The sequence below is a fragment of the Equus przewalskii genome, chromosome 19 (genome assembly GCF_037783145.1).
Source record: "Equus przewalskii isolate Varuska chromosome 19, EquPr2, whole genome shotgun sequence".
Taxonomy (NCBI): domain Eukaryota; kingdom Metazoa; phylum Chordata; class Mammalia; order Perissodactyla; family Equidae; genus Equus; species Equus przewalskii.
Genome location: NC_091849.1, coordinates 48913840 through 48985445, shown reverse-complemented (window position 1 = coordinate 48985445; position 71606 = coordinate 48913840). Strand labels below are relative to the sequence as shown.

At 39.6% G+C, this 71606-nt stretch overlaps 1 protein-coding gene across 1 annotated transcript; it reads right to left on the bottom strand.

The window, feature by feature from the left end:
* Positions 1 to 11771: 11771 nt before the first annotated feature.
* On the bottom strand, positions 11772 to 67684 carry TFAP2D (transcription factor AP-2 delta). Its single transcript, XM_008525319.2, has 7 exons — positions 67059 to 67684; positions 63482 to 63542; positions 53000 to 53165; positions 52707 to 52825; positions 37512 to 37653; positions 31726 to 31839; positions 11772 to 14494 (listed from the first exon to the last, which is right to left on the bottom strand). The coding sequence occupies exons 1-7, from the start codon at positions 67605 to 67607 to the stop codon at positions 14275 to 14277; spliced, it is 1371 nt and encodes a 456-aa protein (XP_008523541.2). The 5' UTR covers positions 67608 to 67684; the 3' UTR covers positions 11772 to 14274.
* Between the last annotated feature and the right edge of the window lie 3922 nt (positions 67685 to 71606).

The window sequence follows — 71606 nt, the reverse complement described above, 5'->3', positions numbered from 1 at the left end:
TAATTATTACAATTAATTTGAAATTTAATGTTACAGTATTTTCATGCAATATATATTTAGTTCCTTATGCCATAATTGTCATGAACTTGAAAAATGAGAAATGATATACTTGTGAAACATAGAAAACATCCAGTTTTGGGGGTTGCATAGATAAAAGTATTTTAAAATAGAATAGGAGACAAGACCAATGGCTTACTTAGGTAGGAAGAGGATTTTTTTAGGAAAAAAAATCACACTTGAAAGATTCAACTTCACATATGAATTTTACCCAAAATCCCTTGTCCTCTCTTTTTTGGATAAACAAATAAATTGTAAATCTAGATGACCTCAAGGATTGATTGATTGATTTTAAGATTGGCGCCTGAGCTAACATCTGTTGCCAATCTTTTGTTTTTTTTTTAAGATTTTATTTTTTTCCTTTTTCTCCCCAAAGCCCCGTGGTACATAGTTGTATATTCTTCGTTGTGGGTCCTTCTAGTTGTGGCATGTGGGATGCCACCTCAGCGTGGTCCGATGAGCAGTGCCATGTCCGAGCCCAGGATTCGAACCAAGGAAACACTGGGCCGCCTGCAGCAGAGCACGCGAACTTAACCACTCGGCCACAGGGCCAGCCCCCTGTTGCCAATCTTTTTTTCCTTCTTCTTCTTCTCCCTAAAGTCCCCCAGCATATAGTTGTATATTCTAGTTGTAGGTCCTTCTAGGTCTGCTAGGTGGGATGCTGCCTCAGCATGGCTTGATGAGCGGTGCCATATCCTCGCCCAGGATCTCAACCTGCAAAACCAAGGGCCACTGAAGCAGGGTGTGTAAACTTAACCACTTGGTCACGGCGCTGGCCCCAACCTCAAGGATTTAAATAGGAGTAGCTTTTCCAGGTTTTCTCTAAAAAGAAGGCAGGCTTAGCATTTTTATACTGATGTCATCAATGTTTGTAACTATGACTCACTCTCATGCTGGGCCATCCCCTCCAAGAACACCCCATCCAAGAACAGGCAGACCAAAAGGAAAGACTTTCCTGTCCTCCCTCTCACCCCTCCAGATTCTCTCTAGCCTTGTTTCCCCCTCCATATTAAAGAGAAGTCCTTTTCTGCTTGACCTTTGAGACCCTGCAGGCTTTACAGTTGGAGGTTCTCCCTATTGCAGTAGGCCCTGCTCCTTTCTTGCAACCATCCCTTTGAATGAAATTTCTCCTTAACTAAGCCCAGATTAGTTTTTATTTAACACACATTTAGTCTCTAGTATTGTTCTTTTCACTGCTCTGCAGGAAAATTTTGAACCTTGTCTATATGGAAAATTAAGTTCAGTTCACAGACATGTGCAAACCACTTGACTATGTATGATGATGGATGTTAACTAGATTTGCTGTAATCATTTCCCCAAATATCCAATTATTGAATCATTGTGTTGTAGACTTTAAACTGCTGTAATGTTATGTCTCAATTAAAAAAGACCAAAACAAACAAGACCACATGACTATTATTTCCACAGATACGTGGAGTACATCTAAAATGTCAAGTTCACTTTCAAAGGAATCCACGTTGAAGATAAAATGTGATGTAGCTAATACCTGCAAGTCAACTGGCTGTCAGATCCACTATCAACATTCCTCCTTCCAGGGAACTAGAAACCTTGAACACCAAAAGAGGAGGCTTTGTGATGATCTTTGGTTGGGTGTCTTCCCTGAGGGCTTCAGTGACCCTGGGTTTTGAAGATGAGAATCATCTGGCTCACTTGTGTGTCTGAGGGTCAGGGTGGGGGCTGCGGCTGGACAAGTGCTACAGCATCCCCTCAGGATCTTCCTAATGCTCCTTGTCCATGTGGTTCCACCAGCACACATCAGTTTTCCTAATAAGATTTTAAAACACTTATTTCCAAGCTCTCCCAATCACTCACCCTGTTTCCAACTAAAAGGGAGCCTGAAGAAAAAAGGAGTGGGATAAGAGGTCTACTGGGGATCTATTAAGAGTTGTCATGGACTGAAAACTCCAATTGGTTTCATCACTTTCTGGAATAAAAACCCTCACTGGTTCCCTATTGTGCTTATGAAGAAACACAGGATCTTCAGTGGGGCCACATGGCTGAGAATATTTCTGCAGCCTCATCTCTACCCGCTAGGGCTGGCTCACCTGCCCCTGGCTCACTGCAGAGCAATCTCACTGACTTCTGACAGTTCCTACAAATACCAGACTCTCTCGTTCCTCAGGTGCTCAGCACATGCTATTCCTCCACCTGGAACGCTCTTCCCTTTCTCCTTGGACTGGTTAACTACTACTCATCCTTCAGGTCATTCTCCCTTCCATTAGAGAGGTTTGCCCTACCTTCCTTGCCTAAATTGAATCTCTGCCATTTTGTCTTCATAATAGCACTTACAATTGGTGTATTTGTTAATTAATTTTAATAACATTATAGATAAGTGAATGAGCATTCACTGTGAGTCAGGCATATGCTAAGTACTATGCATGGTTTGTCTCCTCTAATTCTCGCTCTATTACATATCCCATCTTACGCAGGATTTAGAGACATCACGGAACTTTCCCAGGGCACACAGCTAGGAAAGTGCTTGAGGCCAAATTCCAATGGAAGCAGTCTGACTCCAGCACCTTCTTCACCCCTGACCCTTTACAAAACTGCCTCCAAAATGACTTTCTCTGTGCTAGGCTCTCTGGGAAGCAATTTGCACAAACTCACAACAATCCTGCAAGGTAGTACTGTTAGTATAATCATCTTCATTTTACAGATAAGAAAAACAAGGCATGGAGAGTAATTTCCCTGAAGTTACACCCAATCTTAAAGTATATATTTACACAAGCCAGAGACCTTACAGGAAAATGACCAGGCCGAGGTCACAATCCAGGCAACTTGGCCTCAGTCTCTGCTTTAAATTCATCTGGTATGTGGCCCCCCGTGCTGCTCTCCCCCTCTGGCTCCATGGGTACAGGGACCCTGTCTATTTTGCTTAGCACCACATATGCAGCACAATGCTAAGCTCAGGGGAGCAAATCAATATATATTTGTTGAATGAATGGAAAGACAGTGTTGGTCTTTTCAGTCATAGCTGAAAAATTTGTTTGCTCAAACCAGCATATATTTTATTAGAAATTATTCTCCAAAAACTTACAAATACATTGGTTACATTAAACTGTGAAACAGTTCCATGCTTTGATCACTCGTCAATGCTTTTGGTGACTGCATAGAGCATTTCCAGCAGACACATTGTCAGCTCACTGAGAGCAAAGGTGAGAAGTTCTTCATTGGCCCCTCAGATTTCAAAAAGGATGTCACCCTGTTTCCAGGATAGCAGATTTTAATTGACAACTGTGTCACTTACAAGTGATGGGTAACAAGTCAACCCAAAACTCAGTGAATGTAAACAACAACCGTTTATTACTTCTTGTAAGTCTAAGAGTTGCCCAGGCCATTCTGCTGATCTGGATCCAGCTTTGCTGTGCTTGATTGATCTTGCTTGTGCATCTGGCTTGAGCAGGTTGGCATGAACAGATGATCACCTGGCAGGTTGGCTGGTAACTCGTCTCTTTTCCACGAAGTTTCTTCTCCAGAAGGCTGGCCTGGATAGCTCCTCTAGGCAAAGGGAAGAATTCAAGAGAAAGAGACAGAGAACAAGCAAGTGCTTTTTGAAGCCTCTGCTTGCATCAAATTGTTACTTTCCCATTGGCTAAAGAAAGCCGCATGGCTAAAGCCCAGAGCTGGTGTGGGAGGGCACCATCAAAGGGTATGGGTACAGGAAGGTGGGGAAATTAGGGCCATCAGTGCAATCAAAAAATGCAGCATGGAATAGTATTTACCTAGAAGGACGATCTTGAAGTCATTGCAACCCAATGTCTATCAGAAGGTCAGCTGAGAGGGACAGTCTTCTTAAAGCCCTGATTTGTGGATTTAGTTTCTCTAAATATAACCCTGGACTAAGTCAGGCCAGTAGAGGACTAAATAACTGGACTATAGTTCTGACCAAGAAGGGTCTTGTTTTCACTGAACTGTGTTTTGATACAATGCCGTTTGTCTAAGAAACAGTCTTTCTTCTTGTTGGATGTACTACAGTGGTTCCTAATGAGCAGGACATAGCATGGTAGGATTTTGGCCTCCAGGGGGACATTTAGCAATATCTGGAGACAGTTTTGGTTGTCACAGCTGGGGGAGGGTGGCTGCCATCATCTAGTGGAGAGTCCAGGAATTGCTGCCAAGTGCCCTACAATGGACAGGACACGCACCCACAGCAGAGAATTACACAGCCGATATGTCAAAAGTGCTGAGATTGAGAAACTCTGATCTGTTGAAAGAATGTTGTTCATAGTTCTTTTTCCAAGGATTCTTTTGAAAACTTTTTTTTTTCTAATCTAAGTGTGAGAAATAGTTGCGTTTCTGCTGAGCAATTGGTTTCGCTTAGTCCTAGACAGAAACACAGTGAATGAGTAAACAATCAACTTTTCCATTTTGCAATGGCTATTAGAAAGCTCAGAGTTATATGTGTTACCACCTATATGTAGCAAATACTCATAACTCTATTTTTTACTATTTCTGGCCCTATTTTATAACTTTACCATTAATTTGCCTTTTTATTTCTCAGTTATTTCTAATTTATAGTATTTTCTTATTTGTAGAAGTTCCTGAAAACTATGTTAAATCTTATTTTTGAAAACTCCAGGGGCAAAAATGAATAAATGAATCAAATAAAGCATTTCTTGTCTGTGACCAAAGACTTACTCAAAAATTAGTACATAGTGAGAATTACTATTTATAGCCACTGGAAATGAGCATGAGCTCTCAAATCTAGAAATTGAAATTAATATGAACCTTAAAGAAACAGGAACAATGAAAACAAAGGTTTGACTAAGATTTAGTGTTCTAGTGCTAAACTCATTCAGCATCTTCTATTATATGTTTAGCATAGTGACTGGCATATACTAAGTTCTCAATAAATACTTGTTGAGTAAGTGGATGAGCGAATGAATGAATTTAGTTGGTCTCCATTCCGGCAAAGACTGTGAGAGAATTTTATTAAAAAGATTTCTGGGTTCAAGAACATCTTTGATGATTAAATATGATTTATTGCTTATGGTTAGACTTTTAGCTTGATCAATTTGCAAAGAAATCTGGGATTTTCAAAGTTACCATTGTGTGTTCTAGGAGTTATATGTCCATGTGGCAATGAAATACGTGCTTATATACAGGGTAAGTTTAGCCGGACAAAGGGGCAAATCATACGCAGTATGCTCTGAGCATAGTACTGCTTTTTCCTCCATGTTCTAAGGAAGTCCCGGGCAATCTTCTCCAAAACCCTTTCAATAAAACCATTACAACAGTCTTCTGTCTCAAAATCATTATAATAGCTTTATAACCTCTAGGATAAAAGATAACTTTCAGTGGAATTCTGTCATTCATTAGGAAAACAAAGACTGATCCACTATAAAAAGGAAGTTAACTAATTAGAGAAGACATTTATGAAGCCAGAAGGAAACGTAGTTTTTCTATACCCCCACAACTACTTTCAGAAAAAAAATACCATCTTGACTGTGCTAGTAGGCTTCAAATAGATAATTAGGATAATTAGAAACAATAAGCATTGATACCCATTTCAGTGCTGTTTGAGGATGCAATGATTTGCACAAAGAATGCTTTGCTGTAGATGAGACAATAAGTTGTCAGTTTTATTTTTCATTATTCTTGTATTTAAAATCTTAGTTTTAACATGTGCTTATGGGATTTATACATTGGAGACTGAGGGTGATAATGACTTTCTGTGTCAATGCACGAGATATATTTTGCCTATCACTTGTCACTCTGGCACTATGAATCTGAGAACACTTCTGGGGCTTCCAGTAACTTATGGTTGTCCCATCTCTTCCAGAGAATATTACATATTTTCTTTATAGACCTTGGATTGGTCCTTGAATTCCATTTCATTCATTTTCCCGTCATTCATTCCTCTCGACCATATGCCAAGTAGGCACTGGGCTAGTTGTTGGGAATACAATGGTAGGCAAGATACATGGATCTCTTCAAAACCTAATGATATTTAATACTAACTATTCCAACATTTGCAGTAATATTAACAGCTAACATCATTTGGGCCCTTACTATGTTTCAGGCACTCTTGTTATTGTTTTACATGGAAAATTTCATTTAATCTTTAAAACGACCTAATGATGCAAATTCTATAATTATCCTCATTTTGTGGTTGTGGAAACTGGGAATACTGGAAGTGAATTCTTCCCTAGAGGCTCCAGATAAGAGCCCAGGCTGGCTGTTGTCTTGAGCTCAGCCTTCCAAGAGCCTAAGCAGAGACTCAGCTGAGCCTGGCTGGACTTGTGACCCGTAGAAATGTACACTCGTAAATGGATGCTGATTTACCTTACTAAGTTTATGATAATTTGTTATGTAGCAATAGAAAACTCATATAGTTGCATTGAATCAGTAACTTTTAAGCTGGTACCTGAAAGATAAGTAGGAGCTTGCTTGGTGAAGGAGGTTAGGTAGAACATAATGTTCCAAGTTAAGAGGACTATATATGCAAAGTCTTAGATTGTGGAGGTCTTCAGGAATTCAAAGAAGCTTAACATACCTGGACCATGAAGTGTGTATGTGGTGAGGAGGAGGAGGGAATGTGAAGGGGGAAGCAGAGATACAAGATAAAGCTGGAGGAGGCTGGAGGAGAAAGAGAAGGCCAGGTCAGGAGGATCTTGTAAATCCTCTAAGAGTTTGACTTTATTTTAAGGGCACCAGCAAGCCATGAAAAGTTTTATTTGGGATGTGCAAATCAGATTTACTTTTTAGAATGACTCTCTACAGGGTGGAGAATGGAATAAAGAACAGCAGGACTGCAGGCAGGAAAACCACTTAGGAGGCTATTGCAATGATGCAATTATGAGTTGATGGTGCCCTGAACTAAGAGAATGGCTGCTTCATACTGCCAGTCACAAGGCTCTGACAAATTAATTTATTATAATATTATGGTATTAGTTTGTCAGAACCTGGTGATTAACTGAAGTAAGGGGTAGAGATAGGGAAACATTTAAGATGACTTACAGGTTTTTGTCTTGGGCAACTGTATGAAGACATCATTAACAGAAATAGAAAACTCAGGAGGAATAAGAGTTGATTGAGGGAGGGGATGATTAGGAATCCATATTTTGATATACGTTGAGTTTGAAGATGCTGTTTTTCAGAAGGAGATACCCATAAGAATTTGATTACAAGTATCTGGAGTGCAGGTCAATATTCTGGGATAAAGAGATGGATTTGTAACTCATCACCTTGTGTTAGGCTAGGCTAACAAATAGTGACAATAGACCCTCCTGCCCCTCCACAGTTTCAGCGGTTTAACATAATGGAAGTTTAGATCAGAGTAAAGTGCACTTCTCTTCCATGTGGTCCTTCAGGGATCCAGGAACTTTCTCTCTTGTGTTTCTGGCATCTCTAAGACAGTGTTTCTTCCCTAGGAGTGATTTTGTCGCCCAGGAGATATTTAGCAATGTTTAGAGACAATTTTGGTTGTCACAATTAGGAGAGACGCTACTGGCATCTAGTGCAAAGAAGCTAAGGATCTGCTGAATATCCTACAACACAGAGGACAGCCCCTCACAATAAGGAATTATTTGACCCCAAATGTCAACAGTGCCAAGGTTGAGAATCCTTGCCCTAGCACTTCATCATCACCTCACGCAGCTGGTAGAAGAGGACATGGCATGGAGGCGAGGGCATGGCTAGTTCTTACTGGTAAAATCTGGAAGCAGCAAATATCACTTCCACCCCTCCACTGAGGAGTGAACTTAATCACGTAGCTACAAACAGAAAGGGTGATAAATTTAATCTAGGTCAAGGGTTAGCAAACTACAGCCCTCAGGACTAGTCCAGCCCCATTCCTGTTTTTGTAAATAAATATTTATTGGAACAGTCATGCCCGTTTGTTTACATATTGTCCATGGCTGCTTTCATGATACAAAGGCACAGTTGAGTAGTTGCAACAGAGACTATACGGATGGACTGCATAGACTAAAATATTTACATCTGGCCTTTTGCAGAAAAAGTTTGCCAACTCCATGTAGAGATATATAACCAAGACAAAGTTAAAATGAATTTTGTTAGATGGCTATTGGTCTTCGCCACAAGACATGATAGTTGAAATTACGATAGAAGATGATAATGTCCGGGGAGAATGTGTGTGGTGAGAAGATAAAAGATCCTAATATTATGTACACAGATAACTTTATTGACAGCAAGAACACCATGACTGGACTTGGAAGGAAGACTAAACACAAACTTAAATATCATCTTAGTGCTCTTTCTCCAATAGCCATTGACGTGAAAGAAATTAAGAAAATACAATGTTAAAGAAAGGATAGCTTTGGAAACTTACATTAGACTTTGGCATCAACTCACATGTCCATGTTTCCTTTTTATTTTTATTCTTTTCTGCCTTTTATGGGGGATTATTGAGTTATTTCAAATTTTCTTAAGTATCTTGGTCTTTTTGAATCCTCTATGATGGAGATGGGAAGTAGCTGAAATATAGTTTTTAAGTGTAGTAGGTATGAATGTCTGTCTGCCAATTTGGACATATGAGAAATGTCACTTTATTTTCCGTAACGTGATATAATTTCTATATTTTAGCCTTCATTTTAAACATGGCAGGAATTTGATCTCAGCCCACTTAGGGTCTTCTTGGGTGGTAACTATGTCTCAGAGTTGGGTGGGGAGGGCTTATGTAGCACCAAGCTATGTTGGGGAACATGTGCCTGGATTTTCATTTATTGATGTTGGCATCTGCAGAGATGCCCATTCTTCTGTATTGTGTGACGGTAGGCCTGGAGATCTGCAAACTATCTTTCTCATAACTCTTTGCCTGCTGGCTTCTAATTGGCTTCTGACAATGGGAGACAATGGTGGGAATTCAATGGAAGGAGGAGGGGAAGACGATGTTTCACATATTTCCAGTTCCTCTCAGCATCCCTCAAACAAAAGAAGAGGGTTGTGGCTCCAGCCTCCAGGTTCTTTTGCATTCCCAGCATTAGCCGTGTTCTCCCCCACCCTGAGAGGAACCACCAGCAGCAGTCTCAGAAGTTCAAGCAACAACTATGCCCTCCTCTAAACTTCCAGATGCAGGTAACCTCACCTCTTTCCTTTTGTTCTCCTTTTTCTTATTTTCCTTTTCCTTTTTTTTTCTTTTTAAAATTACTAATATTTGCATGATTCAGTGCCTCATTTTTGCTCTTTCAGCCTTCTAATACCTGTTTAACCTGTTCTATTTATTAAGTCCTTTCTCTTTGAAATCCCTAGAGCCATTTCTGTTCTCCTGCCTGGACTCTAACAGATACATCTGAAGTTCTGTCTGGGCTGTGATTGACACATGTCTCAGGTTTCTCCTGTGTGTACTTGTGTCCAACCTGCAAGAATGTTGAATGCTTGCCAGCTACCAGGGTTGCTCCTGGATGTGCATGAAATATCCTTTTGCCGCTGCATCCCTCTGGGTGGTAGGAATTGCTGCTGCTTTGTTTTCTGCTTGCATCCACATCAACCTTGTCTCTCCATGCCATGTTGAGAGAAACTCCTTGGGAGAAACCCTGTGAGGCTGTCTGAGAATCATCTGCCTAGACACACACCACATAGACAGCTCTCCTGCTTCTGCATTATGCTGGGTGTTCTTCCTCCCTGGTCTTTTCTCTGGGATAAGGACATAGCTCCCTCTGCACCCAAACTCACCCCTAGGACATGGTCCCTTCTCAGAGATGCAATGATAGCTAAGCTTTCTTTAATTCTTTCATCCTCTCCTTCTTTCCCTAAACTTGGGACTATTTCTGGTCTCCACTGTATGTGTGTGTGTGTGTGTGTGTGTGTGTGTCTTTTTCTATGTCTGTGGGGAGGAAAGAAAAGTTTCTGATATGCTTTTAAACTTCAAGTCCTTCTTAGGGCCTAGGATTTTGAAACTGAAAACTTGTACAAAAGTTCAACTCTTTTCTTGCCCACATTCCGTTGGGTCACATTCCTGCCCTGAGGTCATACAGACAAAACATGAGCTGCTTAAAAATGGGAGGGGCAGGGGACAAGGTAGGAATACCAGAAATACAAGGTACATCTGTTAATTTCCAAAATAGTATCCTGCCCCAAATGTTTTTAATTCACCCAAAACCATAAAGTCTCTTTTTTCCTGATCTCTACCTTTCCTTTTCTCTGATCACAACCCTCTTTCTTGACTTTCCATCCTCCCCTCTAACCTTCACACCCTCCCGCCAGCTCCCTTGACCCTCGTCTGGTTTGTGTTGGGGCAACTTGTGCACGTTTGCATCATGGCACTCACCGCATTCTAACGGCTGGGGTCTTCATGGGAGATTGTGGCAAATTTGTGAGAAAAGTGTTCTGTTCTATTGCATTCTGCATCTTCAGTCTCTAGGACAGAGCCTAGCATATAGAAAAAGGTTCAATAAACTGAGGAGAAACTGATACCTAGGTTTAAAAAAATTGTTTGTCCAAACTCTAAGTATTAAAGACAACAGCTAACACACCTTGCACTGACCATGCCCCTGTGCTGCTCTTAGCAGCTTAGATACATTGACTCTTTGATTCTGACAGTAATTTTGTGAGAAGGTATCTATTATTATCCTCATCTTAGAGATGGGGAAATGGAGGCACGGACAGCTTCAGCAACTTGCCCAAGGTCACATGGTGGTAGCAAATGAAGGAGCCATGATTTGAACCCAGGCAATTTAGTTTTAGAGTGCATGTTCTCAGTCACTAGGCCATGCACCTCTCACAGATTGACTTGGCTTTTGTAAGAAGAGGGCACGCTCATTGTGTAAAGGATTCTGACACATTTTTAAAATTGCACAGGTCTAAAATGCCTCCAAAGAGGCATAAAAGGAAGAAAATATAGGGACATGCAATTATATTGTTTTACTCATTATTAACAAGGATAATTTATTGACACATTTACCTTAAAAGCACCAGGTGACAAAAGGTCAAATTCTTATCACTGTCACACTAGTGTCAGGATGCTCATGGTGCTAAAGGGTCATGTTTTGTTCTGGACATTGAAGAGAACATACCCCAAAGAAGGAGAAGGAAAAAGGAACTGTAAATCCAGGAAGAATTATCCCTATTTTTAAAGCATCTGAAAAGAAGGGAGCAAGAGACTAGACATCTTTCAAGTGTTCTGATCTTTCCAGAGAAGAAAATATAGAGTAATTCAGAGTTTTATTCAGTTTCCAGAGATGCTAAACTTAAGCCAAATGGTAACTCTAATGAAATAGCCATGGAGGTGGCATTTAAATTGGTCATTGAAATAGCCTTGAAACAAACATTCCTTTCCACAGGAATTTGACTCAATCCTTTATAAATTTAAGTATAAGAAGTTTACATTAATCATCATTATTAATTTTAAGTAAGTATGAGAGGTTTGGCCAATTTTTCTGGGCAAGTAATAGTTAATCTGAGAAACTTTTTCATTGCTTCATTACTTATTATAACCCTGAAAATCAGACAGATTGTTTTGTGTGTGAGCTCCCTTCCTTTACTATAAACTATGATACTGATAATGATTATACCTTCACTTTTGTTGAAATTCTGATACTTTTCCTTATTATTCTATGTTAAATACATATAACTTGTGTCTAATATGATATAGTGGAACTATTTCCTTATTCAAATAAAAAGAATTATCCGTAAATTACCATGGAAGAAGCAAGGCAGATTGAAGCATTGAGTGCTGAAAAAAAATCAAAAGTAAAAAGTCCTTTGGCCCATTTTGGACAAAGAACACGCACACATTCATTTACTCATTTATTTAAAAAGTGTTGAGTACCTATTATATACAAGGCAAAAGTTGGTATGTTAACAATGTCTATTAGAATATGATAATAAATAATGACTCTAAAAATGACCAGTCTATCAATTCATTTATGTCCTAATGGCTGGTTAAGTTAACGATGGGTGTTGTCCATTTAAGGCTCTTAAGACACCCCAAATCCTGGTAAATAATCTGCACTGTAGTTATAGTAATGCTTTTGTTTCCAAGACTAATAAATAATAACACCCCATTGAGGTGTTAAGAATCTGAACTAGTCACAACTATGGGTGGAGAAGTAAGCTGGTACCATAAGCCAGATCTAATTTTTCATCTGATTATTGGTGAACATTTGACATAGTATATAACTACATTAAGTACCTAGCAGATATGCATATCAAAATGCCATATTAAATACATATGTATTGTTATAATAAAAGGAGTAAAAGTTAATGCGGAAATTTCATTAAGGAAATATTAGTAGCCCACATTATCTGTATATAGCTTCCCTACTACTTATTAAACTGAAATATTCATCATTTTTGTTTCATGTGTATATTTTACAATATGGGAAATTTCATGTAAAATGGAATCATTTATTTTGTGATGAAATTTGGAACTGCAGTGGAATCTCAGCTTTATTCTATTTTATTTAAAAATATTAAAGCCATGAATAATGGTAAAATTTTAAAAATGGAACTAGATAAACACGTGAAATCACAACTCATCACTTTTATGTTTCTTTATTTTAAACTCTTCTACTGTGTAACTATAAAATCCCTTTGTTATAGAATTCCTTAGTTATGTCTTCTTTTACTTAAATTTAGTCTAGGAAATTTAGATTTTCATTGATTGTGTCTCTCTGTATAAGATTGAAGATAAAAGTCAAATAATTTTAAGAATTATTGTTAGGTAAAAATACTTTTTGTGATCTCTATATGAAAACTCTTGAGCAATTTCCTCTCAATTAAAAATAATGCTAATATTTCCCATGGGTTATAATATGGCAGCAACTTTTTGAAAGTAATTGAAATATGTTAATGAGAGGAGTATATTTTGATGCTGAACTTAGTGTCAGCAGTCCACATATTATTGAAATGATTTTTTTCATAGATGATGACCTACATCTTTATTTGCCTAGAAGTTTGAAAATTGTTAACAGTAGAGAGGTTAGTACAATGTGGTACCAAATCATACACATCAGATTTCTTGACACATTCAGGTTTGAATGGACCAAACTTTCATTCAATTAGGCCCTGGCCTTTGCAGGCAGGAACTTCTTGTTTTCAGTGTCTTAACTAAAGGACAATGAAACTATAAGAACAAGCTACAAAAAAAGGAAGCATCTTAAAAGCAAAAGTCTTCTCTGATCATTCTGTTTTTGTTTTCTTTATTGAACACAGACCTGAATGCTTCTGCGCCTCTAAAGGTTTAGAACATGGCTATCGGGCAGGTCAAAGAAGCACAAAGTTAGAAAAAGATTGGCTCTTATTTTAACCATACAATCATTGGCCACCAGCACTTCCCTGGGCTCCTCTCCTGTCTCTGTGGTGCAGAACTTTCTGGAAAGATCACTGTTCCTGTTCTCATGCTTTTCCAGGAAACACAATATCAATGCTTTCCATCAGGAGCTCAAGAATGGCAAGGCTACCCTTTCCTGTATCCATCCTGCCCCCACCGACGAAGCGCCATCTGTTTCCTTAACTGCTAGGTTGGGGATATGACGAGAATGGATAGAAGAGTTCATCTCTCATCTCTTCAATATTATGCTAAGTCTCTTAGCTAACAGGAAAAAAAAAAAGGACTTAGGATGGGGTGGGAATGGTCATACATAGAGGGGACAGTGTTTTCTGGAATTTTTAGATACCACCAAGGCACTGGTAGTTAAGTGGCTAGGGGAGACCAAAATTTTGGAATTTCTGTCAATTCACAGGACAAAGATTCATGACTGCCCTTTCCATTCCCAAAGCATTTATTGATGGATTGATTACCAGATTGATCTATTTAACGAAAAGAGGCACTCTTCTGTTACAGGGAATTAAGTCAAGAAAGGTTGGAGCTGTAAGCACTGGTGGTGGATTCCAGTTTGGCCATGCTTTCTGATCCCTAACTACATAGTTGGATAAGAAAGTGCATCAGTTAGATGTGAAAAAGCATATGCTGTCTCTCCAAAGTCCAGAAGTGCTTAAAAACTGTGATGTATATAATTCGGAACAATAAATTACGTGCACAAAAGGAGTTTATCATAACATAAAATTAAAAAGTGACAATTTCATCACACGGTTACACTGCTGTTTTCCTTTTTTTTCTTTTTTTTTTGGTTTTGTCCTTTTTTGTTTCATTTTTCATTTCCATTTTTGTTTTTTATGGAGGGTTGGGGGAGGGTAGAGATTTGGTCCACTGAAGATTAATCACCCTCGATGATATATATATTAGAAAAAATATCAGCAGCAAGACTCTCTGGAAATAGATTCTGTTTGATGTAGCTAGTCTGTCTTTTCTGTTTTGCCCTCTTTCACGGCAGCCTCTGAAGTTTTCCGCAGGGGGGCTTTCTCCGAATTGGCATGTCCTTGGCCAGAATCCGCTGCTCCGCCGTTTTTGTGGGTAGTGTGTTTTTCCAAGTAGTTCAGCATTTCACTGAGGACTGTTTGGAAAGTGCTTAGGGCTGCACATATTGCTGGAGTCCCAAAGCCGTGAGTGATCAAACTGGAAATGAGAAGTGGTAGGAAAAAGAGATGAACAACTTACAGCATGAGGCAGGACAACAAATCCTCTCATTAGATCCAGAATATTAAACAGGCATTTATTGTATTCCTAAATGGTGCCAAGCCTTGTGGAAGTTAGAACATGAGTCAATGTATTGCTTTTGACCATAAGAAATTTAGGACATATTTGGAAGAAGACTTGTCATTGATAGACTTGATGTGCACTAGTTATTAGCAAGTCTCAGTGTTTAGCACATGACTTGATTCTGATTCTATGTCTCATTAACAACCAGAAAATACAACTTTCTATGTGTGGGAATCATTTGGCTTTTGAGAACGGCATATATACTTGTATGGGCATAGATCACACAAGAAGAGATCAGAATTGGCTGAGTGTGCCCGATGGCCAGCTATTCCTCTAAATCCATTCTTCTTTTCTCCATAGTAATGGAGTTTTATCTGGGTACATGGCCATCCAGCTGGAGGCTACATTTCCAAGCTTCCCTTGCAGCTAGGTGTGGACATGGCACTAACCACCCCCCCCCCCACTAGAACATGATGGGAATTGTTGTACGTGATTCCCACCTGCTTAAAATGAAATTGAGTGCCCTTTATTTCCTCTCAAAATAGTTCTGCAGCTATGCAGATGAGGATAATCACCTTGGTGGTGAGGACAGAACAAGATGGAAGGAACCCACTCACCTCCAGTCTCCTAAATGAGAGAAAAATAAAATTCTATCTTATGTAAGCCACTCTTTGTGTTAATTAGCTAACTGATTAACTAATAATCATAACTAATGAGCAGATGTAAGGAGCATTGTGGTAGCCTCAGCATAGGTAGCCCTTCCAACCATGAGAAATATCATCTCTAGTTGAACAAATGCATAATTATAGATTCACTCTCCTTGTGAACAGAATCCACCCAGATTGTTCATTTGGTTAATTGTTTCTGAAGTGACACTCTGCCAGGTTGTTCTCCATAATTCATTTCTTGTAATAATATAGAAAAACATGCTTGACATATGCATAACATAACATATGCATATGTTATAATGTATATACAATGTGGCACATATATTGTACATTCACTAAAGCAAGCTATTAACTGCTTACAAGTCCTAGGTCCTAGGTTGTTATAGTCGCCATGACATTAGCAGTTTTTGAATCAGATAGTACCATCCTCCATAATATGTTAACTAGTTAGTTACCCCTCATAGGGTATATAATCTTTAGGAGCAAAAATAATAAAATCTTAAAAGAACGCAAATGAGGAATTTAGGCTCCATGGCAGCCTACTGATATGCCTCAGTGGTGATAATAATAGGATCTACCACATGGAATTGTTATTTACCTTAAGCCATGCAAAGGGCTCAGGATGATGTCAGACCTATAGTAAGTTCTCAATAAATGGTAGATATTGTTGGTTGTGGATATTCACGGTGAGAGTAAAATTTTCTGCAGGTCCCTTATTACACTCGACAAGTTGCTGGCATCTTTCATCTGGAGATTTTACAAAGCTTGCCCTATGCCTAGGTCATCATTAACATACATTAAAAACAAAAAAGACTTCAGTCTCCAATTATTTAGAAAACAAGGATGGTCAGTACTTGGGCAACTATGCATGCCAAAATTTGTAATATAAAACATCACCATAGTTCAAGCGTATGCATATCTTTGTTGCAGTGTCTTGCTTTGCTGAGCAGGAAAATTGACTTCAGCTCCATTTCTACAAGGAGATGACTAGAGGGGAATTCGTCTGCTTTAGGTTCTATCAGGGAGGCTGGACAACAAATGGAACTGATTAGAGTGGTGGAAGAATTAATTGTGGCTGTGCCCACAGAAAGACCTGAGTGAAGCCATCCATTAATGTCTAGATGCTTGGCCTTGGGTACAACTGCCTCATTTCTCATGCTTTATTCCTGTTTAGGGCTCCTTGTACCATTAGATGAATTTTGTTTTCCTCTATACTGCCATATCCTCTTGGTTGTGACTGCCCTCTTCACCTATAGCTGAGTGTGCAAAATTTAGTTTCACTAGATTAAATATTAAAGTTAATAGCGGTATTTGAGTTCTGACCATATGCCAGGCCCTGTTCTAAGTGCTTTATTCTGTATCACCTCATAAATCCTGGCAATAACACTAAGATGTAGGTATTATTATTTCCAATTTACAGATGAAGAAACTAACAGCCAGAGAATTTAAATAATTTGCCTGAGAAATCTGAAATTCTGTAATGCCTCTGGACTTACGTTATTCTCAGGCTGAGGCTGTGTTTTACTCCTTTCCTTTGAGAAATCACTTTCTCCTGGCAGTTTTAGCTTGGTTTCTCTGACTTTGTTCTATGTGCAGACTTGTAGGCCTGGAAGATGATGAGTTTTCTTATTCACTTTCTTGTCTAAGACTAAGGTTTTAAAACATCAAGTACAAAGTGGAATTGTTTGTATAAATGCTTTAAATCTCCATGTCAAAAAGAGTTGTTGCCATAATTAAAGATTCTTAAATTGGTATCCCTTCTTGGCTGATGGTCTTGCTTGCTCCTAAAATATGTGTCTGACCATTAGCAGGTTGCGTTGTCATCTGCCATGCACTGAGAACCAGCTGTACCAAGTCTTCACGTTGGCTCTGACCTTAGGCACTTTGTGACTGAGCAAGTTACTTAGCCTGGTAAGATGACAATGGTCTGATTAGAACATCTGCAAGTTTCTTTCTACCTCTAAGCTTCAATTTACCAGTATTAATACTTATGGTGCTCTTTTGCAAACCCACATCATGGACAGAGGTTATGGAAGTTGAAAGACCACTGAGCTGAACAGAGAAGTCTAAAATTGAAATTGGAATATTCAACATAAGCAAAGTAACTACTTGAAGTGTTACTTTTCAACATGAAAAACATTACACAAATTTTGCTAGTTTCCTTAATTTAACATTACTTGCACATAAAAAATATGTGTGGCACACTGCATAGGATGATACTTAATGCAAAGGATAGCCTCTGTTCTAGCAGTTTTCAGTGAAGTTTATGAAACCAAATAATTAAAGCCATCTAATATTGTATTAAAATAGCACAGAAAAAAGTGTGAAATCGCAGGATAATTGTAAAGAATTTCTGGGAACATCATGCTATTCTGCTAGCCCCAACCACTCCGGAAAAATAGGTGCATATTTCATTCATAGTGACATACAAAAAGGAGGAAAGCAATAAGATGGAATCTACAGGAAAACAAAACAAAAACAGAAATGATAGGGCTGACTTTCAGTCCCAGACTGAAATAAACTAAGGTAATCTATAAGGTAATACACTGTAGTCAAATCTCCAAAATCTCTGATAATGGGGATCATTTTTTGCCTTTAGAAAGTCTTATTTTTCAGCCACAGACTTCATATTTAAGTTATACTTGGCATTTGCATATATTTTCATCAGATTAACATCAGAGAGCCTTTCACAAGCAAATATTACCTAGGTCAAATTGCAGCCATGATGGTTTGAAGTAGGCAGTCAAAATCCAACAGTTCTTCTAAAATCAGATTCATCTAAAAGTTTATCCTCAATGAGACGAGGGAAGGAGACAACTAGCATTGTGTTAGATGTATTGTCTTCATGCCACATTTTAAAAATGTTACTGAACAGTGGCAGAGGATACAAATGTATCAGATTTCTTAATATATTTGCATTTCCCAGGTCTCCTTCCTTTACCCTTTGTAATGAAGTGTTCTCGACTTTATTCTTGAAAGGCTTATCTCTCTTCTTTATCCTCAACCCTATGATGGCCATTCCTATTGCACACCTTTGTCCTTCCTCTTCTTTTCAGCCAATCTAAAGTCCACTCACCCTTCAAAGCTCCTTGGGCAATATTGAGAAAAAGGAATTAGTTTCCTGATTCTTTGATTAAGATATGGAAAAAGGGGTGCTCCTGCCAAAGCATAGAAACTTGCCAAAGTGATGAGAAGACTTAAATAGAATTCTAAGGAGAAAGGAGTAACAGTCCCCCCCCAAAATGTAAAACTAGAGCTCAGAGAAGACAATGGGAAGAAAATAGACAGGTGAGGGTAAGATCTCAGTCATCGAAGCGAGGAAGAGGAGTGGGAGCCCTAGAGCATAAGTGATAATCGAAATCTACCAGAGTTTAAGTTAAGAGACAAATAAGATGCTGTACATATCTCTAAAAACTTTTCATTTGGGCTCTTACTATAAATTGGTAATCAAAATTATAGCCTAATCTTAAAAAAAAATACAAAGAGTGTTAAAACAAAATAAAAACAAAACACAAACCAACAGCAACAACAACAAAACCAAACAGGGCTGAGATGAAGCACCTATGCTCTCCCTGATATTGTCTGCTGCCAGCATTTGAGGATTAGTCACCACCAGGAGGCAGCAGCTCAGTAGAGAAGGGGTGGGACTCCAGTGTAGGGAATAATTGAGTTAACAAAAGGCTCAAAGTTCCTTGGTTTCATCAGGGAAACTCTGATGCCCAGGTAAGTAGGATTTAAAGTTATATTCCAAGAATGGAGAAGAAGAACAATGCAGGGATAGGCCCAAGGCTTCTCGGGGGAGAGAGTGCTATGTTAGCACATGGAAGATTAAATGGTCATTAAGATACTTTGCTTTCTTTAAGGAGAGTTTAATCATTAAAATTGGCAATGGTATAATTAATGGAGTTGAGACTTTTTTAAAAGTATGTATAAGAAACTCCTATTTCAGGATAGAGAAAACACAGGTGTGTTTCTGAGACACTGAGTTTGTCAGGTAATCTTTGAAAAATCATGGAAGATGGGAGAGGAAGTAGTGAAATGGAACAGAGAAACATGCTTTAATAAAGCAGGGGAAAAAGAGATTTTAGCAACTCTGGGTTATTAAATTACATTTAGTTAGTCCTTTAACAAATTTCTTGAGATATTTAAAAAAATCAGATTTATTTGGTTTGAATTTACGTACGGTAATATTTACCCTTTTTAGGTATATAGCTCACTGAATTTCAACAAATCCATACAGTTGTGTAACAACCAACATTAGCCAGAAAGTTTTCTTGTGCTCCTTTTCAGTCAGTTCACTCTCCCCAGCCCTCACCCCTGGGAATCGGTGCTCTAATTTCTATCCCTGCAGCTTTTACTTTTTCCCCAAAAGTCATCTAAATTGAATCATTAAGTCTGTAGTTGCTGTAATTTGTTCATGCAATGGGTTATTACAAATCTGAAGTGTTAACACTTAAAAAATAGAAGTGCTCACTGAAGTGCTGGATGGGTTCAGTAAGGAGCCCAATATGGTAACTGTATTTCCTTTTATGAAAGTGTTATTAGAGCAGAGCAGTAGCAATACAATTTACCGTAGGATTTTTAGCAATGCATCCGACAAAATCTCCCAAAATACCATCTGATAATTTTGGGGGGAATAATGAGGTAGATGACAGCAGAGTAAGGCAGATTCACGGCTGGTTGGATGACAATACCCAACGTGTGGACTTAAGGGCAGTTGTTAACCTTGAAGGACATCTCTAGGGGAGTGTTGCAAGTCTCTCTCATTAATTCCACTCCGCGCAGCATGTTAATTGACAATGTGGTTGAAGCCATCATGGATTTGTAACTGCATGGCTGGCATTAAAATAGAGGAAAATTACATCATTGGGTAGCAGAACCAAAGTTCTGAAATATCTTAATGCGGCAAAAGGCTTAGTTGGTGGGCCCAAATCAATGATGTGACATTTAGAGGAGATTAAGGAAAACATATCCACTTGCAGTATAGTGAGAGAGCAATTCTTAGGGAAAAGTCTTATGGAATCAGTAAGTCTAAATCAAAAAAGCTAGGGTCAAAATTTGAGGTTTAGAACACAGCCAGCCAGATTTGGAAGCTATTTTTACCTTGAACTATTTTCTCTCTCTCTGCCTAACTAGATTCCAGCTCATTGATTTCATTTTCCTATTACTAATTTCACACCGAGGAGCAGGAAGTTTCTGACAACTGACTGTGAGCAATGCAGTCACCCGCTGGGAAAATCGAGACTGCGATGGTTTATGGCACCTGATGTTAGAGAAAATGTAACTTACATTTAACAGTCATCTTCTTAATTTTATTCATGGTTTTAAAAACTCTTATTTTGCTAGACCTCCCAATTAACATTCTCTAGAGCATCTTTCTGCAACATAAACCATCTCCCCTAAGCATTAGGGTACGTTCACATTTCAGCAACCTGGGAGACACCACAGGGTAGAACCACGCTTTCTAGAGAGATCGTTTACGTGTGTGTGCGTGCCCACCTGAGGACCCACACTTTTTGCCTTTTTACAAGGTGGTGTCCTAACCTCTTCTTGACCAATGAACTTGACTTAAATAAGTTCTACCAATACAGACTTTAACTTTTTAAAAGAAAATATATCGCAACAGTTCAAACTGTATTCTCTGTCAGTGGGGTTAAAAATGAAGAAATTGAGACTCAGAAAGGAAAATGGTAATCGAGGATGGAAGAGAAGAGACTGCAATATGAAAGAGAATAAATTATAATCCTTTCTTCTTTTTCCTTGTGTGGTTTTGCTAATGTGACAATCCATCTTTAACTCAGCATTTATACTTATAACTACTTGACATTAATGATGAGGGCTATGAAGACACTTCCGTATACTAGAAATTTCACAAACTTCTCCTCATACCTGTGATTCCTGGGTAAGTGCATTTTTTCCCTCTAGCCAAGGTCTTATGTATTTATCTTTAAAATCTCCAAAGCTTCAGTGTTTACTTGGGATGGAAGTTAAAATAGGATTCTGAATGGACATCTACCAGAGGAATAAGAGCTATTTGACTTTCCTTAGTCTGAGTAAATATAGTTTACATTTCACTAGAAATGTATGCTAGAGAAATGTCACAAAGCTGTTTCCATATTGCTCTAATTGTCCTTCAGAAATGCTTTATCGTTTTTATTGATTTTGTCTAAACTAATTTAGATTAAACCACTACAGCAATTTTCTGAAACACAGCCTGAAGCAAACGTCTATGGAATCTCCCCCTGAATTCTTCCTATCTTGGCAAGAACTGGGCCTGGGATCCAGTACATCCTTTCCACCTCCCTAAGCAAACACTGATTTTATATGTATTGAAAAAAAAATGAAAGCCACATTAGTATTTGCCACTGAAGACTGGGCCATTCAGTTGTGTCTGCCAACCATGGATGGATTTTTTCTGGCTTTCTTTTGAGATACAAAAAGCTGGAAGTAGTAGATACTATGATGCTACAAACTAGAATATTGAAAATCAAGAAAAAGTAGCGTGCCATCATCATTTAGGCAATTAGAGTAAAAGGTAATTTCATTTTGTTAAATTTCTGCTTTCCACCTGGAAAATGTTTGACAAACAAACTTCTCTTCCTCCACTTCTTTTCACAGGGTAAATGTTGAAAAAGTTTGGGCTAATATTCCTATTTTATGTTTCATCGTTCCAATGGGTGTTTGCTATTATATATCTTTGATTTCTCAAATTGCATACAGATGGCACTGTCGCCAACCTCAGTTCTGCTTCTTGGTCTCCAGGAGGCATGCAGGCAGCAAGATTTAAAGAAGAGACAAGCCTTTTCCTTCCCTCCTGGATTATTCAGCTACTTCGAGCTTAGGTCCAAATGTAGCCCGAGGCTCAGTCTGTATTTCCCACTACAGCTTTAGGTAGCAGCCAGAAAAATGTCTTCTTGCACTCTTGAGAACAAATGTGAGGTCAGGAGGCTGGAAAACAGACCCTGGAGAACAGCAGCAAAGGATTGTGGGGCTTCTCGGCAAAACCTTACTTCTTTCCAAAGCTATGTGGATAAGGCACTTCATCTCTCTGAAGCAGCACAACCCCAGAACAGGCCACGGAGAGAGACCTCACTCGGAGGAAAGTAGCTGGACTTATCCTCCCAGAACCTGATGGCATCTATCCTTTGTAGCCTAACTGGTTGAGGAAATAGAGGAAAAGGGAAACTGGTTGATTGTGCTCATTTCCTACATAGATTATATTGTCTCATGGACCCAAGTGCTTCTAAAATGGAGTTTAATTAAGGTGCATAATGAAGATATATGGTTCTCTGGTGGCAAGGTTTCTTTGAAATCTATTCATTAGCAAGGCCTTGGCAGCATTCACAAATGTTCTATGGTTCCTTCAGCTGGTGGTTCTCAACCCTAGATGCACATAAGAATCACCCGGGAGCTTATTAAAAAATGACCGTGGGTCCCACCCCAGAGATCCTAATTTAATTGGTCTGGGATGGGTCCAAAGCATTAGTATTTTTTAAATAGTACTTATTCAGTTTAAATTCAGCTAGGGAATTGAATGTTTTCCCTTATGGCCAAGAAATAGCACTTAACTGCTGTGTCTGCTATTCTTCCCAGGAAAAAGAGGATGATAAACTTCTTCAGCATTTCCCCTAAGAACTTCTGCAGTATCTTAGCTGCATGGGATGTTAATAGGTAGCCTGAGAGAAAATAGTTTCTGTGATCAAGTTTTGGAAACATGGGGCTAAGTATTGTGATCAAATGTTGGAAACATGGGGCTAAGTAAGCACTCCTTCCACTCAAAAATGGTCCAATTCAAAAAGTTCTGGGAGCCCTTGATATGCTAATGTGCAGTGGCATACTTCAAGAGGAGTGTAATAGTCAGAGTTTCTTGATCCAAAAAACAGTTGACCATGAGAGACTTTCAAGGAGCATCTCTGGGGACGAGTGCTCTATGAAATTCACTTTGGAGAAATGTGTTTCTGATGCCCTAAATCTCTGCCAGGTTGTGAGATGTGTTGCCCATCTATTGCCCAAAGGTCACATTGTTCCTGCTTTTCTCAGCCACTTACTGAGGTCCCAAAGGGGAATGGATCCTTGTGATCCATTTTACTTCCATCCAGCTCATTAGCAAAGGAGGCTAAGGATACAGTCATTGCACAGCCATCAGGAGAGACCAGAGTCAATCACATCCAAGTCAACTCTCTGATGGCAAAGACATTCTTTGACATCTGCATCCTGTTTTTTACATATGGGAATAAAGCTCTTAGGGATAAATGAACCATTTCCTTATATTTCTCTCTATCAGACAATTCACATTTTCTACTTAGAATAGGGCAATAGAAATGCTAAGCTTAGGACTCTTGTGCTTTTTTAGATGAATTTTATTCAGTTGTTGACTTTTTACTTTTTTAAACATTGGCACCTGAGCTAACATCTGTTGCCAATCTTCTTTTTGTTTCCTTCCTCTCCAAAGCTCCCCAGCACATAGTTGTATATTCTAATTGTAGGTCCTTCTAGTTGTGCTATGTAGGATATCACCTCAGCATAGCCTGAAGAGTGGTACTAGGTCCGTGCCCAGGATCTGAACCAGTGAAACCCTGGGCCGATGAAGCAGAGTGCTCAAACCTAATTTGTTGACCCTAATTTGTTGCCATTTTTTGGGGGGGGGGGGGCGGGGAGATTAGCCCTGAGCTAACATCTACCACTAATCCTCCTGTTCTTCTGGGGAGGAAGACTGACCCTGAGCTAACATCCGTGCCCATTTTCCTCTACTTTCTATGTGGGATGCCTACCACAGCATGGCTTGCCAAGTGGTGAGTAGGTCCGCACCTGGGATCCGAACCAGTGAACCCCAGGCCGGCGAAGCAGAACATGCAAACCTAACTGCTGTGCAACTGGGCCGGCCCCTCTAAATTGTTGACTTTTTAAAATGAACAAGTTGCTAAAACATAAAGAAATGAGGTCATATGGAAACACAGCATAAATAATGATTTAAAATGGAGCAGTAAATCAAGAATGGGGTAAATCATTGTTGGTCTAGAAGGAGCCTTAGGGATCATCCAGTTTAACTGCATCAACTTTATAGATAACATGCAAGGGCTGGACCAGTGAAATGTCTGCTCTAAAGCCACACTTCCAGCTGGCAGCCAAGAGGAGACTGAGCTAGACCACCTAACATCCCACCTGAGAGTTTCCCACAATTCTGTGCTGTCTCCTTACAGACTCTCCCCCAATCCGTAGTTCAACAAAGATAGAAATTATTTCAATAAAAATTGACTAAATTTCTTCCTCAATATATGCATTCCTCAAATTAATTACTCACACATGTAGTTATTATGGGCCATGTTTGTAACTTCTTGTTGGAAACAGTTGCCTCTGGTTTTCTGTTGTTTGAATTACTAGTCTCCTACATGCTGAACCTAAAAACCCAGAAAAATGCCATCCAATGACCTACAACGGATGCTTTTATGTCTGTCTCTCCTGCAGCATTTGGTTTGGTGCCATGCGACTTGTGAAGTACAATAAATATTGGCAACTGATTTAATTCTTTAATTTTCTGCTTAAGGTTAAGGGAATGTAAGTAATTTTATGTAGATTCATACAAGAAGTGCATCATGGTTCCATTTGTCTGCTAAGGAAATGAAAGCTGTTGTCTGTTTTATTTTTAGTCCACATTTTTGCTAGTGAAAGTTTTACTTCAAGAGAGACTCATTTTTACTCTTATGTAAATACAGACTGTCCTTTCTTATTTAAGTAGTGAACAAGACCTGATCACTTACAGGTACGTTTTTCTTTGCACCTGGGAACGGCACTCAGTTTTGGAGTTTCAGTTAAAGTTTTAAAATTTAATTTCAACCTTACACGAAGGAGCTTAAGTTTGGGGAACACAAGATTTTTTTTCTTCACAATTCAGGCCCACTATTTTCAATATTCTTAAATAAAATGGGCTGAGACATTCCCTTGAATGGGCAGAACATCCTGAAAGAGTCTTAATCATTTTATTTCTTAAATGCTGAGCCTAGTTGTGCAATTTATTTCATGACGTTTTCTTTTGGGATCAGAGATTTAATTGAAATTTCTTCATTTCTCTTCCGACATTAAACAATACTTGCGCAAGATTAAGAAAGTCATCCACTGCTGAATACCTTCCTCGCCACTTTCCCATACCAAGAAAATGAAAAAAGAAAACCAAAACCTGAAACTATTCACATTTTAGGCTCCTTGGAGAAGAGCAAACATGTTCACATTTAAGCAGGACATACATCCTCTCTTCAGTATGTTGCCAAGCACACAGCTCTCAGAAGACACCACTTGAGTTGACTGGAATGCATGTCATACGTGGAACACTAGCAAAAACAGGGATGAATAGCCCAGAAAGAGAAAACTCAGAGAGACACGAGAGCTGCCTTTAGAAATTGGGAGGGAAACAGGATTAAAATGACTCTGTAAGGCCCCCAAAGATGGGATGTTAGGGAGACAGATGTTGCCTCAATGGAAGGAAGCCATCTCTAATAGAGTTGTCAGAGATAGAAGGGATGCCTAGGTAAGGATAGAGCCATCTATCATTGAAAGTTTTCAAGCCTGGAGTGGGTAACAACTTCACAGGCATGTTGGAGAGAAGATCCAAATATGGAAGGAGAGTGGAAAATGTAAGGGCCTTCCAACACTGAGAATCAATGAAGAAAATTTAATCACCAGCAAACACACATATATCTGGGACTGCCTATACATTTCTTATTTCCAACATGTTATGGGAGCAATGGGAGGGTCTGTTTCCAAAAAGGTGTGATGTCAGTAGACTTTTTGAGTCAAATAGAAGAATTAAGCACATTGATCATTTCGCTTCTCCAGCTCATGGTCCAATTAAAACACCATGGCCCTGGGAATGAAGCAGTGGAGAATACAGGCAAGACCTAATAGAGATATTACCATAGTCTACATTTATTAACACATTTATTGGACACAAACTACGTGCTAAGTACTGTGGATAGACAGATGAAAGCCTTTCCTAATTACCCTAGGTAATTGTACTCTGCTTAATCCTCTATTATAAATCTCTCTCATATATTAGAAGTCTTTGTATGTAATTGTTTTCTACATTAGAAGTTCATGGAGAATGGAACAATCGTTTAGTCATCTTTGCACCACCTGCCATTAGCACAGTAAAATGCAAGAAACAATAAAATTTCAGCCTCCTAATGTGGGTGCTGAGGAAGAAAACGTCCTCAATTTTCTGATAGGCCATTCTCTCTGAACTGAGCGTTACAGATAGTCTAACTTCCTCCCCTTACGTAAATTGTCAGATGTGCTTTTGCTTGACTTCAGATTCAAGGAGATCTTAAGACTGTAAGAGACAAAGAAGGGAAAAGTTGTTGAGATTTCCTGAGATCTCAAAGAGAGAAATTCTTAACATTTCAGAAACTTAGGGCTCTGGGTTTCTATCTGAGCTGAGTCTGTTCTGTCCGCAAAGCCCCATGCCACCTCTGTCTAATTGTCATCCCCATTCCTGGGAATCACGTCTTCAGGGTCTTCTGTAGATTTCAATCAAATCTCTTTCCTTTTCTGTAGGTGTTGTGGTGTCTGCTGTGTTCTCTACAGCGATACACACTTTTGATGGTACTCAGTAAATTATAAATAATGAACAAACCTGTCTCCTGTCATTTGGATGGAGACAAGCAGTTTTCTAGGCCATGAATCAGGAGAGGGGTCACTGCTATGCACACAGTTTCCCAGAGCACCCTGATATGTCAACTGCCAAGGAAAACTGGAAGTAATCTGTGCTTTACAGGGTCAGAGCATTCCCTAGCTTTACCTGCACGTATTCAGCCTGCTGAAAGTAAGCCACAGAGCTCAGGGTACCAAATCAGCCACCCTATGAGGTGTAATGCAGGTGGTCTGCGTTGGGAAGGAGATTTTGACTAAATAAAATAGTAGCACACGTTGAGACTACTAATTAGAGTATGCTCTCTGCCTTTGCAATCACGCTGTGTCCTCACTTCTTTCCAGCCAGCAGTCAGCAAAAACACTGGAAAATCAGACTCTGCCAATTGACTATTTTCAAAGTCAGATGTGATACGCTTCCTTTCTAACTCATTTTTCTCTTGAGTTCATGCTTCTATCAAAATTAAAGTTATCGCTCTCAGTAGGAATTGATGACAGAGACACACTCCATGCGGACACCTTTTTGCCCAGATTATTAGCGCCATAACAAATGTAGAATCTTTTTACGATGTTAGTGTACAAGACAGAACTTTACATAACTCTCAGTGGCACTTTACAATGAATTAGAATTATTTTTCTTCCAAAGGGAAAAAAAAGCTAATAGTCTAGGGATATCCTGGGACTATGGTTCTTAAAGCTGCCTAACTATCAGAACCAACTTCAGAGTTTTGCAAATAACACAGAGTCCCGAGTCCAATCCTAGACCTATCCTATTGAATCAGATCTTTAAAAGTGTACTTCCATCCTTGAGGTTTTTAAAAAGTTCCAAGAGAGATTTTGCTGTGAAGCCAGGTTTAAGGGCTATACCTATAAAGTGGGGAGTCTTTCTCAAGTCAGGCGACAAGCTGACTTTTACTGTTCTATTAAGATATTCTATTGAGGCTTCTTTTAATAGATGCATGGTAAAAAAACGTATGCACATTTAAATTCAGTCTACATCAGGAGGCTTCAATTTTGGTTTTAATTGGAAATGTCAACCATGTATCTTTTGTTTAAAAGGCTATAGTTTAAGACAGGCAGAAGAATGAACTTGGACACTTACCTTACAACACATACAAAAATTAACTCAAAATGGATCAAAGACCCAAATGTAAGACCTAAAACTATCAAATTCTTAGAAGAAAACTTAGGGGAAAAGCTTCATGACTTTGGATTTGGCAAGGATTTCCTGGATATGATGCCAAAAGAACAGGCAACAATGGGGCCAGCCCTGTTACTGAGTGGGTAAAGTTCCATGTGTTCTCCTTCGATGGTCCTGGTTTGTGGGTTCAGATCCCAGCATGGAGCTGCTCCACTCATCAGCCATGCTGTGGAGGCATCGCACATGCAAGGTAGAAGATTGGCACAGATGTTAGCTCAGGGCTAATCTTCCTCAAGCAAAAAAAAAAAAAAAAGGAAGATTGGCAATGGATGTTAGCTAGCTCAGGGTGAAACTTCCTCACCAAATAAATAAATAAATAAATAAATAAAGCATAGGCAACAAAAGTAAAAATAGGCAAATCGAACTACATCAAAAAGTTCTGTGCATCAAAGGATGTACTCAACAGAATAAAAAGGCAACCTACAGAATGGGAGAAAATATTTGAAAATCATATGTCTAATAAGAGGTTAATTTCCAGAATATATAAAGAACTCCTACAACTCAACAACAAAAAAGCAAATAACTAGATTAAAAATGGGCCAAGTACTTAAATAGAGATTTCTCCAAAGATGACATAGAAATGGTCAACAGATATGAAAAGATCTTAACATGACAGTTCACCAGGGAAATGAAAATGAAAATCAGGATGAGATATCACCTTGCACGCATTAGGATAGCTACTATCAAAACAAAAACAAATCAGTATATAACAGGTATTGGCGAGGATGTGGAGGAATTAGAAATCTTGTGCACTGTTGGTGGGAATGTAAAATGGCGCAGCCACCATGGAAAACAGTATGGCAGTTTCTCAAAAAATTAAAAATAGAATTCCTATGTAATATAGTAATTCTACTCCTGGGCATATATATACAAAAGAATTGAAAGCGAGATCTCAAAGAGATATTTGCACACCCATTTTCATAGCACCACTATTCACGATAGCCAAGAGATAAAGCAACCCAAGTATCCATTAATGGATGAATGGATAAGCAAAATGTGGCATATTCATACAATGGAATATTATTCAGCCTTAAAAGGTAGGAAATTTAACACATGCTACAACACAGATGAACCTGGAGAACATTATGCTAAGAGAATAAGCGAGTCACAAAAAGACAAATACTGTATGATTCCACTTATATAAAGTATCTAGAGTAGTCGAATTCATAGAGACAGAGAGTGGAATGGTGGTTGCCACAGGCTGGGGAGAGGGAAAAATGGGGCATTATTTAATGGTTATCTAGGGTTTCAGATTTGCAAAATGAAAACGTCCTGGAGATTGGTTGCACAACTGTGAATATACTTAACACTACTGCACTGTGCGTTTAGAAATGGTTCAGTTGGTAAATTTTATGTTATGTGCTTTTTACCACAATAAAAAGAGATGTAACTTAGGAAACTTGCTATAAAGTGAATTTTGCTTAAGTGATTTCTATCATCCTACTACCTTCCATTATGAGATCAGAAGATTTCATCTAAATAAATAATCTGGAAGGTAGTTAAAGCAAAATAAATGAAACATCTGGCAAACATTAAAAAGGCATAATAAACAGGACATCATGACTTTTTGATATCAAAATATTCAACATATAAATAATAATACCATAATTTTATAGATGACACTTGTATAAGTAGATATACCATGCAGTGTTAAAATATTTTAAAGTATGATTATATGTTTCAAATTGTTGTGACTGAGAATCTGCAGTCATGTATACTCTTGAGAGTTTTACACCAACATATCTTTCATTTTTAGAGGATGGGAGGAGCAATTTACTGAATATTTAGCTCTTTTCTGGGTAACACCAGTCTAGCTTGCCTGTGTTACACCAGACTGGCCTGTTACAATACTCTGCACAGAGAGGTGGAGAAGAGCATACAAAGCTCATGTAGGAGACATTCAGCTCAAGTTTAGAAGTGAAAGTTTCCTTTAAAGAGTTCTGTGGCATTATGTTGGCAACTAACGAAAGTATCAGCAAATTAGCAGATTGTGCCTATGCTGAGCAAACAAATGGTTTGCCTATTTATTTCACACTGTAACTAATATTCAATTTACACATTGATGCTCTATTTTGTTTTCAGCCTGAAAAAGGAAAGCTCACTGTCCAGTGCAGGCTGTGGCATCTGTCGTTGGAAATAACCTAGGAGATACGACACAAAATTTGAATTCTCTGTATTTTGACAGTAAGTTCCACCTGAGAGTAAATTTGTAACCTAACAAACTTTTCCTTAAACCCAGAATTGAAACTGTATAAAAGTTATTAAGTTATGAATTGAACTGCTGTAAAAATTATAAATCTCTTTAGTGTGTACACAAATAAAAGTGTGGAAAATATTTGCACAGATACGATAGTGGAGCAATCCATACCTTTTGAACTTGGATCAGGGGTGGAGTAAACAATGCATCATTTATTGAATGCTTACTTTATATTCATTATCTCATTTTAGCTCACTACCACCATATAGTGGAGGGGTTCTTGTTTCACTTAAAGCTGGGGAAATAGAGGCTTGGAAAGAGTGGACGTTACCCCAAACAACCCAGCTCACATGTATAAGAGGCTGGATTTGAAGACGGTTCTATTGACTCCAAAGCCTTCAGCTCTTAACTCCTGGGCATTGTATTTTCTCCTGGTTTTATTACACTCGCTTCACTAACCCAGTTGAGTGGTAGGAAAAAAGTCCTGTGAAATATACCCTACATTTGGTGCATTTTTAGAAGATAAATCCTGAACTTAGGCTTCAGAGATGTATCTATTACCTATTGAGGAGCCTTGTAAAATTATAGAAAATAAAATATTCTATTTAAAACTGTCTGATGTTGCAGATAAAATTCCAACCTAGTGAATACTCATTATTTTATATAGTGGAGTATCCTCCTCAACAGCATTACAATCATTGAGAGATACTGAAGACATTTTAAAATTTAATGTACAATAGTCTTTCCTCAGCATTGTTTTTAAACTAAATGATAATAATTAAAAGATGATAAACTATTTTTCACAGTTCACATCTCATCAAGTAAGGCAGTAGAATTCTAGAGTTTTAAAACTAGAAGTCACCTGAATAATCATCATCTTCTTTTTCACATTGCATCTAGGGCATAAATTAACCAGAAAAAATATTCTATTCTCTTCCAAAGCATCTCAGAAAAATGAAAGTTAAAATATGCTTTCAATAATACATTCTAGGATCTTTAAAATATGCTTGTGTAGTCTAACTTAAGAACGATTTACAATTTTTAATTGGGTAGAAATTATTAACATACTCCTGGAAAACCAGTCCATGATATCTCATTCATGTCTGTCATATCATCTGTCCATTTAGCAATTTATCTCACCAAGATAAAGAACTGTTTAAAAATTCTGATCCAAAAGAGCTGTTATTTGAAATAATAGTGTTCACAATTTCCTGGTGATTGCACAAATATATTAAATTTTCTGATCTAATATGCTTCATGCATCATTTATTTTTATAATTTGATGTTAAATGCTTGGAATTTCAAAACATTCAGTCACCATATGGATATATAAGTGATATCTCTAAATTGAACTGTGATAGGAATGCAAAAATATCTGGGTTAGTAAGGATGGTTAAACAATTTAAGAGAGAGTCTGAGCAAATTGGAAAACCAGTCTTACCTGAAATGCGTTAAGTGTCTCTGGATGTCCAGGTCTAGAATTGGAGTGGGTCTGGAGGAGCCCAGTGGTGATCGATCTTGACTCAAGAGGTCTTGGAATTCTTTACAAATTTGCCTAAAATAAAACATTCAAAATTGAAGTTGAACTCTTGAAATGGGGCTTTAATTTCATTCCACAATATTTTACCAAAGATTTGTTTTCTCTTTTAAAAATGGATTGGAAAATTTCATAAAGCAAGCTCCAAAGTTCCATCCACAACATGCAGTTGAAGTTCACAATGGCAACTTTGCTCTCAAGCGTTATAGTATTGAAAAACTTTTCAAGTAAATAACAGTCCATGGGCACTGACAAAACCAATGTTCATTGTTTAAGGTGAATATTCATAGATTAACCTCAGGATAAGGAAAAATCTATATGAAAGGATCACAATTAATAATTGGCTTTTAAAAACTTAAGTTGTGATTTTTTGTGGGATCTCATATTTGTAAACAATGTTAAACCAAGTTAAAGGCTTATTTCAGAGCCATGATTCAAGTACTTTGGAAAATCTTTTTTCCCAAAATTTCATTATAATTCAGACTCTTGTAGACTAAATTTCTATTTTAATATTTGAAGTAGACAATCACTTAGAATTTAGCTCACTAGCCTCACAAAAATGATTATGTTCCATGTAAGATGGTTTCTTTCAAAAAAGTACCCTTAAGAGCATTTTTCTGCTGCTCTTCTTACATTAAATGATTATGATTTCTGGTCATTGGTTTCAGTTTAAATTACCACATTACTGTGTATGTTGGATAATGGTAAAGCCCTTGTGATACACAGTCCAAATGATACTATTCTAAAGAAGCAAAACATATAAAGAAAATAGTTCTTTTTTTTAATAACAAAACACTAAATTAATGCAATAGCTGAAGAGTGAAGTACAGGACTGCCAAGAAATTGCTCAAAAGAATCCATCATTGGGCCAACTCCATGACCTAGTGGTTAAGTTCAGCACACTCTGTTTCAGTGGCCTGGGTTCAGTTCCTGGGTGCAGACCTACACCACCCATCAGCTGCCATGCTGTGGCAATGACCCACATACAAAATAGAGGAAGACTGGCACAGATGTTAGCTCAGGGCAAATCTTCCTCAGGAAAAAAAAAAAGAGAGAGAGAGAAGAAGAAAACTCCATCATCCAAGTGAGGCCACTCCATATTCAAGGGATGGTGTGACAGTGATTAGGATTTTTGTCTAGATTTACAATGGGCAGTCCCAAAATTTAATTATGTAGCCCTGACCGTAATTATCAATGTAGCCAAAGACAAGAACAGAAGGGTCAAATTATTCCTAGCATATGTCACTCTATGGTCCCAGCCACTAATTCTTCTCCAAAGCATTTGTGTCACTGACAAATAACTATTAAAAAGTGACAAATGTCTTGAAACACAAATAGTTGATCTCTGAATTAAAATCAGTGGAGCCTTATTTATAATTAGGTGCCTAAAATTTCTTCCAAAGATCATTTGCGATTTTTTTTAAATTAACAATGAGCCTCAGGTTTATTGCCAGTGTTCAAATATTGTGTCATTTCATAGAATTTGCCTTTTACATTTTGAATGCAGGTGAAAGTAAAGGAAGGTCCTAGGGAGAGGAAAAACAAACAAACAAACAAAAATAAGCCCTTATCAGCTCTAAATCCGACAGGAGCCTCCATATCCCCCTGCAACTGCCATTTGGTGGGCATTGTTATCTGTCCTGCTTTGTGCTATTTAATACAGTTAGAACTAAAATTTTAAATACAGACTCATGCTATCATTTTTCACACTAGCAATACGGATTACTATGTGGTAGGCTGTCGATGCAATCCATTATTACAAGGAATATTGAGGTTGTTTAGAGAAAATTCTTTTAGTTTTCTATCAGATTAAGACACATCAAAAAATTAAAATAAAGTTGAAACATTGCTTTAGTGTTTGAGTTATGATATGGGAATTATTTGGATAATTGAACAAATTGATTTATAAGTTGGCAAATCAACTTCCTTACTGTATAAACAGTACAGCAAGTTACAATAAACTTAAAGTTGATGAAGAAATGAGGAAAAGGCAAAATGTGGACAAATTTAACTTATGCTAAGCAATTCAACTACACCACACACGAAGCTGTATCAGGAGAAGTTTCAGAATTCTCAGCCTTTGATATTCAATTCTGCTGCTTAATTCACTGACTTAGGACAGCTTCCAGACTTAAAAACAGATGACAGTTTTGTAGGTTTCCCTTAGGCAATTATCATCCTCATCTCATTATGACAGTTACAGAGTTATTATTTTTATGACTAGTTTCATTCTTATTTAAACTTTTATTTATGACGCTACAATAAGAAATACTCATTGTTCAAAACAAAATGTCACATTATGAATTACGTAACACAAGATGATCTTCGATGAATCATAAATTCTAACTTTATCACTTACATCATTGTCCTTAAGAACAGAATTTTTTTGCTGACATCTGAATGTAAAGTTCTATGTTTCTCCTTTTTTCGATTAATGTTATGGTAACAAAACTTGTTAACTATTCTGCTTTCCCCTAATGTAGATTAAATGTTAAGCATATTTAGCTCTAAATTCAATGAAGAGGCTTAAATGTGTTTTTCATGAATCAAATAGACGTTTTGCCTGGTACATTTTTAGAATTCAAAAATTGTGTAACTTGGTTTCTATCCCTCCTCCTCAATACTTGTTAAATTACACCAAAATATTTGGTTAATCAACAAAACAGTAGAAATAAAGAGGAATTAGGAGGCTAATTGCATTTAATCATTGGTCTGCTTACAATTGTATACTTGGCAATATAATCAAATACAACGAAATCTGGTAGTCATAGAGGTAAAAAAGCAATATATAAGCCAATCTGACAATGCAGATCAGAAACTGGATCTCTCATCCAAAGAATTTTGGATTTCATATATATTTTTGATACAAATTATCACAGTCTGGTGAACAAAGGTGAGCTGACTAGAATGTAATGAGTATCCATGTAGGCTACTTAATTCCAATTTTGAGCATTTTAATTGAAAATATCCAATACTTTACCATTGTAAACTTAGAAACTGCTCACAACACATGTTGGATCCATTCATATGTTGCAGAAAATGCATACTATTCCTACACATCCCTTAATTTATCTACTTCTATTGATGACTATTTGTATTGTATATGTTTGCTATGACTGCAGTTTCTAATTCTTTAATTCTTCTCTCATATTGTCTAATAAGAAGATGAGATGATATAAATAACCAAAAAGACAAAGAATTTATAAAGACTGTCTCCTAATTTCTAGATGTTTATGGTCTATTTAATCTTATGTAAAATAAGGTAATAGGAATTAGTGAACTCAATTCTTGCTTGACATTTATTGGTCTGCAAATGTCCAGCTATGGGCAGAGGGATTAAAGAAAATTACATGTTTTCACAATATTTTATGAAATCAAAGTTGAAAATAGCACCTAAAATAATATGTATTACTTAGATCCAGAGTAAAGGAAAATGTTACTCTGTAGTTGAAACCACTCTTCTAAAACAGATGTCTCAGCAGAACTTTGACAAATATGGAAGTACTTCTCTCACTTCCCCCAAGTTCTTCGAACATTTACTTCTGTAAAAACAAATTCTTAGCATCAATTTGAATGCATTGACTCCCAAACACTTCAACAGATTGATGGGAGCTCCCAAGAAAATGGAAAATTGAGTTTGGAATGTTAATGGTGGCACTGCTGTGGGTGGTACGGGTGAACAGTTGTACAATCATTCCTGGGGGAAAGAGGACAAGACGAAGGATTTCTCTGAATTAGGGGGTGAAAGTCTTAGAATATGCACAATGAAACCACAACCAAGTAATTTGGAGGTAGAGAATATGAAGGTGTTTTCTCCTGAGTAATTTGCATTTGGGGGTAACAGTGTCACTCAGAGGTATCACATAGGTATGCATATTGGGAAATCTGTATGATCCTGCCAGCTAGAATGATATTATGCTTTGGGAATACCTGGGGGACATTACCTAACTTATAGCACTGTATATTTTTCTTGATCCATCACATGTCTTTCTATTTCTCCTGAGATTATATTTAGGATCAAACCAACTAACTCCATGTACTGTCAGTTCCTTTTGGAGAAACTGAAATACGACTGATGAATGCATCTCTCAGCCAAGAAACTGTTTGGAAGAAGGAAAGAACACAAGCAAAATAGGTACAAAGACCCCCAGGAGATAAACCATGCAAAAAGCCCAAGTGCAAAATTCTACTACCAAGTTTTCAGGAGCTTGCACAGCACAAAGTTCCTCCCCAAATTTTAAGTCCAAATTTGATACCTGCCTTATAATTTTCTTTCTCTAACTCTTGGTCTTAATTCTCTTTCCCCTTTAGCTCCTTGTGTTGCCATTTCCCTTCTCCTGTTGCTACCACATTTTGTTTTCCTTCTCTTTGGGGCAAGATGAGAGAATCATCTAGTACTCTCAGAAGAGCGATGTATGAATATATCCTAAACCCAAACAGTGACAGCTACGAGTAGCACAAACCACACAGAAGACACTAAAGTGTCTTGGGCAAGCCTGTTGGGTGGCAGGTGTCCCACATAAACCTTTAAATTTGTAAAAAAAAAAAAACACAACAAAACAAAAAAACCCAAACCTATGTGACATTAAAGTTGGTACAATGAATATTTAGTTTTGGTTTCGTGCAATTCGAACCAATTTAAATTTTTTAGCTAACATGCAGTAAAGTCAGTTTTTCATCAGTTTCCAAGAAGCAACGTCTTTAACAATATCTACCATATACTCTCTCTTTAAAAGTTTTCCCCAAATAAACTAATTTCTAAATGATAATTTAACCATATGGGACTATTAGTTCTAAAATATGAATAGAGAGTTAGGAAATTAGATAAGATTATTAATGGTCTCCTTGTAGCAATAACTTATTTTAATAGAGAAGAGAGCAAGAATTAGCTACCACCTGAAAGATTTTTCTCTAAAAATTTGAACATGACATGCAGCAGCACTTAACAGTTCTGCTGGGTTTTCACACAATAAATGCAGTCCTTCCATTAATTATCAAAGACCTTTCAAGTCGAGAGAATTTGAAGTCATCTTATGCAAGCTTCCCCTTTCCTACATCATTCCCATTACTATTTTAATTCACATTTTAATTGGACTTTCTACAATTTTCAGAAGGTTTCACATACATTATACCTTTTCTTTTTGACAATATCACCACAGGGGGTGGGGCACTACAGGGATTATTTGCTTAATTATACACAAGAAAAGATGGGGGCATTGATGGCGATCTTTGGTCCCAGAGGTCTCCCTGTTACCTCTCAAGCATCTGGGTCCTCATCTTTTGTCACATTCCCCAAACACTCATAGTGTTTTAAGATCTTTATCCTCATTTATTAAGGCACAGTGAGTGGCTTAGACCAAATTACACAGCAACCAATGGCATATATGCCTGGAATTTACATCTTCTAAATATGCTTTTCTCCTAGGAATTCCTGCTTATTCTGAGGAGATTTTCTAAGACTTTTCATCAGTGTCAGTGACAGCCCCATCACTTATCAAGGGCAGTTGGTAAACCTTGCTATGGGCACAAGACGGTGTATGTGGGGGGGAGTTGTGGAGGGTCCTTCTTTAATACATCTTGTGATGCTCCCTTGTTTGAGAGAACCGATATTTTCTAGACTGTTTCCCTCATTCAAAGAAAATGGAAAAACTGAGAATGAAGGCATATAGAGGCTTCCCCATTCTGCTTACTTGGTCGCTAGGATCATCTTTTTTCTTGCTGTCTGTTCTTTCTGTTCCATATGTTGTCTGGCAAGATGTTCGCCTACTGCTTTGGCTGGAAACTCTGTTTCACAAGTGTAGCCAAAATCCCGAGCCAAGTGTAAAGCTTCCCCTGTTGGCAGACAATAAAAGTTAGTTCGTTACGAATGTCCAAACTCAATAAGAATACCCCTTAGATTCTTCTCAAGCCTCATTCCTGGTTGTGGTCAGATGAACCATTTTTCCTAATCATTCTAAACAACCCAAGAGAAAGGACTTTGGAGGTGAGGTGGGTGGGATGAGGAGAAACTGAGAAACAGAAGCTGCTTACCAGAAGCTACTTATATCACACCTATATAAGCATTGTCTATAATCTGTACATGTTTATTGACATTACGTTGATATTATATATAATGCAAGCTATTGTATTACAAGTATCAAGTGAATGTTAGAGATAACATGTTTTGCATAAGCTCAAAAAGAGAGAAGGTGGTAATCATGGAGAGGTGATCAGGCAGGGGTATGTGGAAAATTGAGGGGAAAACCCAGAACCATTCTCTAGGAATTTTGATTCCCCTCGAGGCTCTGGCCACTAGAACAGACTGACATCTGAGGTCCTACACGTTAATGCCCTGGGGAAAATGTTTCATGGGCATGTCATTTTCTTGCTGCTCACCCTACAACCTGTTCTCAATATATCCGAAATATTCACATATCTTTTCCATGAGACCTATTAAAATATCAGCAAAGGGTCTTAATTATTCAAAGGAGTTGGAACACTTTGAAAAGGGAGATAAATGAATTGTATCAATTTCATAAGATTACATGGCTAAAGAGAGTATATTGCATGATGGTAGTCCTAGCATCATTAGGCTCTATGGTAGGCTTCAGGACCTTTTAGCACGATGAACAATGCTTTTGTTGTACGTAACTTTTATTCGTTCACAAAATCTTAAACCTGAGTAAATTTTTAAGAAATGGGGTAAATATGGCTTATTGGCAAAGTAAGATTTGGCAATGGACTTCAGTCTGGAAAACAATGGCCAGTATTTTTAAAGCTCAATCAAGCCAAATTATACTTGACCATTAAAACTTTAAAAAAGCAAGATTTCACTCCATATACATTGAGCACAGACTTTGTTCAAGGCTCAGGGCTCAGTAGGAGTAACAGGGAGTCTAAAAGGACACCAAAGATGGTCCCTGTTTCTAGGAAGATGACTCTCATACCAATAACAGTAGCAACAACAACAACAAACACAAAAAAGCCTCAGCAGCACTTTATAATTTATATCACACCTGTATGAGCATTATCTATAATCTGTACACGTTTATTGATATTACGTTGATATTATATATAATGCAAGCTATTGTATTACAAGTATCAAACGAGTATAAGAGACAAAATGTTTTACATAAGTTCAAAAAGAAGACAAGGTGGTAATCAGGGAGAGGTGACCCAACAGCCACATGGTCAATCAAATTTTGCCATGAAGAAATAAGAAAATAGGCTTGATGACCAAATCACATGACCCTTGCTTGGTGGGTGGACAAAGTAACAGTCTAAGAAGTGATGGATTTGATCCTGCTTTATACTCATAGAATAACAGAGTAGTGGATGAATTAATACCAGAAAGAAATAAAAATGATTAATATTACCATAGAGAAGAAGGAAAAGTTTATAGGCATACAAAATAAATATATAAAATAGGCTAGTTAGTATCAATGAAAGTTTCCTTAGTAAAGATATTATTTTTTCTCTAGAAAAAAGAAATCTTAATCTTTCAAATTAGGAAAGATATTTATAAAGATTGACAAAGAAAATTGTTAACAATCAAAACCAGGAAAACATTTTAGGATGGTATAGAACTGAGAAAATAGAATCCTGCAAGTAATTTTCCCTTTAATTATTCTTGGATACCTTGCCTTTCCTACAGCTAAAAATCCTAAGGAAAAAAATGTAAATAAATTCCTAAGGATTTTTTCCAAACATTCTAATTATAAAAATTTCAAAGATATAGCAAAGTCGAAAGACTTAGACAGTAAACACCATATGCCCACTCTTAATGTTATACTAAATTTGTTTCATCACATATCTATTCAACTTTCTTTACCTCTACTCATCCATCAATCTATGTTAATTTTGCTTCATTTCACAGTAAATTGTAAACCTCAGTATCTCCCTAAAAACTTCAGCACGTAAATAATTAGAGTTCAATATTTGTTTATAGTTTTTTTCCTAAAAGCTTTTATCTCAAAAGTTTTCCCTGATATATATTAAGAAGAAGAAGGAATAAGACTAAGAAGTGTTTAATGATGGCTTATTTGTATGATTTATGCCAACAGAGTAAATTGGAACTGGTGAGATACCTACCCTTGTATACTTGACAGAAAAGCACATTTATACACTGAAAGGCTCCACCATGACTAATATGCAGATATTAGTTAAAATCTTGATTTTAAGCTTCAACATGTACAAATATTAACCAATCATTCAAATGAGACTTTTGCATTTATGCAAGTGTATTTAATTTTTATATTACCAAGAGATGCAATGTTGTCATTCATTTTTTCATCCATTCCCTGAGTCTTTAACAACTCTTTTCATCCCCACCAAGTGAGAAGTCCTGTTCCAGGCCTTGGAAGAGTCTAATTTAATATAAAAATATTACAATGAAGTAAACATATTAAATCAGATAACGTTTTGTGAACGATCTGATCATGATTTTCCCCCCCTCTCTTTTTAAGCAGCAGTCTTTAGTTAAGATTTTTATGTATCTGTGGTAGAAAACACCATTGTTTTTCCTCCATTTTAAATAGGAAGATGACATAACTAAATGGAAAGGGTCTTTATATTGACCAGTCTGGGTAGTTGTTGGAGATCACATTGCGGCAATGTACAAACAATATTTTCAAAGTGCTTATTACCAGCAATTTATCACCCTAACCAATTAGGAAAGAAAATGTGTGCAAATTTGGTAGAAGAAATGGAACAAAGATTTTTTTAAAAGGACATTGTAATGCCATATAGGATCATCACTTTTGCTAGAAAAATGAAAGAAGGAAGATAATTCAAGAAACTTCAAATTTGAGGTAAAAAGTCTTAAAGCTTGACCCATCAAATAACGGCCACAGCTCCTGACCAGAGGCTAAACTCATGTGACCTTAGGACTCACAAGTATCTTGCAACTAACAAAATAACACATTCATAGTGTCATCTTTGTATAGCAAGTCATATGTATTGATATATCTGCATTTTGCAACATTCACACAGAAATAGATATTTAAATAACATTTTAACAGAGACTATTATATATATTTTTTCCTCTACTGTTTGTGCAATAGTGGGAGAAGTGAAGCAGAGCAAACAGGAGGATGGCAGCATGCCTCTTAAGTTTTGTGTTAAAACCTGATTCTTGAGGATCTGGCCCATTTTATGCAAAGCTCTCACCGTGTGGTAGTTTTAAAAACAGTTTGAATGGAACAGCTGCTATTTACATTTACACTGACAGCCAGATCTTTCCTTCCCTTGGTTCTGTTTACTGCTTTCTCCTGCTTGCGATGTAACATTGTTACTGGATGTATAGCGATGCTACATCAAAAGAAGTGGCAAGTGAAGACACTCTGATAAGTAGCTAAAATGTGTATATCATGCCACAAAAGCTTTGTGTGTGAGGATTCAAGAATGAATAAACAAATGGATCCATGAGTTAAAATACACACGATATTCAGGAACGATGACAAATCTATAGTTAAGTCCTGTACCCCATATATCTTAGAGTCAACAGATTTAAGAAAAATAGAAATTTTAGGATCAGAAAAGCACATGGCTGAGACTCTAGGGGATTTGACTGATTTGTGAAAATAAAGATCTAGAGTTTTTCTGTCTCTGTGGTGGTACAAAATGCCACATGAACAACAAGCAGGTGCAGTAAGCTGTGGTGAAAAGAGGCATCCATGAAGGGCTGAAAACATTTTCCCTTCTGTTCCCATGTGGCAAAAATGGCTGCTGTCACCTCATTTCCCTGCGAGATGAGGTAGGATGGTCTAGTTCTTTTCTTTTTTTTCAGAATGGGTTTAACCTAGTCGTTTATTTCAATGTATTGTGCCGCTTGACAAACCGGTCTCCCCTGACAGCTGAAGCAACACATGAACCTTGGCATGTACATCCATTTCATGTCATGTCACTTTAAGAATTAATATTTTAGAGGTATGCTAGATGGATATTTTGGGGGGTTGAGTTAGCACTTGGATAGGAGTATTCTTGAGTGCAGTGTTGTTAGGCTGTATACACCAAGCAGTGCCACCCTCCTTTCCAAAAGAGTGGAAAACACTGAGGGATATTCATTTTTCCAACAGCAACAGAGGAGTTGATGACTCATATTGCCTATCTCTCTCAAAAAGCCAGCACAAGTAAATTACAGAATACAGGAAGAACATAAAAAGAGAATTTGGTCCCTAGTTTCAGGGCATTCATTTTTCACACTCAAAAGCAAAAAGGGAAAAACAGGGGAAAATATTAGGAAAAATTTAAATGGCAATCATTGATGTAGCCAAGAAACAGGAATTTAATGAAAAAATATTCTCTGAAGAAAGTTGATTGCTAATTTTACTAAGATTCTGGGTTCCCACATTGTTTACAAGAAGTAGATCTAAGTGCATTTTTAAATAGAAATAAATACAGCTGATTTTCAACCTTTTATATGCTCATTGAAGATTTTTCCTTCTTTGAAATTATTGTATTTTAGGGAAAAAATATATTTTAGACATCTAAAAATCAATATCTGGTACACTAATTTGTACTAAAGGGTACTTCTACATTGTTATTCACTAGATAGTTCTTACCAACTGTCACCGTAACAATATTGCCTTAAAAACAATTCAGATTTAAGTTAGTATTGCGATACTCAATGTTATTAAATAAAAGCAACAATTCACATGTGCTAAATTAGTCACATATCTATGTATGATTTCAGTCTTAGCTACATGTATGGGGAAACAGCACATTTAAATCTATCTCTGGGATTATTCTAAGAAATACTGATTAGAAAACAAATTTGAGAATATTTTCAAACCTGGATAAGATATTACATTAAATAAATTGTTTTATAATATCAAAGTGCAGTAAACCCTAGAGCTAGAAGGACAAAGTTAATATATTTGTTACAGGTTTCCTAAACTATTCTGAAAGGAGAGTACTGTACAACACTATATATCATACAATCTATGATATGTGCCTTATAATGTGTAGTTCCCTGGTTTAATGATGATTTGTTTAAACACCAATACTTTTTGTTAAAGCAATAGTTTTTTTCCCCATTCCATAGCCTACTTGGCACAGCACCTGATTCATAATTGGTACTCAATAAACATTTGTTAAATAAGAACATTTTCAAAAGTTTTATTGGTTAATCATAGCAATAGTCTTGGGAGGCACTCCTTTGAAAGAATATAGTGAAAAACTAGAGCAAAGGAGAATTGCTAGAAAGAATGAAATATATAGGAAACCCATAAAAATAGAGTATATCATTATTTCACAGAGTCATTTAATAAAATAGACTATACTAGAAGGCAGTGTTTTCCTCACTTGCTACTCCCATAACCTGGGAATTTGGTTAAAAAAAAGGTCTGGGTTCCTCCTTATATTGATTAATCTTTGGAGCCAGAACATCATCATTTTTTGAAAGCTCCTGAAGTAATCTCAGGTTAGGATTAGAAACGCTGTCCTAAGATGAAGGGAAAGCATTATGTAAGAATTAACTACACATCTTCCCCAAATACAAGGATTGTGTGCCTTATACAAAGGGAAGGCAGTCACTACAGAGTTAACATTAAACTGTAAAGACCTCTATCTGGGCTCTTGCATGATGAGTTCTGCCTCATCTGGCTGATATGGTATGAACTCTAGAAACAAAAGAGGAAATGTGGTGGTAGAAGTAGAGATACTATGATTGGAGAAGCAAAGGCTATTGAAAAAGTATATTCGTGTAGGATGATTTAGTATAAGTTGAAGTTTGCTTTTCACAGTAGTAAGGAAAAGAAGGATTATCAAAGAAGGTGTTGGCACAACTGGGTGGCCATCTGGAAAAAAAAACCAAATTGGATCTATCCTATACATCCAACAATGAAACAAAGTCCAGGTGGATCGATGATTTAAACACAAAAAAATAGAACCCACAAAGCAATTAGAAGATAATATAGGAGAATTCTTTTATAATCTGGAAGAAAAAAATGTCTTTTAACGTATTATAATAAAAACTAAAAGCCGTGAAACAAATTATGTGAGAAATATGATTATATTAATAATAAAAAGTTCTGCATGAAATAGACCTGAACAAATAAGCAAAAACAAAAAACTCATAAGAGCAAACAGGCAAACCAAAGCCAGAGGTGGGGGTGTTTTGCCAACTATACAAAGACATTTGGCTAATTTTCCTGATATATAATGAGTTCTTACAAATCAATGAGAAAAATATTTTAAAAATTCCATAAGGACAAAGTAAATGGACAGAAAAACTCATAAAATTCTCCCAAGAATGTACTGAACCTTCTCTATAACAGAGGTAGCTTTTTTTTAAAAAAAAAAAAATCATATTAGCAAAGATCAAAAACTTGACAGCATCCTGCTTGGGTTAGAGTACAGAGAAGCACTATCATATCAATGCTTCTCATTCGCATTGCTGATGGGATTATAAATTTACAACCAATATGGAGAACAATCTTCCGATAATCTGCTAAAATTACAAACGCAAATCTTTGACCCTGCAACACGTTGCTAGGAGTTTATTGAATGGACATACTTCCATATCTGCAGAATTCATTATGTGAGGTTTCTCATTGTAGCACTATTTGTGATAGCCAAAGACTGAAAATAACTATATGATATTCAGTAGGGGTCTGGTTAAATACATTGTGACGTGCTCTCACAATAGAATACCGTGAGTCCATTTCAAAGAACGGACAACGTGTAAACACCAAAAAACCCCCACTAACATAAGGTGTGAAAAAAAACCCACATGAAAATAGTGTGCATAGAATACTAGAATTTCTTTTAAAAATAAAAAGGAAACCTGCATGCACACATATATCCTTGGAGGGAAATAGAGAAATCAATAACGTTTGCTTTCCTCCAGGAGAGGAACTGAACGACGGGAATAAAGAGAAAAAGAGGTATTTCACTACATACTCTTGTAACTTTTGAATTTTTTACCTTTTGTATAAATTATCTATTTACAATTATACTAATTCAAAGCAAAATTACTCTCTGATCCCATTCTTAGAAAAATTTAATTCTATGCTCAAATATTTGTTGTACGTTAAAACATGGGCAATTCCAAAACTTCCATTGCTACTCGGTAAGAGTTAGACATCAATAGGAATAACCACAGTCTAAAATTTTATTAGCATACCTGTGAATTTTGATAAATGTAAATAATGGAAAAAAGCAGAAACTGAGTGTTTGAAAAGTACATTGGTTGAGGCATAAAGTTTGAAAGAGAGAATAAGATAAAAAAGAAAAGAAAATCACCAGGAAAGCAATTCAGAGACATGCTTTTAGGTGAGCATCCTGATTTACATGAGTGAGTAAGGAGCTGGACCAAAGGGAAAGGGCAGGACTGAGCCAAAAGGCTTGGATACATTTGCCTTTTGGTGCCACAGTCACCAAGAGCAGGAGCAGAAATAAGGGCACCCCAAGCACGTAGTCAGACACAAAGGCATATGTGTAGTAGCCTGTTTCCTCTGCCTCTACATGTAAAGACCTTTCTCCTGTAAAAATGAATGAAATCATAAGGTGCAGGTCAGGGGAGTAATACTAGGAAGTAAGCAAATGATTTAAGAGGATGTCATCTGAGATGGTGTCCATTTGTCCATAATATTGTATGATACAATCTCTGGTTCACTGAGACCAATTGAAAAGTTTGATAAACACTTGCTCTTAGATATTCGACAACAATATCTAATTGTCCTCTAATTACCAGTTATGAAGGCAAAGTCTCTCAGAAACTATTCCATGACTTAGAATAAGAAATTTACAGATTAGACAATACCTATTGGTCTGGGAAAAAAGCCATTTTCCAAGAGTGACTTTAAAATGAATGGCTAAAATAGGCTCTACTAGCATTTACATTACTGAGTCCAACTCCACTGGTAGCTCTGAAGCGCAAAGAGGCATTGTCAACGCCAGAGTGTTTGTGTGCAAAAGGGAACACCAGGGTCCCCGAGTGATTGGGCTTTTCCAGGTGATTGTCTGACTGAAGTGAGCACCAGTTTGAGTTATTATGACAAGAGGTCAACTTACTACCCTATTTATATCATGTACAGTTTTAGAAGAAACCTGGAAACCTTTATGCCAAAGGAAAAACCAGTGAGGGAATGTGATGTCTGGAATGGCCAGTGGAGGAGTTATTTTGGGACGATGGTCCTTTCAGACCTGCAATTGTCATGAGTCCCTGGAGGCTAGGCTTAAGCTCCACATGTCCACAAAAACCCATTGTGCTACCAGGTGAAGACAACTAGAATATCAGCTTTGTCCTAAATCCCATAAGAAGAACAACTAATGATGAGGATGCTCTATGCGCACATTATCACTAATACCTGGCAAAAGGATTTTGGTGTTTGAATCTGATGAGGCTCAAGCAGTGAACAATACTTCTTCCTAAAGTAAAAAGCCACAGATAACCATATCCAGAAAACTGGATATACCCATGCTTGCTATATTTTATCTATAGGAAAGAATTTATTGCCAAGTCTGTTCTTTTCCCGTTTTTCCTGGAAATGCAATCATATAGGCTCAGGATTAAAGAAAAAGGGGAAATAGCACGAAGTGATAACCTTCCTTTATCCTACCTTTGCTTGGTTTGGCTGGAGTGGAAAGAAAAGTTTTGTATTGATAACTATTCCAGAAAAGAGGAACAAACCAAGATTTTATGTCATCCTAACTTTGGGGAAGTAAGCGGCAGCAGAGGATTCATTGATCAGGACTTAAAAAACTTGTGCTAGTGGATGCAAGAAAGCTGAACAAACTTGCCCAGGATTCCCAGCAGCAGGGGAGGTGCAATCCACAGTGAAAAATAGGCTGAAGCATTGATAACTTCTTGCTACCCCTCAGTCATACTTTAGTTAAATTCAGAAGTAGTTCAGCAATGCAACTGTTCATAATCGATGTCACAAATACAAATCCAAGTAGAAGATAGATGGTGGCATTGAAAGTCAGAAGACCTGCATTCTCATCCTCGCTGCTCCCACTTTTATGATTCTGTTGAGAACGGTTAATCTCACTGCACGTTAGCTTTCTCATTTTAGGATAATGATAACTAAAATGTACTGAGCACCAACTTTGTGCTAGGTACCACGCTAAGTGCTTTACAAACATTCTGACTGAACGCTGACAATGACCTCATGAGGAGGATACTAGTATTAACACTTTATACATAAAGACAGTGATGCTTGGAAAGGTTACGTGCCTTTTCCTATAGAACACAGCCAGCAAGCGGTAGAAGTGAGTTCAAACAAGGTTATTTGATGTCAGAATCACACTCTTAGCTGCTAGGACCTAGTACCTTTAGACTACTTAATTTTCCATTTTTCTCCAGGGCTAAAGTTTAATGATTCTGAGTAAATTCCACTATTAACTAACACTTGTTTAGGAAGAAAGAAGGTAGAGGACAGGTATTAATCTGTATTAAGTGCCTCTGTGCCACCTGGTGCCAAGCGTTTAATTTATGTGAAGGCATTTAATCCATGTGAATTTATTTAATCCTGCAAAAAACACACAAGGCAGATTTTGCAGCAGAGATGGGTGCTGGACTGTCAAAGATTTGTCCTTTCTTTATATGCCATAGAGTTGTTGCTGAGAAGCCTGTCCAGCTAGAGACTATATTTTCTCTAGTCTATATGGAATTAGGTATAACTATGCAACTTGTTCTTATGGAATGTAAACAGCAGTAACGTTCACATTCCTGGCCAGGAAGCTGTGTACTTTCACCATCATGTCTTTCCTTATCATCAGCTGAATGACTAGGGCTCCTAGGACCCAGAGGAGGGCATAGCTAGAGATGGAAGGAGTCTAGGTCCCTGAATGAGACTGTGAGAGGAAGGAAGGCCCCCGATGAGGAACACCCACATCAGACTGTGATGAGTGAGAGATAAGCTTCTATTCTGTTAAGCCACTGACAATTTGGGAATTAATTGTTGTAACAGCTAGCATTGCCCTATTACAGATATTTTGATCCTTGTTTATAAATTAAGAAAATGAAGCTTAGTCAGGTTAAGTAACTAGTTTAAAGTCAGACAAAATTTAGAAAGTGATATTATTGGGCATGGGGGATTGGTACTAAGCCAAGGGGATAATACATTTTGTGAGTGGTACGAGTTCCCATGAGGTAAGAGTGCAGGGTAGGGAACATACATTATTTTGAAACTAAATAAGGAGGCAACAGTTACAGAGGGTTTAAACTTGAAAAGAGTGAATGGAGATCATACACAATATCTGTAAATGGTCCCCTTTCTTTTGCTGATATATATTTACACCCTTCTCTGTCTCAAACTGTTTTAAAAATATATGTATATAAACAGAATTTGACTTTCTGTCATGACAAGCTATAAGCTTTCAGAACTTAAACTATGCTTTCAAAACTCCTGGTATTGCCTAAAAATGTTATGTGAGCTTTTGCAAATTCAGCACAAGTGTCCCAGGAAGGCATCCCACTCAAGTGAACAAAACTTCCCTCCAGCAGCACTCTGCAACTGTGGCCATCTTGGAAAACCTTAAGTAGGGTGGGAGTGGGAGTGATGGGGAGGAATGACTACACAGCTGACTCCCCATATTTGTTTTTACACCCACCAACTCTGCAAAGATTGTTCTGGAGTAAAATACAATGGAGGAAGCTACAGATGTTGCCAATCAACAAATAATAAATATATAGAAAGACTATTTGAATTATAATGATAATATTGGCCAAATTTTTTGAATGGTTTCCAGAGACAGAATTTTTTCCACTCTAGAAGAGTCTGGGATTAGCCCAAGATCTCAGGAAGATCAGTGCATTGGGTTAAGCATCTCTAATCCACTGTATTTTCCAGAAAGCAACACGTCTCTGATAAATAGATACCAGAATGGACAAAGGAGAAGTTGTAGCAAGGTGATTAACAAGGGGAAATAAAAAGAACTTCAGGCCTATGATAAATTGGGGTACAAGAAGTTGTATAAACCATCATTATGTATTTAAACCCCATGAAACAAAGACATATGGGTAAAAAGTTAATATGATCTAGTAGTACATTCAGGGGACTCTAGACTCCAATATTTATATCTCATTCTAGCTCAAAAATATTTATGTTACATAAGCAAAAAAAATATGTACTTTACTAAAATGTTCACTTTCAAACAACTTTGTCAGGTGAAAAGAAGTCAGTCAGTCTTGAGTTCTTCCTCCCACTGTTACTAGGTGCAACGATATTTGTAACAGAAATGTTGTGAATTATTTAAATATATTATAAACTTGCATTAAATAGCCCTCTTATAAAACCCTAAAATAATGACTCTCATATGTTGATCTGGGAATGATGCTAGGATGGAGCTATTAGTAGAGAAAGTCTGTATAAAAGAAATACAGGGAAAAATGATGATAAATAACAAAAACCCAAATGACTGAAAACCCAGGGTAAGCATGGAAATATAGGAATATCATGATGAAATCACTGTTTTGCTAGTGACAGGAGGAGTTTTTGAAAAACATATGTTCATTTACTTATTTCAATCCCCACCATCAGGTATCTTACTGTTCATTGATTGGATCTTTACAAAGGTTAAATTATCTCCGCATGGAGAACCAGCAGAGTCTTCATGTGCTGCACTTTCTGTGGAATTCCTATCAAATTAGCAACAATGGCCAGGCTGTATTCAAATCTTCCCTAGGAAGGGGCAGAGATAAGTGCTATAAAGTCACAGAAGACTGACCTTCATGAGACTTGGTTTTAAGTCTGCTCTATGAGGAATAAAGTCAATCCAATATTATCTATCTTGTGCTCAAGTATTGTATCAAAACAGGGAAGGAAGTGTGATTGGATGCCAGCAATGTATTGGGCCATCAGAATGTTTGAAAAACAGCTAGTCTAGTAATGGCTAGACTACTTTATGAATTTCAGTCAACAGTTTTAAGTGACATTTAAGAGAAGCTAAATTACTAAGTATTGATGATTCAAATGTATACATGGGTTAATGTAGAAAACACAGGAGATAAAGGAGAGATCTCAATTTCAAAAGAGAAGAAAATAATGATATTCTTTCCCACAAGACCATAGATTTATAAGAAAGATGATGGGCCATTTTTGACAACTAGCAATTTAATTTTAGGATTTCTGAAAAATAATTAATTTAAAATGTTGCTGGCTCTTGCAAAAATGTTTGAGTGAGGGGGAAGAGTGTCAGTGAAAGACCTGGTCGATTCAAGGTCTAAGAATACCAACTGGTAAAGAGGTGAAGTTTTAATTTACCACCTAAAACTGTACAAGCAAAACAAGCCTGAAAGAACTGATTCAGATTCATGTCAGAGGATCAAGGTCTCAAAAGTGCTGAAGAGAAGCATCAACTACTTCAATCTTCCAAGAGGTTGATAAACCAGAGTTGGCTCACCGTTATTCTGTGTACACCCAGCATCAGCTACAGGATTCCAAGGAATGTGAGTCTAATGTATAAAATGGCATCTTGCTAGCTAGAAAGGAGCCATCAGCTATCACCACAAACTCGACTGAAATGTGGGAATAGAAACATATAAGAGAGTCTTCAACAATGAAACTGCTCTTCTTGTCAGCCCAGGTATAGAATGAAGCTTATTTTAATCTAGATGGAATGTCCTTGATCTTCAAATGTTAGGTTTTCCTTATGTCCCAAGACAACTTGTAGCTTTTTAAATGGTGGATCATGACCCATGACTCAACGGTGAGTCTTGAAATAAATTTGGTGGGTTTGCAATCAGCATTTAAAAATAATGCAAAAATATAGAATAGAATAAAATATCAGAGAACATAGCACATGGTAATGAAACAAAACTTTTATGTATGTGTGTGTTCGACGGTCATAACATAATACGTGGGGAGTTGAGGGTTGCAAAAAGTCCCTCTGCCCCTAAATCTCTTTTCTTCAGTTCCATCAAAGTGCCTGGAATTCAACAATAAACGATTTATTTCTCTACATTGTGAAGATGTGGGGGATTTCAAAAGCATCCAATTAAAGTATGATGCCTCTGGGAAGAATAAAGTCTTAGGTTTTATCAGCCAAGGCCAAGGTGGCTCTTCTGTGAGCAGAGGCCAAATGAATAGAACACAAGTTGGGCACTTTTGTGATAGGAAAGGCATGCTGAAAGAGTGACGGCAAGACCATGAGATCATCCTAGGATTTCACGTATTTCACCTGCAACCCTTTCTGTTAGCATCAATCAATGATTCCCACACAGGATACTCCAGTGCTTTTGGCTACCATAAAAATAAAAATGAATTATGAATATACACTTTTATGGCTCTTCAATTGTACTGGCTAGTATATTCATAGACATCGTGGATATAGGTCTTTCTTAGGACCTTTACTTTTCACACCAGTTACAAATTTCATGAGAATTCATAGTCAGTCCATCCTGGGTAGTGGGAAGGATCTCTAGGAACATTCAGATCAATGATCCTTAAACCTCATTAAACATAATGGGATGTTTTAAAAAAATATAGATGCCTGGGCCATACCCCCAGAGACTGTTTCAATTGGTATGGGAATGGGGTCCAGGAATTTTTCAATAGACCTCCTCAGTTGATTCTTCCATGGAGTTGGGTTTGAGAACTAACCAAATCCTACCATCCGATTCTTGAATCCACTCCATTATATCCTGAACAAGTGTTTTCTTTTATTGTTAAACAGCCATAATTTTAATGAAATTTTTACTTAAATTGAGCAGGAATCTGTCTCCCTTTAGAATCAAGCCTTTAGTCATTTTTTCTACTTTGCCTTTCCCAAGTCCCCCCAACCCTAATCAATGGATGATAGATCAACCCTCTCTCCCGTATGTCCACTCTCAGTATAAGCACACACAGGGAAACATAGCACAGGACATAGAACATAGTAACAGTGACACATTAAATGTTCATGGGCAATAACATTACTGTTGTGGTCATTATCTTTATTACAACTAGGGATCAAAGAAAGATAATTATTAATAGCAAAATCACCAAAGCAATTTTGCCAAGACAAATGTCAAGAACATACTACTTCACAAAGTTGTACAGTAAATGGTATGTATTGATAATCTGGAAGAAGGCAAGATGTTTGTTTGTGTATTTCACTGGCTTTTCACCTCCTACAGTGCCTTATAGACAAGAGAGTAACCAATACAAGGAAAGTGTTGCAGGTGTGGAGTCAAGGCAAAAAAAGCCCCTTTGTTCATATTTAAAACAATAGCATTCTGGGTTATGGAATAACTCTCCATTGACATCCAAAAGCTCCCCCAAAAAGTTAAGAATGTTTCCAATAATAACTCTTCTCAGAAGATTGAATGAGAATATGCAAAGTTTAGTCCATACAGAAGAAACAAAAGGGAAAAGGTAAATTGGAAAAAAATAACTACTGGGAATATATTCTCACCTCTCTCCCTACCCTACTGATAACCCTAACCTTTCTGTAACTCAGCTTATCCGCCCATAAAGCCGTGGAACTTCACCATACCTTATGAGATGTCTACGAGGATTAATACAATGTGACCCCAGGCTCTGTATCATGACTAGACTCCTGTGAACTCTTTATAAAAGATAATTATTTATCCTGTAGATTATGTTGCACTGAATTACGAGTTAAGTCAGATTTATCTGAACTCTAAAGTAAACAATAATAAAAATGACAATAGCACAGCCAGTTTTTTGTTGCTGTTATTTATGGAATACTTGTTGAAGTACCTAAGTCTTCCATTGTTATCTTCTTCCCTATTATTGCCCAGATTAGTAAATTAAATGGTGTTTTATGCATTATCTAAGCCTTATATCAAGTCTAATTTAATTATCATTGTCATGATTAATTGGGAAATTCACCTGTAACTCTTAACTGTCTTGCTTAGTAGTATAGACAAAAATGAAACAGCATAATCTAACAAATCGGAGTTTCAAAGAACTGCTAACCCTCCATCACTACTTTGCAGAGCTAAAAAGTCATACCTTCAACTAAGGAAGTAAGGAGGGTGACATTGGCTGCTTTCCGTCTTCCTGCTGGCAGGTTCAGGCCAAGCCTATCCAGTTTCTCTCTCAGGCAGCGGCCCCCATTCTTGGATTTTGCTCTGTCCAAAAACAAATAAAAACTAGGTTTTGAAAGTTCACATTCTGAGGAAGATGAGAAGACTTCACCACATGGGGAAATCGACATTGGACAGAAGACAGAAGGGCTGAGGCTGAGGAGTGTGATATCAGAATAGTTAGAAGACCCACAGTGCCAGAAAACAACTTTGTCTTACCTTCTCAAAATACCTCCCAGGAGTGAAGCGTTGAGGCATTCAGGTGGTGAGAGGCGCCTCTTCACCTCAGCAATGGTCACCTTGTATTTGGAAGTAGAACTGAGAAGGGACAATCGACCAGGGACAGAGCAAAACAAGTCTGTGGGGTTGACCACACAGGTGCCACCTTTAGAGGAAGAGGAATATTATATATCAGTCACAGTGAGAGTAGATACTGCATGAAAGACAGTTAATATCAAGGCATGACCCAGGACTTGGGAATGCATGGCACCCTGTTCCTTACAGATATGTCACCTGGATCAGCTCAGAAAGCCACTTGGAAGATGTTCTTTCAAATAATACTCAAGACTTTGTCTTTCAAATATCATACAGAAAATGTTTCTGAGGGTAGGATTTTGATTTTGGTGAAAATTAGCATCATTTGGAGTGTCAGTTGGCCCACCAGTGTTAATTTTGATATAACGCACACCAAGAAACACTTCAATTAATGAAAAACCCCAAACTCCACCTGTTAAGTCTGCAAAAGGCAGGTATTATTTACGCATGGCTGTGTGTGTGTATGTGGGTGTGTGTGTGTGTGCACATATACACAATGGTTGGATATTTTTTTATCCATGATTTACTATATAAACAAAAGTTTTAAAAGTTCTTTTCCAAAATGTTTGAGAACTGCCATCTCCTTTCCCTCATCCACCTACCAACTATAGGCACCAGAGTCACTCACTCGCCAGGTACCGCTAAAAACTATTTGCCCATTGCCAGAAACTTCCAACCCATTTGGATGGATGATAGGTCAAATCACTCTACCACATGTCAACCTTCAGGGTCAGCACACCCAGTCAAACACAGCACAAACCTTAGAACACAATAACAGCAATACATTAAATGTTAGCGGCCATTAATATTCATGTGATTGTTACTACCATTATTACTATTAGGGAACAAGGCAAAGATAACTGCTAATAGAAAAATCACCAAAGCAATTTTGCCATGCTGGGGCTTCTGGAGCAGAAGCCTTCTGTGTCCAAGGTCCAGAAAGCTCCTTGAGCTTTGCTCTCCTCCAGGAACAACAGAGTACATTCCCTAACCTCAGGCAGCTGAAGTAGACTTAAAGCCCCAAGGTGATCATCGGTGGGGAGAGTTTCCTGCTGCCCAATCCTCCCTTACTGCAAAAATCGTGAGCCAATGTCCACACTGCTAACATGGTGGCCGTCATAGCCCCAGGATCAAGGCTGCCTTCCTGTGCACTGAGCCATCAATCTGAGGGCAGAGCTTTTAAGATTCCACTGGTAAGTTCAAATTCAAAGCTTGCTTTTCTGAGCATACATTTGATTTCTTCAGTTATGGATGATCTTAAGACCCATTTCCAGAAAATGGTAAAGTTCTATGAGGGAATAGAGAAACAAGTAGGTGAAGGAAGAAAAATGGGAAGGAGAGTGCTCTCCAAGATCTTTTTACTCAAATGGTGGTCCTCAACTGGAAGGATTGGCATCTCATAGGAGCTTGTTAAAAATGCAGAATCTCAGGTCTAACCCAGACCTTCTGAGTCAGAATCTGCTTTTTTTTTTTTTTTTTTTGCTGAGAAAGAGTCACCGTGAGCTAACATCTGTTGCCAATCCTCTTTTTTTTTCTCCACTTGAGAAAGACCAGCCCTGAGCTAACATCTGTGCCAATCTTCCCCTATTTCATATGTGGGACACCTCCACAGCATGGCTAGTGAATGGAGTAGGTGTGAACCCAGAATCCAAACCCACGAACTTGGGCTGCCCATGCAGAGCACGTGGAACTTTAACCACTTGGCCACAGGGCTGGGCCCCAGAATCTGCATTTTAACAAGACCCTCTGGTGGCTCATGTGTGCATTAAAGTTTGAGGAATACTGGTCTTGGACTCACCACTGGCCTCCCACATAGCTCTTCTCTTCCTTTACTGAGCAGTTCAGTTGGAATGTTCTATCAGTGGAGTCTTTGGCACACCTACTCAGGTGTATTCTCTGGGCACTGTGGCTAAGGAACCTGAGAGGATGTTTAACAAGGCCAAGGAGAACATGCCAGCAAGGTGGCTGAGTGGTGAAATTTCCACATGATCTTCTTCGGTAGCCCAGGGTTCACAGGTTGGGATCCCAGGTGCAGACCTACTCCACTCATCCAGCCATACTGTGGCAGCGACCCACATATAAAGCAGAGGAAGACTGGCACAGATGTTAGCTCAGGGCTAATCTTCCTCAAGCAAAAGAAAGAGGAGGATTGGCAATGGATGTTAGCTCAGGGTGAATCTTCCTCTCACACACACATACACACAAAAAGGCAAAGGAGTCCTGGACCTCGGTGGAGAGAACAGGCTAACTGTGTCCCACTCTTTTTTTTTGTTTGTTTGTTTTTGTTTTTTTTTTTTGGAGGAAGATTAGCCCTCAGCTAACTACTGCCAGTCCTCCTCTTTTTGCTGAGGAAGCCTGGCTCTGAGCTAACATCCGTGCCCATCTTCCTCTAGTTTATACGTGGGACGCCTACCACAGCATGGCTGCCAAGCAGTGCCATGTCCGCACCCGGGATCCGAACCAGCGAACCCCGGGCCGCCGAGAAGCGGAACGTGCGAACTTAACCGCTGCGCCACCGGGCCGGCCCCTGTGTCCCACTCTTAAAGTGTTTCTACACCTGTATTTTCTGGAATCCCTCCAGGTTGTCTTACGGTCATCCAAGTTTCTCCTGAAAGTGCTGGGAAAAAGGTCTTTCTCCCTAAGCATTCTGAGGCTGGTGATCACCCCCAAATGCTCCTCACAAAGCAGAAGAGAAGACGTTGAGAACCTCAGAGTACCCAGCCCTCTCCAGGCTAGAAGACTGGTCCTGTACACTTGGCCAAATCCCCAGCGCTAGTGCCTGGAAACTTGTCTTCAGTCTGAAACCTGAGAGGTCATAATCTCAATTGTCAAACTGAAATCCTTTTCTTGGCATGAAACTTGTGGCCAACATAATGGAAACCATGCAAACGCTGCCTCAGGAGCTGGAAACACAAATTCACTTGTGCTTCCCCACTCGCATTCTCAGAGAGAATTTTAAAACTAATAATAATGATAATATTAGTTTTTCCAGATTTCTGGGCTCAAAACTACTGTTGTACTTTTGTTGATCGTCTCATTTTATACCTATAGACGCAAAATACTTTTAAAAAATAAACTCAAGTGATTTCTCAAAAGTTGAGATGAATAGGAAAGTAAGCTATATATCAATGAATCTGGGTTTTAGTGTCATATTTAGTGTCATATGACGCTGATAACGTCAGGATTTAGGTCATTGTGAGGTCATCTGAAGAAAGAATATTAAGAAAAGAAATCATAACATCTATATTCAAAATTCACACAGCCCTCTCCTGAAAATGGGCCTCCACCCACCGTCACTATGAATCATAAGCAAATTTATATTCTTACATAAACCCCCTTCTCCTGCACACTAGCTAGTACACAAACAAGGACACAAGGAATCTCACCCAAGGGATCTCAAGATTATCATGAGTGAGAGAAGAGTGTTTGTTATGTGTTGTTTTCCTAGCTCCTGAGGGAAAGGACAGGATTTTAGACCTCTCCTGTGTTTACTAATCTGTAGTGGGTAGAAACCTAATTTAGGGGGATGCAGAAGATTATAATTTTTATAAAAGGAGTAAAATCAGGCTTTCTCCAATTGGAAAACCACCTCCTTTTGGCAAAGTGAACCCCATGTGCTGAAAATCAGCTGCTCCCAGGAAATCACTGGGTCTGCTGCCTAGCCAAGTGCTAACTCCCTGTGCCCCTGGTCTTTCTCTCCTGCATCCAGGTTGGGCTTCTGGCTTATGCTCAAATAAGCATTTATTAGGTAAAGTACACAGGCTGCATATTAAGAGTATGCTTTATGCACACACAAATTGCCTGGAGGATTTATTTTGTATTCAGGATTAGCCATCAACTCAAGAGTCTTTTATTTTTTATGTCACAGCATCTTTAAAGGGAATTTCTGTTGCTTTGATACTTGGCATTGCTGCAGCCTTGGGGAACTCTCTCGTCCTGGCTAAAGATTTGGCAACTTGTAGAGTTTACAGCAGCATGGGGAAGCTGATATCTTTCTTCACAGTGGTTTATTTTTTAGGGAGGAAGAAAAGAGTAATAGGTCAACATAACCAGAGTATTGTATTTGGAATGAAGATTCCGAGGAGGTGGGGTGTCTTTACAGGGATCCAGAATACAGATGGCAACGATGAGAGTTCAAGGAAGGAAAGTCATGAAAGAGTCAACCAGTACTCATCCCCATGTTACTAGTTGAAGTTCCTCGTGGTGCCTGTGTTGCATGTCAGCTCTTATTGAAATTATGCAACATCCATCCTACATCCAGCACTTGGGTTAGGGGTGACTTTGGTGCCACAGCCAGGACACTCATGCAGAACTTCTCTAGAGTATATCCCTTTTCCATTCGGAGTGCACTGAAGCAATACTTCCAGGGAGGTCACTATTTTTAAAATTGAAATTTGGAGATAGGGCTTCCTATTTCCAGTGATGTAGCAAACTCAGGTAGGTAGCTATAGTAACAGCATAAGAAATCAGGCACTAATCTACTCAAGGTCACTTGTCTAGGACATGGCTATCAGAAAAGGGATAACTTTGCCATAGTGACAGGAAAAAGTCAGCCAAAGACTTAGAGTGTGTGGGACAAAACCAGGCACAATACATAGATGCCGATCCTCCTGCTGCCAGACCTTGTTAGACCCCATGCAGCCAGAGCAGATCAGGTTGGGACCGTCCCTTTCTTGGTGTGGTTGTCTGAAGACAGGTCTGGAGGAGCGGAACGATCACTGGGCTACAAGCAGAGGTTGGCCGACTAGCGACCCAAGCGACCTTAGGTGAGTAACTAGTCTGTCCGTCTGAAAAATGGAGATGTTCATACCTGCTCTACTCATTTCCCAACTTGCGAGGAGATGCAACGGGAAATGAACGCACCCATGCTCAGCATCCTGAGTAAAGGCCACAAACCCCACCGTTGTGTTGAGCAACCACTAAGTCGCGAGGTGCGAGCTAGGCAGCGCGACAAGACCCCCATCCACCTTTTGCGCCACTACCAGATGGGAAAGCCGATGCCTGGGCGCGCTTTTCCTCTTCTCATCCCAGGCAATTAGGGCAGAGGAAACAGCCGCAGTTGTCTCCAAGGAACTGAGGCTCCCCTGGCGCCCCCAAATCTGCCTCTAAGCCACGCGCCCCATTTGGGTGCCCCCTACTCTAAGAAGAGAGCGAGCGATGGCTAGAGGCCCTGCGCGCTCTCCAGGTGCGATCAATTCTTCCCGGCGGCCTCCGGGCGCGGGACCGGAGCGCGCAGCCTCTCAAAGCCTCAGTGCCGCCCCACTCGCCGCCGCTTCGGTGTTGACATAATTAGACCAAATCTTGAGAGCAAAATAAATGTTCTGTTCGCCTTACAGCCAAACAGATGTTTACAATTCAAATGAAAGAAATACAAACGGCAGGGATTTTTTTCTCCCGTTCTTCATCTCCAGTGATAGCTCGTTTTTTTTTTTGTTTTTTTTTTCCTGACACATTAAAAATGTGTAAGCGATTACAGGAGTTTCCTGTCCCTGTTTTTCTGCGGGTGCATTTCTGCGAGGTACGCGTCTAATCCGGGTGGGGCAGGATCATTCTCGACCGCTTCCTCTCTACCCTCTCCCTTCTCAATCTCAATCCTCCCTTGTAATCCCCTACCCCCAAGGCAGCAGATAGTAATTGTAATTAAACAGCAAAGGGATACGGGCTTAATTGCATTCAAATAGGCCTCAGATGACGTATCAGCAGCGAATTGCGCTGTTTAGGGGAAGGATATACGATTGCAGGTATAACCGGATTACCAGGTCTGACTGAATGCGCTCCTTCCGGTGGAGATTCCAGGCAGAACAAAAGAAAGGGAGGTCTGCACCGGGACACGTACTGGTTTAATGTGGCGGTGGGTGTGAAATGGTGTGTGTGTGTGTGGATTAATTCCCATTTCCCAATGCAGAGAGCGCTTTGGCTTTTGGTGATTTTCAAAGCAATAAAGAAAAGCAGCTCCCCCTCCCCCGCAAAAGATTTCCAACAAACCATGCCTCCACATCCTTTGGTATATGAATTTTGATTCAGATAAAGGAGGTTGAATTCCGAATCTGCAGCATCTGTATTTGGGGACTAACGAGGCAGGCAAGGCTCCAGGTATATTTCTGGCTCTAGTTTCACAATGCCATAGAGATGAGTTTTGACGATTCGAGTGAAGAGATGGTTCCTGGGGCTCTGACAAAAGAAGAGGAACAAGGCTTCCCACCCGCCTCCAATCTTACTCCTCCCAGGAGCTGCTGAAGGAGCCAAAGGCTCTCTCTACCCCGAGTTCCAAAGCCTCAGGGCCTTCTCGCAACCTGAAGCAGCAGAGAAAAGCTCATCCACCTGCCCAAGCAGCCTGTGGGCAGCCGTGAGGGCTGCAGAAAGGAAGAGCGATCAGGTCCATCCACCCTGTTATTGGCAGAATGGGCGATTGATGCTAAAGCTCCCTTTCACGGAAGTTTTTTTTTTTTTTTTTGTGAAATTAAATCAGATCTGACAATGTTTGTACCGCAGCGTAAATGCCTCCGCCTTGGCGTGCCAGTCACCTTTAAGCGATCTGACAAACTACAGCTCTCTTAAAACGTGCAGAGTTCAGATCATATTAATTCCCCAAAAATGTTTTGATTCAAAGTAGTTTGTATTTTGTGTAGCCACGGGCAATCCAGAAAGCGCTCCTGCCAGCCCGTGGCCGGGTCCGCTCCCTCTCCGCGTGGCCCAGAGGCTATGGCGGTATTTAAGCTTGTGAAATTAGCCTGGGGCTGCAAGGCAGAGTGATCACAAAGCGAAACAAGGGCGCTTCCCCTCTTCACTTTTTTCATTTTTTTCTTTCTTCCTTTTTTTTTTTTTTTCAGTTTGCCATCCCGATTTTACAAAAAAGACCAGGGCCAAAATGTCACTTTCCACCCAAATATGGAAAAGCTGGGTCTTCTCATCTCACCTTCATCCTCTTCTGAAAGCCACAGCCCCCTACCCTATTGAACCCCTACCCCTGCGATTCCAATCCGGATCCGCTCGTTATTAGCTTCATCATCATCGTCGTCGTCGTCATCGACATCGTTCTCCCACTATTGAATTCTCAGAGCTAGAAATGAAAGGGACCAGCGCCTGACAAAGGGGAGGGGGCCATGAGGGAGCCTCAGAAGATTCATGGGGAAAAGAAGAGTGGGTTTTCCTTTCTTTTTTAATGATTAAAAACACAGACGACTCCTGTAAATAGAAGCCTCATTTCTTCAAGAGACGCCTTTTGAAACCCAGTATCTGAATATTCAACGAAGGCAAAGCTCCACTCTGTACGTACAACATTAATATGATCTCTGCAGAATTTGTTACTCAGAAATATTAACATATCAAAGCCGACGCCGGAGGCGAGAGAAGCTATCGATACCCGAGCACAGGGTAAAGTAAAGATTATTGGTTCTGATGGTTGGAGTGGCGGAGCTGCGGGCAAAATCGCGCACACCATTAACCGAGAGTGAGCGCGCAGGGAGCTGCACCTTGGAGGCGGTGGCAAATATTTTATCTAGGTGGTAATTACCTCGCCGCTGCCCCTCTTCCGCGCTTTCTTTGGCTACCGTACGGCCTTCATTATAGGCAAAAACAGTATAACTGCCTCTTACCAAAGTGAGTCAGGGAGGTGGTATTTTGTTCTTTGCCAACAGCAGTGGCCAAATTTAAAGAACTGAGACTCCCCTCCCCGCCCCCGCCCACACACACACACCACTGCGAACCAAGACAGCCTCTCCCGGTTGAATTCGGGGCACTTAGTGATCTGTCTTCCAGAAGAGCATTCAGGGGTCTCTGGAAGTGCAATCTATTTTTTCCCTCCCACAGTAAATTCTGGAAATCATTAGAGATGTAAGAGCTTAGCAGGAGAAGGAAAATGGCAAAAAGTTGTGCTTTTCAAGAAATGATGTTTCATGTGGAAAGTCAACTGTAAGGCATGGATTAGAAGAGAAACAGACATTCGCACCTAATATGGCGATATGGCAGAGCGCTAGAGTTAATGTCCTCCCGATTTTTGATGAACAACGGTGACATGAGCTACTGATATTAGGAATCCTGTGCACTACCGTAGTAACAATCGAGAAAAGAGGTTTCCTTAGCGTTTCTTCAAAAACGGGGAGTCCTGAGATGAGCGGCTGGGCGACTCCCGCAGGATATACACTACCTTTTAATGCAAGACTTTTGCTACCCATTTGTAAATTGTCATAAACATGTACCGTTTTAGAGTAAACAGACACACACAGACACACACCCTGGGCTCCCGGCTCAACCAAGTTAATTGGCCTTTCTCTAAGACACGTGGCAATAGAATAAACTCAGCAGCTAAATTCTAAATTCCTTTGCGGGGGGTGGGGGGAGGAGTAGGGTTTAGTCACACAATACAGACATAAACCCTAAATTACCTTTCCTTTCTCTTTGGAGCCATGTTATTCTCCTAAAAGATCAATATTTGGTTTACAATAGATTTGGCGCTGATTTTTAGATGAAACGAAGTGGCACCGAATTCTACAAGAACAATAAAACATTGCCTAAGGAGGACCATTTCTGTGGCTCTGATAGGATAGGACCGCAGTTCTCATCTAGTAGTTACCCAAGAGCGTTGGCCTTTCTTGGGAGGATGGTGAGGAGGTGTCTCTTAAATCTCTCTCCGAAAATTCGACTCATTACACAGCCGCCTCCCTTCCAGCTCCCGCCCTCGGCCTCGAATAATTCCCACCCTCTGTCAGCTATTGTACGATCTAATGCAGTTTCCAGCGTTTGAGAAGGTGATCTTGGAGCGAGCGCGGAACTGAACGTAAAGACCGCAGTAGCGCGAGCCGGGCTCTGGGAGGAGCCGGCTTCGGGCGCTAATTAGTGGCGCTGTCCTTCAGCACCACCGACGTCTGCGTGCGCCCTGAGTGCTCGGCCTCACCTCTCGCGTGACCACCCCAACAGACCCAGATCAGCGCATCTGACCCGGCCCCTCTTTCACTGTGTATGAAACCCCTCCCCACAACAGTATGTATACTTTATTTCAGTTTTCACTAGCCTTGGGCCTATTTCATGCCATTTCAATATGGCTGAGTATTATTGGCCTGACAAGTGTAATATTGCTCTTTTAAAAGCAACACAAGTAGTTAAAAAAAAAAAAAAAGTTTCAAATCTCCGTGGAGTGAAACAACAGAGGTGGAAAGCTATTTGACATTTAATGGAAGTTCCAAGTCTCCACTATGACAATAGTCCGTTCCGAAAGCACTCTGTTTTCTTTCCTTCTTTTAATGGAGTTTCACTTTGGACTTCGGGTTGCAAAATTTGTAGTTTAAACATGAAAGAATACACCGTTTTCTATCAATGCATTTCTTTTTTGGGAAAATCACTGGAATCTTTCAACAAGCTTTGAAAGTTATGGAAGGACATTTATTTGGTGCCATCAGAAATGACCCAGTATTTAGTGGTTCAGTTACTAAAGATGACTGAGGCCCTGGAGCTGGAATTAGTCCTGGTGAATAGGCCATATCTTATTAATTCGTATGAAGTTGGGATAACAGCTGGTCCCCCTTGCCTTGTGTGTTCCTTGGGTTACTCAGCTTGCTAGGAAAATAAGCTTCAGAGGCTCTGGGTACAGTTAAGTGGGGAAGCCAGCAAAATCTGCACTGCCTTGAGGCCCTTAAAATGTCGTAGTTCAAAACCTTTTGTCAGAATAGAACATCTGAGATGCAGCCCCCTTCAGTGTCTGAGCTGAAATCAACAGCTCTCAACTCTTTCCTTCCCCCCACCTTCCAGTTCCATGGGTAACTCTGGATTCAGATGTTTTCCTCAACAGATGGGAACAAGAAAGCTTTATCCGGTACAGTTAACACCACCTCCTCCTCCCACCCTCCCTTAAAGAAAGAAATGTTCTGGACACTTAAAAAAATAAGGGCAGCTACAATATTGGTGTTTCATTAGCTTTCCCTGAAGCATCAACGAATGTAGCCTTTCACAGACTCCTTCAAAGCCTCAAGCTAACACCATCACCTCAAACACCCAGGCTGTGGCTGGCACATTTAGGGCTAAAAGAGACCAGAAATTCTGCTCGAGGATGTGCTGATGGGGGAGGGGATGTGAGAAAAATTTCTTTCTTTCTTTTCTTTCTTTCTTTTTTTTTTTTTTTTTGCCTCTAACTTTGATTCTGTCACTGTTCCATGATGAACAGCAAATCTCTTCTATCACAGGTCTTTTGGGCACAGTCTGTGATCAAGCCTCGGTGGAGAAAGGGAAACTTTTTAATGTGGGTATGTCTGTGTGGGATAGGAGTAATCGACCAAGGGTAATTATTTTCTTAGTCGTCAGACAAGGGATCTGATGTTTAAAAGCACCACCAGATCTTCAAAACAAAGTAACACATGAGAGAAGAATGTTTAGTTTTAACATGTTGTTACTTACCTCTTCTTATCACTCCACCTTGGCCATTGAGAACAAGCCCACACTGAGCTTCCACGGAGCCCTTAATAAAAGAAAAAGAAATAAAATCACTCAAATAGATGTTAATAGGTACGACAACATGAGTTAAGTCTTTCAATCTGCCCCATCCCTGAGCCCCATATCCCCATAATCCCATAGTAGACATTTAAAAGCAACATTGAGCTGGAGCAAGTTTGGCACCACACATGATTTTAAGGAAAAAAATTGCCAGAAAACCTACAATCTAAAAGTTGTATAAATCTTAAGGTATGCATTTTACAGCACCATACAATATTGCACTTCAAAGTGCCTGAGTACCTTTCATCTTGGCATAAGAGAATGAGAAGCCCTTTGAGTCCCATCAAGGCACATAGGATATATACAGACAATTTCCATGGCACTTTCTGCGTGGAGCAAATTACACCAAAAGTGTCAGGTCTGGCGCTGTAGGTTTCTTTGGAGCTCGGATGGAGGAGCCATTTCAAGTGCAGAATTCAAGACATCTTATGAGGGCTCTGCTCTACCCCAGATGTAGGAGCATCCTATAATGCTACCCAAAATGTGTCTTATAGAGGAAACACCTTCAGGTTCTCTCATGGTAGATCTTCAGGCACCTAATGGATTGAGGGATCATTTGAACTAGCAAAGAGGAAAGAGTTGCTGAGTTTTGATTAAGAAAAATAAAAATTTCTCTCTCTCTGTCTTTTTTTTCCCCTGAGTCGAAATGTGTTAAAGGCTCATTTTCCTTTACAAACAAACGAGGTATTGGACATGAAAGAGGCCTTGAAGGGTGTTAACCTACCCAACAGCCCGTGAAGAGTTAAGTAAATGCGGAGAGAGTCGGTGCATAATAAAAACCCACTTTACAAAACAACCTTTACAGCCCTGGCTCCCTTTCGCTTCCCCATTTTCACCATATTGAGGCAGGCCTGCAAGACCCCCCTTTTCAACCTACTCACGCGCTCTTTCTTATTTTAAATGTTCTGCCTTAAAGTGATTATCAAATCAATATGAAAAAAAAAACTTGGAGACTGAGCATAAATTAAAGCGGTGATGGGAAAAGGTGTGACAGTTTCCTTTGTTGGCCATAGCAAATCTTTTTAGGGGACTCAAAGATGGAACTGAAGCCACAAGACTGTTTGCATCTGTTAGGCAGACTTAGACCGCCCTCCAAACCATTGGACTTTCACTTAAAATTCTGTGCAGGGAAAAGTATATTTACATTTGTTGCATTTGAAATGAGGCATATGCTGATGAATGTTTTAAAAAGGGAGAAATAAAAGGAGAGAGACGGGTTTCTCCCACACATCCCCTCCCCATTTCTCTTTTTAAAAGTAGCTATGACTTTTTTTCTCTTTCTTTTTCATTCTGCCAACTACATCCAGGAGGAGTGGAAGAAAATAACTTGCCAGATTTACAACTTGCTTCATACATATATATGTATATCATATACAATGATATATACATATATAGTTATGTCTGGATCTGTGAATATACCATATACTATACTCTTTGATTTCTTCTAGTATCTTGGAGTGTTTCTCTCAGTATGAATATTCCCTTAGTACGAGTAATAAACGGGAAAAAGGAGGTTAAGAATATAAAAAGGACATGGGCTGACAAAAAGGTTTCAAAATATCTGAAATGTACAAGGTCAAGAGCCTCAAAGCTCTCCAAGGAAGTGAACTTCTTTCCCTCTCACTCTTTGGCGCACCGTTAAGATGTTTATTTTCTTAGAAGAAACAAATCTTGGTCTCTTCACTTAACAAACTTTTCCCCCTCATAAGTAAAACATGTTGTCTGGTCGGATGACATTGCATAAATGACCAGTTGAATGGCACTAAGTCGAAAATTGGATAAACTACGGTGTTCTTTTGCACGGGATTCGCTCTTTGTCTGGTGCTTGCAAATGTTCTAATCCCCTCTTTTGAAAAATGCCCGGCTTTGTGCCTAGCACAGAAAAAAAATTTGTACAGATACAAAAAAATCAGCAGCAGACGCGGCTATTAAAAGGAGTAAATAGGTTTTAGTTGAGCTAAGCATTGAATGGCAGATTTTTTTTCCTCTTGAGACATAAGGGGATCCTTGTGAAAAATGTAAAAATGCCCTGAGCGTATAAAATTATTTCGTGAATATAAATGTAGAAAGTCAAGGTTTATGGAGCCAAATTTTTTTTCTTGTGTGCCGATCTCTCGGCTACGGCTCTTTGTTAGGACTGTAAGGGCTTTCACTTTAATTTTAAAATAATCCCTTGCTCGGAGGTAAATGAGGGGGAAAGATTTTCTGTGCGCAACGAGGGATCTCTTACGTCTCCAACTTGTGCTCCGCGAGTATCTCCCCTGTCGTTGTGGAGACCGTGGGGAGGGTGGCCAGCTTTGTGCGGAATGAAAAAGTAGGGATTCGCAGGTAAAGCTGCACTTTCAGCCAAAAGAAGCTGCAAATTCCCATCTTCTGTGTTCTTTTTTGGACATCTGTGGGTTTATTTGTTTGAAATGTGCCTGTGACAATATGTTTTCATAATTGTAAATTCTATTGTTGCAAAGAATATGCAAAACGCATCAAGAAAGAAAGTGGGAGAAAGAGATCTGGTTGAATGTTGGCCTCCACAGTATCTGAATTTCTTTCGTTTTTTATCTTTCCTTCCTGCCTGCCTTTCTCTCTCTCTCTTTCTTTCTTTCTCTAGCTCTCACTTTCATGTTCCTCTCCATTCCTTTTCTCCTTTCTCTCTCCCTTCCTATTTATTTTCTTTCCCTCTCTCTCTCCCTTTACTTCTTCATTTCCTTCTTTTTAAGGAGTTGCATCTTATGTAAAAGTTAATGGCCTGGAGAGGAAAAATAAAGTTGTGAATCATCCACCTGGGCGGCGGGATTGGGCGCTCCTCAGGCGGAGAGGATTAGGATCAACCCCACAGACTGGCAAAGTGCATTGTGCATATTCTTTCACTGGGGTAAATTTTTGAGGATTCCATTTGCGATTCTTTCCACAGCAATTTAGTTATATTTGGTGAAACTTTTCTCAGAGCTCAGGGTCCCAACAATGTCCAGAGAACAAAGCAGCCCCCCAGTTTATAGTAAGCTTCCTACAAGCTCAGTCTGGGGCAAACGCCTGGGACACGCGGGGAGATACAGAAAAGCACCGAGACTGAGGGTGCGATTGGTCATCAACTTATCGGGTCTTACTCTGAGTCCAGTTGGCTCAACCCCAGCTTCCTTGATCTCCCCCACCCCATCCCCTCAGGGACAGAAATGTGGATTTACAAAAGACGTCTGTGCAGACCGACCGAAAGTGGGGGCCCGAAACTAGCCGGACTCCCGAGCGTCCAGGTGAAATGCCTTGATCCAATGAGAGGGAGAGAATGGCACACGCCTCCTCTAATTGTTTTGATAACTTTCCATAAGTGGTGTGTGTGTGTGTATGTGTGTGTATGCGTGTGTGTGTGTGTGTGTGGAGAGAGAGAGAGAGAGAGAGTGGAGACGGCTTACACTCAGAGCACTAACGGAGCGGGAGGGGGAGGGCGAAGAGGGGAGGGCGCAGACAAATTCGCTGCATGCTTATTTACCTGCAAGTCGTCTGCTCCCGCGGCGGCCAGCCCCAGGCTGGGCCCTGGCAGGAGTCTTTGATCTGGGTGCATTCCATACTGAGAGCCATGGCTCATGAGGGACAGGTCGTGGCGGCGGTAGGCATCGAGGCAGCCCAGCTCCCGCCTCTGCTCGTCCAGGCAGGACGACTTGAGCGCCCGCGCATTGTGCAGGTTAATAAAGTCGGTGGGCTCCCCGTGGTGGATCTGCTGGTAGTACTGTTGCGAGTGGTGGAGCGAGTTCAGAGAGTAGGCGTCGGGGGTGACGGCCGGGTGGCTGTGCTGAAACTCGTAATGGAAGGACTGGTGGTGGAGCGGGGTGTACTGGTGGTTAGTGGAGAAGTAGGGGGACGCAAACTCGGTGCCGGTGGTGGAGTAAGTTAAAGGAGAGGAGGAGGAATAGGCGACAGTGGAATTGGCTACGGACTCCAGACAGCCAAGCTGCATCAAACGGTAGCTGTTTGATCCGTCGTGACGTATCTGGAAGGAAGAGGGGGAAAAGGGAGAGCAGAAAAACTTGAGGTTTGTCATTTTGCAACCAAGGCGCCGCTCTTCCGGAGCCAGGCGCTTTCTCGGGCTCTCCAAGGAGAGCGAGAGCGCAGGGCTCGGGCCGAGCGGCAACCGGGGCTCGGCGCCTTTGCCAGAAAGCCTCTTCGAGCAGGCGAACTGGGGGTGGGCGGCCTCGTCCTCGCAGTCAAGAGAGCGGAAAAAAAAATCCCCCACCCTATATAGGTGCGGGTGACACCACACACACACACACACACACACACACACACACAGCCCCTGCCCAACTTGCGCAAGAAGCTGGGAGTTGGGAGCCAGGTTTGCGTCTGACTCCGGGGCCGCGGGGAGCAGGAGAGAGTCCACACGCACAGAGCGCGGGCCCGCGCCTGGCCACTGCCACCAGATCCCAGCACCGAGGTGCCGCGGCGGTCCCTGCTGAGATGTTCCGCCAGAGCTGCTCAAAATCATGGTCCAGATATTTAAAAATCCAGTCTGTGTAAATCGTTCAACTTGCTCATTTTGTTAACTATTAGGGGCAAGGAATCCGACCCCCCCTTTTCTGCTTCACTTTTCTAGAATAAGCCCATTCCAAAAGGAGTGCGTCGCTGCCCACCCTCCTTGTCCACCTACCACCCCCCCATCAATCTCTTTACTTTTCCTTTCTGAGTATCTTTTTCAATTTCTATCTCTTTCTCCTTGCCCCCTCCTCCCTTTCTTTATTATTAGGATTATGTTTTCCCCCTCATTATGGCAAATGTTTCTTAACGTGGCAGAGAGTTGCCCTTCTTGGCGACAGATGTCATAACGAACTTTCTCCCCTTTCCTTCCTTAACTTCCCCTGAAAGCCAGATTATAATTAAACGTAACGGTCCAATATAGATTAAAGAGAGGGGAAGCCGCCACTGCCGCCGCCACCGCCGCCGCCGCCACACACACGCGCGCTCAAAAAAAAAAAAAAAAGTAATAATACCTCGGCATCGTGGACTAGTCCCGGAAAGGTAGTTGACATGTTGGGTTTCTCCGAAAGCTTACGATGCAATTTCCCCCTCCAAAAAAAGAATCGGGAAAAAAATCCAAACTTCTTGTATTTTCCAATTTTTTTTAAGGAAAAAAAATGTTCTATAGATAGAGATCTAAATTGTAATGGCTTTTCCCGGATCAGATAGCTCCTTGCCTCGTACCCACTTAAAAACCTGTAGGAACAAAATTTTCCCTCTGCACAAAAGCAGCTCCCTGGAACAGATTTTGTACTTGCTGAGTATTTCTTTGGCTGATGTCGTAGGTCCCTTGGTAATATAGAAGTTTTGAAAATTAAGCATCAGCACTGAGAACTGGGAGGACAATAGGCAGAAGAGATTTATCCCAGGAGACAAGGAATAAATATTGTATCTTCGCCTAATAAGGAACTGGAGGTTCTTTCAACATTTTTATCCATTTTTTCCAACCTTTATCATGCTTTTCTATACCGACTGAAGTGGGGATTCATCTCTGCAGAGACCATTTGCACACATTTTATTGTGAAGATAAAGATCTTGCTCCTGATATGTGTATATTAGAGATAGAAATATATATTAATTAAAGCTTCCTTTTACATGGGTAAGTGTTCATTCCTATTGGTTCCACTCCCTGGATGCTGAAAGCTGTTTTTTCCAACAAGCACCCAAATCAATTTCACCCAGATTGGGGTGTCTGCTTTTGCCCAAATGGAAACAATGATGCTCTTTCCATATTTACATCGAATTTGGGTTCTTTTCCTTTTTTTAAAAGGCAACACCCGGCGGTAGCTTACACTTTCAGCAGCTTTTAAAATAAATAACCATGATGGACAGTCTCAAGTTTCCATCATAAGGAAATGGTGCAATTGGTAATATATTTAAGAAAAATACAAGAGAATAAAGATGTGTGACGAGATTCTACATTTAGGTAAAACGTTGTCTTCCACTCCCCAACCCAACTCATTTTCCCCCTCTTTTGTGTTTTCCTTCTTCCCTTTCGGAAACAGTGCTGAATGGGGGGTGGGGGGGTGTAGACCATTCAGAAGTGGCACCAGGTATTTGAACACCACTACCCCAAAATAACCCTTAAAGACTTGAAAGTTGTATTTTACAAAGAGAGGGCAGGAAGGAGGCAGCACACGCCTATCTCTATCTCTTCTGTGGATTTCTCGACTTTCAAACAGTATCTGAGCTTTACTTCGTTCAGAATTCAGCTTCCCGCACCAAGTGTTCCGGCACCCGAAGGGGGTAGCGGTGGCTATATGCCCGAAATACTGAGGCTCTGCAAGGTCCGCTCTCCACCCGTGTCCATCTCATAAGAACTGGCTGGCCCCACAGACTCATCTCAGAGATAGAAGGGGTAATTTAGTCTTAATTGCCATTTCATTTGGTTAGCTTTTAAGTATTTAAGCTGAGAAGGTGTCTTAATAATAAGCCGCAGGCAAACAGGCATGTGGCTTTTTTTTTTAGGTCGGGGTTTGGGAGGGTTTATTAGGATCTGCTCATGCAGGCTAACTGGGGCTGTCACTCAGCGCTCTTTGCTTTATATAAATGGACAAAGGCACACGACAAGAATTGAAATGCACTGTCTGAAATGGAGATCCGTGAGGCTTCAGCCCTGCACAGGGTCAGCAGCCAGCACTTGCTCCTTTTTCAAGGTGCGCAAGCACCCCCCACCCCAACTTCTTGAAATTCCATATTTTGCTTTAATGAAGTCAGGACACTGAGAGCCCAATGAAAAGGAAAGGAAGAATGCCCCACTCGGTCTTTAAGTAGGAGGGGTAAGATGAGTGCTGTTGGCACTGAGGGGTTGAATCCCCAAATGCTTGCAGAGGAATCTTTTGTTTGCCAGGACTGAGTGAGGCCTCTATATTCCACTCACAAATGAAATAAATAACCGTCCATGGGATCTGGGCCCTGCCCCACGACCTTACACCGGGAACCCCTGCCCCTTCAGAGGTGCAAACCTCCCCCTCAGAAGAACGTGCGGGGCCCTCAGGTTATGTTGGGAATGGCTAGACGCGCTTTTCCTGGTGGATGATGCTGGTTTCCCAAGACCGAGTTCAGATGGAAAAGGATGACCCCTTCTCAGACAAGCCGCAAACCCCTCCCCCATCTCCTCTACTGTCAGATATATCTTCATTGGAGGCGAAGGGACCTTCTTCACCGGCTTAGGTCCAGGCAGCAGACCTAAGCAAAACCCTCTCCCTCGGGAACAACCAGGAGGCTCAGGACGTCATGGCCGCCTGCTCTGCCTGCCGTCCCAGCGCGTTTGGTCCACGTATTTGTTCCCGTCCGGGAGAAGATCCACACGCAGCCCCCGCTCTTCGGATACCCTCAATAATGAGCTCTGGCCTGGAGCAGAGTACATCCACAGAATGACCTCTATTTGTCTGATCCGTCTGGATGCTTCAGGACATCACCCAAGAACTGTACCTCTCCATTTCGCTCCCTATCCCAAACCCGTTTTCCCCAATGACTTGTAGACAGCAAGGCAAAAGGCGTCCAGGGGTTCATTTTCTATGCTTCTTGAACCCGTCGTGGAATTAGAGGAAAGTAAAGATGACGCAGAATGAGAAAAAACTTGTATTTGTCTTTAAAGGAGATGAAGCGGGGAGGGTAAAGTGCATCTCTTTCAGTTTAGGGGACTACTTTGCCAGGGCCCACGCCTCCTTTGGAAAGCTATCCTCCCACCCCAGCGTCCCAGCTTCCCACACCAGCGTCTGAACTGTAGGGGAACTCCATTTGGCCAACTGCTCCCTCTCGCCTCATCCCAACCAAAAAAGGAAAAGAAAAAAAAAAAAGCTGTTTGTCCCTGAAAGAAAAGTTAGGGAAATCATCCGCGCCATATGCACATACTGGTCAGCGCTCCCTTCCATCTGCTCTGGGGTTGCTTGGCGAGCCCCTTTTCTAAAGAAACTCATCGAGGCAGGTGTGTGGTGTGCTTGGGGTCTGTGTGTGTGTGATGTGCGCGCGCGCGCGGGATTTGTTCTGTCAGACAGCCCCCCCACCGTCTCCCCTTCCCATCCAA

What these genes read in the sequence shown, in the direction of transcription:
- TFAP2D (XM_008525319.2), bottom strand. Translation starts at nt 67,607, where the DNA reads ATGACAAACCTCAAGTTTTTCTGCTCTCCCTTTTCCCCCTCTTCCTTC. An exon ending in CCTTACTTCCTTAGTTGAAG is followed by an intron (nt 37,654 to 52,706) that starts GTATGACTTTTT and finishes GTCTGCCAACAG; the next exon opens with GGGAAGCTTTACACTTGGCT. An exon ending in AAGATGATCCTAGCGACCAA is followed by an intron (nt 31,840 to 37,511) that starts GTAAGCAGAATG and finishes GTTTTATTTTAG; the next exon opens with GCAAATTTGTAAAGAATTCC.